We start from the raw sequence: 69,596 nt of genomic DNA, 5'->3' as shown, positions 1-69,596 counted from the left end.
TGGTTTCCCATGAGCTGTGAAGTTGGCCTGCAGTCCCTTTCTCTGACTCGGTGCTCCCTCTGGCACCAACCCGCCCCACCCAGGTGGGGGTCCCCTCATGGACCACAGAGGCTCTGTAGTCAGAGAGGCAGTCAGAGAGGAAGGGTTGTAGACATGCTGCCTCCAGAGGACCCCCCCACACACACACCAGAGCGGAGACTTTCCTGGACAGGCTGTGAGCTTAAAACCAGGGGATCTGGAGCAGCTGGGAGCCCTGGTGAGTTTATGTGGGGAGAGGAATAGATGGGAGGGGGCAGTGGTGTCTGTAGTCTGCGGAGATAAAGATGGGCTCAAGGCCCAGTGAGCTGGGGACAGCTGGTGTCCCACCAGCATGCAGAACACGGCAACTGCCTACAACAGACATGCCCTAGTCCAGGCTGAAAGGGCTCAGGCTAGAAAGCACGGCACACTCTGGGGAGGAGGCAGGGGGCTGAGGCCGGCCAGGCTCCTCAGCCCCCATGCCCGTGCAGCTGGACTCCCCCAAAACCAGCTGCCCGTACTGGGGAGCCCCGCTGAGGCCACGGGAGGAGGACAGAGGAAGCGTTTAGTTTCCAGAGGGCGTGAGCTTACACAGGAAAGAAATGCTCAGCCAGCCAGTGAGGGCAAGGGTGAGAGCACTTTCATCCTGCTGGGAGGGGAGCTCCAGGAGCTGAGGCCAGGCCAGGGAAGGCGGCACTGTTCCCATCCGCCACCAGGCGGCAGCAGAAAGCACCACACCTGCTCCACAGGTCCCCCAGGGTCACACAGGAGAGCAATCCGGCTGAAGCAGTTTCTCTCTATCACTTTCTCCTGGATCGCCTTCTCCACCCACTAACTAGTCCGTCCGAAGGGAGCGCAGATGTGCAGAGCAGTCCGAGGGAGGCAGAACTCAGGGGTCTGGACGTCTGCTTGTGCCGGTGGAGAAGCCCTGACAGATCAGGGTGAAGGATGCTGGGTGCTCCGAGGATGGAACTCACTCGGGCTGGACTTGACTTTGGCCACGGGGCAGGCACTCTGGGTGACATCTATCTATGCATCGCTGCAGATGGCTATCTATAGATACACAGGTGTATACAGGTGTCTTCCCTTCTTCCAGCTCCCAGGCCCTGCCCCCAGCCACTGTCCAGAAGTCGCTTACCCCACCCCTACTCCTTCTCCTCCCTTGCCTTCAGGAGGACCTGGCATCATTTGATCAGGACCTGGGGAGAGGAGCATCCCACGTGCAACACCTGTCTCCCTGTGGGAGACCAGCAGGCTTTCACATACTCTGAGGAATCTCTGGAGGCAGAGGGGATGGAAAATGGCAAGAACAAAAGGGTCCAGGGAGGAAATCTGGTCAGAGGAGTATGGGCTGGCGGAGAAAATGCCGAGGTAGGGATGCCAATGTGGGGAAAGCTGCTCAGTCCTCTACAGAGGGGACCCTCCCCCCAACCCCAAGACAGCGGAAACAACAGAAACGGGCGAGGCAGAGAAGACTAGCACACAGTAGCAGGCGATCCATACATGCTTGTTAACTAAGGCAAGAGGGTATCATGGGAAGAACCCTGGCCTGAGAACAAGGAGGCCAGGTGCATAGATGTGTGAACATGAAAAAGTCACTTTCTCTTTGGTCCTCAATTTCCTCCCGCATGAAGTCAGGAGGTTGGACAAAAGCAGGATGGCCAATGGAGCTGCCTGGAGCACTATATTTGGAAGAACTGTCCGGTGGGAAAGACTCTGTGATTGACTAGCAATGTTCGCCTCAGGCAGAGGAAAGTACTGACACCATCCTTGGAACAGCCGAGGGATCATCTCTAAGTTCCTTCCATTCCAATGCTCCATGGGTTGAGGACACACATTGCAGGAAGAGTGTGGAACTGGGGACACCTTGAGACACTTCCAGGAAAATTCAAAACCATGATGGCTTGTGAAGGCTTTTTGTTTCTCTAGTTCCTTCCCCATGAACTCCAGACCACCAAGCCTAGTGAAGGACCCCCTCTAAAGCAATGTCAGAATCCAATATGGTGTGTTCAGTTGTCACTTCAAACACGTTGTGTTCCATCGGGCTCTCCAAGTCAAAGCGTGATATGTATTCCCGTCAGCACTACCCTCCCAACGCACAAATACAGGAAGCTGGAACATGCCCAGAGTGGGAGCTCCCACACAGCGTAATGTGTTAGAATCAGATGGTGGACTCAAAAAAGACCACCTTCCTTTATAAATAAGAAGATGTGTTCCAGCAGGACCCCCTCTCGCCCACCAGAAGGAGCTGTCCCCTCTGAGGAGGCCTGGCCTCTGGCTGGGGGCGCCCACGGACATCACAGAGGTTCTCAGCCGGACTGCGTTAAGGGGCAGAGGCGAAGGCTGTCCACTGTGGTGGCCCTGACAGAGGTTCCTGGCTCCATAGCCACCTGGCTGCTACAAGTGAGTCTCCTTCTCGCCAACTATTAGTCCCTCCTTTGCTGGGGAAGGCCCGCCGTCCTGGCTGGTACCACCATGCAGATACAGGTGCTGCTTGGGTTGTGGCAGGCTGGGGTCAGGGGTGGTGAGCTGTCGCAGGCGCTGTGGAGACAAGAGGGAATGAAGGGGTGCTACTGGTGAGAAAGGCACAGATATTTTATCCTGTTTGTATGCCCAGGGCCCAGCACAGAGCCAGGCACGCGGGGGCTGCCGGTAGCATCTGAGTGAATACAGGAATAAATATTTTGAGAAGAGAGAAGAGACAATAGCATGGTGACTAGGACGAGGAACTGGCCAGATTCCAGTCCTGCCTCTCTTACTAACTACCTATGTAATTGTAGGCAACCCATTTAACCCCTCTGTGCCTTATCTGTAAAACGAAGATAATAATAGTACACAGCTCATAGAACAGTGCCTGGCAAAGGTAAGTTGGTCAATAAATGCCTATTTTTGTTCTTCTTACTATTACTATTATAATGGGATCAATAAGTCCCTATTATTTCGTGTGAGTAGTAGTACTACTATTATTACTGGTATTGGTGCCATCTCCTCCCCCTCCTTCTTGCCTTGAACGCAAATGTGATGACTGGAATCATGACAACCTTCTTGTGACCATGAGGTGGTGAGCATGATGATGAAGACATTCTCAGGACAGAGGTGCAGAAATATAGGAAGAGTTTGGTCCCTAATGACCTCTTTAAGCAGCTGACCCAACAGCAACAGCATCCATCTCTGGTCTTCTTGATGTAAAAAGAAAATAAGCTTATTTGCTTATTGCAGGTTGGGTTTTCTGTTACTTATAGGCCAGATAGATTTCTACAAGTGTAATGTCTTTGTGGGACATGCTCTATCCCCTTCCAGGAAGGCATGTCTTAAATTCTAAGCAGGGAGCCTTTTGCATGTGGTTCCCCAGGCAGAATTAAGAAAAGAAGCCAGGAGCCTGTGCATGAAATGAACCGTGATAACTGGTTATTAGTTTCCTGGGAGCAAGGAATTTGTGCTCTCTAAATCTCTGTGTCTGGGCACCTTTACGTTCCTGTTGTGACTCAGTTTCCTCCTTCAGCCTTTGACAGTTTACCCTTGGTCAACCTGCCCACATGATCTGCTAGAGGTCAGATTCTGAAGGTCTAGGACTCTAGGACTTTTGAGTGTTTCTGAAAATGAAGCCATTGGACTGGTCTTCAAAGATTCCATAAGACTGAAGGGCTGCCCCACACTCAGAGCTGGGCCCCACCCATGGTGTCCTGCCTACAACCTCCCTCAGAAACCCCCCTTCATGTATCACTTCCCCCGGCCCCTACCTTCCTGAAGGAACCCTGGGTCTTCAGAAGGGTGACGATGACAAAAAGTGGGACGCAGACCATGGAGGAGAGAGCCAAGACCCAGCCGATGGAGTAGCCCCAGGGAGGGTACACGTAGATGTTGTTGTATTTGAGAGGTGTGTACTTGCTCAAGGAGAAGAGGAAGGTGGCCTGGAAGGAGGGAGAGGTAGACGCAGATGAGACAGAGAGCCCTTGAAATCCTCCCTCCACCTGCTTCAATGTCCAGGGACAGAGGGCAAGTTAATGCACTGTGGTGCATCACTGAGGTAGACTAGTAAAAGCCATTACAAGCCGGGGACCAGGGCGTCGCTCCCCCGAGGACTGAGACAGGAGGAGCTCTGAGGAGGAGAGGAGAGGTGGAGGAGCCCTGACCAGGCAGACGGAAAGAGACCATGAACTGGGAAGTTGGGCAGTGGATGGAGGTGCTGAGCCTGGAACCGGAATGAGGCAGGGGAAGGAGATAGCCCCCAAAAGGAAGGCCAGGGGAACCAACCCAGAAGGCGAAATGGGCCACCCTCCCCAGGTAGCTGGATGGGCAGGAAAGGAGCCCCAGAACTCAGGCATCCTGTTCCTTGTCCCCAAGTCTTCTGGAGGCAGGAGGGGAGCTCCTGGTGGGCACATACCAGGCAAAGTCCAGGGGTCAGAAAGAGCCAGGAGATCTTCACCAAGGGCCATGGCCGGTAGCCAATCATATCTTCGATGTTGTCATAGAAACGATCTGCCCCTGCCCAGGCACAGTGGGAGAAGAATGTGAGAACAGGAGGAAGGAGACAGCTTGTGGGGATCTGGGGAGGACTCACCTGGCTTTGGCTTCTTCCCCCCACCCTGTGAGGGGAAACTGGATCGGGGCACATGAATGAGACAGGTCCCGGGCACCCCAGCCACAAGGCAGGGAGCAAGGAGGGAGAAGGGGCTGCTACCAAAAGTCTGGGAGCCCTCGGGAGAGTCACCCAACCTCCTGGTGCAATCCTCTGTCCCCTTGTCTAGGAATGAAGATCCTAAATCCTCTCCACAGAGGAGGGTGTGGGCCTAAAATGGCACGATGGCTACGCGAATGCTTGTGTATTTACACCGCAGACATGAACTCAGTTTCAAGTCAAAACAGCAGAACAGCCAGGGTCACCCTGTGCCAGTGTAGCACGCTAAACTCACACAGGGCCAGGAAGCCACCGGGAAGGTTCTAGACTCTGGAGGAACCACTGTGCGTTCTCGGGAAAGCATGGCAAGAGGCTTGATCTGTGTTTGTGGAAACACTGACTGGTTTTGTTTACTGTCCTTCTGTTTCCATGTTTGCTCCAGATCCAGGCCGAGCCAGTCCTCCAAGGAGGAGAGAGCCACTGATTGGGGAAGACCCTTGGATGGCCTCCCTAGCCCTTCCTCAGCAAAGAAATCACTTCCCACTGATCACCGGTGTACATGAAATGCCCCCATTAGGGAGTCATTCCTTTGACTTCCAAATTTCTCCCCCAGTTACCAACCAGATACTGCTGGGAAGGTGTAAACGATTACGGTTGCTCAGCTCTTTAGAACTCACTGTGATGGAGTTTACGAGATCCTCTTTGAGAACAAGTTCTGAGAAGCAGTAGAGGAAAATCAGAAAGACACCAGTTGCTTGAGGTGAGAAGATAGGAGACATGTCCAAGGGGAGGAAGGACGCCAGATAGGAAGGCTTAGGATAGCACAATAAAAACCCTCCTACTCACGGCTTTCCTACTCATGCCCACTACATAGCACCCACCTACCCTCTCTGTCCCGAGCCTTGTTACATTGGCAACGTGTTCCCCCAACCTGGTGCGGTGGAGCCCGAGGGTCCTGGGATATGACGATGCCTCCTCCACGTACTAGCGGTGTGAGCTTAGGCAAGAGACCTACTTCCTTGAGCCTCGCCTCCCCCTGCAAAGGGCCACTGTGTGGGCTGTGAGATAATGTATGCCACAGTCAGCACACCGCTTGGCAATTAGCAGTGCACTGACTTTATGGATGCATAAAGGCTCCCCCCCCATTGCCATCAGGCCTGATAATGGCCCGGATGTTCTAGCATTCAGCACCCCGGACTAATTACCCCAGCACTGAGCGGGGCAGGGCCAGTGGTGGAAGTCAGTGGAAGGCAGAGTTCACTTCAGTAGGAGAAAGAAATGCAGAATAGCCACAAGGAGAAAAGCTACCTCAAAAACACAGGAATGAGTTTCCTGTTCATGGAACTACTCAAGCAAAGTCAGGGTGATAACCTAGGAAGGGAATGTAGGGATGTGGGGAGGCTCAGGCGAAGTGGTACTAAAGGTCTCTCCTGGCTAGGATTCCCACTGCTGAAGGCCTCCAACAGCTTTGGAATCCAGAAAACCATTGCCCGTTGTTCCTAATCCCTCTCACTATTGCAGGCAATCAGTTTACCCGAGCTCTGTCTGCCCTAATGAGAAATGCCTGAGTACCCAGTGATGGATGAACGTCCCAGGGCAGCAACACAGAGACCTATAGAAACCACAGGGCCGGCCCACCCTGTCTCTCCTCCTGGGCAGATCACGCCCTTCCGCTGGGGGGCGGGGGCAGAGGCCGTCCCTCCCTCTCCTCCCTCCACTTACCATACACCCAGCCCACGCAGATCACTTCAAACACCGCCAGGAAGAGCAGGCAGATGCCACTGGAAGCGTAATAATCAAACAGCTGGAAGATATACATCCCGCCCTGCGGAGAAGTGAGCGGGGCTGCCGCCTTGGCCGGGGTGGGCGGGGGACCCGCTCCGCAGTGAGGGCGCAAACACCCATCTGGGTACCCATCCTGCCCGGCCCATGGGAAGTCATTCCTTGCAACTAAAGGGAGTTTGCCTTGCCTGCCCCTGCCTCCAGGCCCCTCATTGAAATCAGCACAACCACCTCTGACTGCTGCAAAGACCTTGGGAACTGTGGCACACACACTGTTTCATCTGCCCAGCATCGTACCTCGCAGCAGCTGGCACCACCTCACTCTGAGGGCTCCTCTCCCTGCTCCAGGCCTAAAGCCGAGTCAGCGCTGGACACTTACAGTGTTCTTAGGAAAAGGTCCCGATCTTCCTCGGGGGTTGGGTGGGTGCCGGGAGCTGTGCCAGCGTTCTTTAATATCAGGAGGGAAATCTGGCCAAGAACGGCATTCCTGACAATGCCATTAGAGCAGCTGGATCCAGCCATGCCTGAAACCAATTATCTCTAGACTTTTCAGTTTCCTGGCCCCAAAAAACTCCCCTTTCTGCTTAAGCTAGCTAGCATTTGTTTTCTGTCACCTGACACCAAAAGAGCTAACTGAGCGTAGGAAGGTTCTACTGTGTTCAGCCTCGCTGTGATGACAGGAGAGCTGGTGTCAACACCCCCAAGTAGCTGAGGAAGATGTGCCCCTGGCTCCCTCAGCCTGGAGCGCAGCCTGCAGGCCGCACAGCCGAGCTCACCTCCGTAACCAGGAAGAGCCCTATCAGGTAGCACAGGACCGCGACGGCCAGAATGAGGAGCTCCCGCCGCCCGCTCTTCCGGAGCTGACTGGGGAACATGTCCACGGAGGCTGTCACCAGGCACTCCACACAGACAAACTGCAGGAGGAAGGGAGCTGGGGTGAGAGGCACTGCCTGCCCTTGGGCCTTCCCCCAGCATGGCTTTGCCCTGGCTGCCTCTCACCCCACTCACCCATGCTGACTCACAGGAGCACAGGAGGGGGCACGAGGGCAGAAGTGGGGTGGCCAGCCCTGCCCTTGGCTGCATCTCTACAACAGAGGGTCCCAGCATGGGGGTTCGAAGGGGAGACATGTTCTGCCCCCAAGGCTGGGGGGCGGGCCTGGCAGCTTGAGCTGAGGGGCTGGAGGGAGGCGGGAGGGCCATTGGGGAGGGGGGGTGTCCATGGATGGGGAAGGGTCAGGCCTGGGGGGAAAGGCAGGTGGCCCCTCACAGAATAGGTTGGTCTTGAGGCCAGGGGTCACCCAACAAACTGCAAGGACAAGCCCTGGAAAGCAGAGGGGGATTTGGAATATATGGTCATGGGGAAAGGAGATGGGGGAAAGTCATGCCCAGAAATGCAGAAGCTGGCAAGAGGGTCACCAGGGCAGGGAGTGGTGGGGTGGACTGGCCGGGGTGACACACCTGGCTGTCCAGCCCTAGGAAGATGAGCATGATGAAGAAAAGGCAGGACCACAGCTGGGATAAGGGCATCATCGTCACAGCCTTGGGGAAGGCGATGAAGGCCAGACCAGGACCTGCCAGGCACGTAGCGGGGGTCAGGAGAGCTCCCTCCTGGCTCTCACTGCCCTCAGGGAGTAGCCTTCTCCCAGGGCTCTGTGTGAGTGTGCATGAGAGTGTGTGTGAGAGTGTGAGTGTGTGTTTGTGTGTGTGTGAGTGTGTGTGTGGAGCAGTTCAAGAGGGCAGGGTAGTTTCATCCACTGCCAGATGGCTTGGGCATCCGTTCCTGCATGCACCCTCAGAGCCTGCGCCCTCCTCCCCCCAGGGTTCAGAAGGCCCTGCTCTGTGCCAAGCAGGGCCCCCAGAGGCTAAAAAGTTCCCATCAGCCAGCTCCTGGGACTCCTGCCTGGGACCCTGGAGGAGGGATCTGTGTTCTCCCCTCAGGGCCCAGACAGCAAAGTGGCACCTACCGGACTCGGCCACCTCGGAGATGGGCACCCCCTGCTCTTGGGCCATGAAGCCCAGGATGGAGAAGACCACGAACCCAGCCGCAAAGCTGGTGGCGCTGTTCAGGAAGCAGAGGGCGACGCAGTCCCTGGGGGGGGCGGGGGGGGGGGGTCCAAAGACAGCGGGGAGGGAAAAGGGAAGCGAAAGATGTGCGAGGAGAGGGATGGAAGAGAGAATGGGGGAGGGACCAAGATCAAGGACGGGAAGGTGAAAGAGGAACAGGGAGGGAGAAAAGGAGGGAAGAGAGAAATTCAGTCTGGGAACTGAAGCTGCGATTCCCGGTTCCCGTTGACACTCCAGGAAGGCCAGCCCCCCCAGAACTCCGGGGTCCCCAGCACCCCTCCACCCCCAGTCACCTGTAGCAGTTGTTGTGGTACTTGTTGTAGCTTCCCAGGGCCGTCAGGCATCCCTGGCAGATGGCGAAGGAGAAGAAGATCTGGGTGCCCGCGTCCATCCACACCTACGTGAGACCCCAAGAAAGTGGTAGGGGGGCGGGGCAGGCGCCAGCCCATTGCCCCTCAGACCCTGTTGGCCTGCTGGGTGCACCCTCGGAGTCAGTCACTCGCTATCCTCCACTCACATGTCACTGCACAGGCAGGCTCATTTAAATGTGGCTCTGGGGGCACTCAGGAGGCAGGGCATACTTTGATTTGGTGGGTGAAGGAGCAATGCCCAGAGAAGGCGGGGCGGAACTGAGAGCACAGGGCTCACACCGCAGCACTGAGTGCCTCAGGCAGCCGAGATGGGAGGGCCAAGGGCCACTTCATTCGAATATAAAGAAAAAACCCAGGACTCCTTGGGGAAGAGGAGGGTGTGGGGCAAAGAATGTGCTCAGACAAGTCCTAGAGGAGGAAATAGAAATGCACAGATCTGTGCGGAAATGTCCCACCTCGCAGTAGTAAAAAAAGTTAAATTGAAACAGCAAAATGATACTATTTTGATCTCTCAAATTATCCAAGATCAAAGGTTAAAATAAATTATTATGGAATCTCTCATGGGCCCTGCAGAAAAAAAGGGTACCCTCCAATACCGGTGGGGAAAGTCTACATTTCTCTAAAGCCAGTACGTTTCAAAAACTTACACACACGTACTCTTTGACTTAGCGATTCCAAGTCTGACTACAGTCAGGAAGTAATCAGAGATGTGGTCCAAGATTTAAATACAAGGTGTCTGTTGCTGCTGTATATACGATCATGAAAAAATACCTGACCTAAGTGTCCAAGAATAGGAGCAGATTGATGACCCTTGCTCTGCACGTGGGAGCTCAGAGGACGGGGAACCTGGTCTGGCGTGCGCACTCTGCACGTGGGAGCTCAGAGGACGGGGAACCTGGTCTGGCGTGCGCACTCTGCACGTGGGAGCTCAGAGGACGGGGAACCTGGTCTGGCGTGCGCACTCTGCACGTGGGAGCTCAGAGGACGGGGAACCTGGTCTGGCGTGCACACTGCCCCGCTCTGTCCTTAGAGCACTACTTGGCCCTTAACCGGTCCTCAGTACATTTGGATGGATGAGTGACTGGATGGATGATAGATGGACGACATGGTATATGCAAGTGTTTAAGATGACGTTTACAAATGAATTTAATAACATGGAAAATGCTTACAATATAATTTAAATGAAAAAAGATACATCTCTATATAATTATCTCAACTATGTTAAAACACAGACACACAGATACACACACACACACACACACACACACACACACGCACACACACACACACACACACACACACCCCAACCAGAAAAAGAGTTGGAAGGAAATCTAAAATGCTTGTAGAGATGATAGCTAAGTGGTGGGATTACACGAGATCTTTAATTGTTCTCCAGTGGGGATACATTGTCTTTATTTATTTTTATTTTTTTTTAAAGATTGTACGTATTTATTTGACAGAGAGCACAAGCAGGGGGAGCAGCAGAGGCAGAGGGAGAAGCAGGCTCCTCGCTAAGCAGGGAGCCCGATGAGGAGCTGGGATCATGACCTGAGCCAAAGGCAGAGCCTTAACTGACTGAGCCACCCAGGTGCCTGATATATTGCCTTTTTTTTTTAATTTTTTTTAAAGATTTTATTTATTTATTTGACAGAGAAAGACAGCCAGTGAGAGAGGGAACACAGCAGGGGAGTGGGAGAGGAAGAAGCAGGCTCCTAGCGGAGGAGCCTGATGTGGGACTCGATCCCAGAACGCCAGGATCACGCCCTGAGCCGAAGGCAGAGGCTTAACGACTGTGCCACCCAGGTGCCCCATCGATATATTGCCTTTAAACCAAGAGAAAAGCAACCAGAGATTTGCAAAAGTACAGCTGTGGTTTGGGGTGGGAGTCAGGGGAGAAACTGTCCCCGGCGCAGCTCCTACCTGGGGGTCCTTGAGGCGAAGCAAATCGGGCTTCAGGTAGTAGATGACGCCCTCGTAGGCTCCGGGAAGGGTGATGCCTCGGACCAGGAGGATGACCAGCATCAGGTAGGGAAACGTGGCTGTGAAGTAGACAACCTGGAGGGAAACAGGCCCAGTCACGCTGCTGCGCACACGGCCGCCAGGAGGTTCCAGGGAACCTATGGCGGTCCTCCTGTCGTCCGTCCTCCGGCAGCAAGAGTGGCACCCAGCTCAGCGTCAGACACCTCCTTAGAGACGCCGAGAGGGGGTGAGCACCTGCAACTCCACACCTTCCTTTACACGTGCCAGCGGGTCTGGGGCTTCGAGGCAGGTGACACGTGAGATACACATCAGCAGGGCGAGGAGGGAGGAAGGCTGAGGTTGGCGGGGGGGCACAAGCTTCCAGCCATAGATTTTCAAAGACTATTTTAAAATCCAGAATCTGGTCTCCCGGAATCCCTCTCCAGGCTGTTCTCCCTATGCCCCCTGGTGAGGGAGGGTCTTGGTGACAGAGGGGGAGCAGATCCGCAGTGACCTGTGGCAAAACTTAAACTGTACATCTCCAGGCTTAAGGCTGGGGGAGCAGCAGTGGCCTGAGCTCTGGGATATGGAGACGGTCTGAGGGGTCCACTCTTCCCCCCTACCAAGCTCAGCTCCTTATCCGAGGTGATGGCAATATCTGTGTTATCATCACTATTACTAGTTTTATTATTACGACAACCTGGGGAAGGGGGAGGCTGCCCCCAGAACAGGCTAAGCAGAGCAGTCAGGATCCTGTCTATTCCTGGCTTTACAAAGCATGAAGCATCAACCTCAGATTCCCTGGGTTGGAAATAATGGCTCAAATCTGAACTCTCTACACATACAATTAGCCACTGTTGTCCGTTCTTGGCTTGAACCCCTTTGATGATCAGAAACTCACCACCTCAAAGACAGTTCTGTTTCCTGGTTCATACCACGCACTACAAAAAGCAAGTCATGAAAGTGTATGATCCTACTTGTCTCATGTACACACATAATAGATGCAGATACACGCAAACTACATAAAAAGGAAACCAGAAGGCAATACAGCAAAACGTTAATAGGGGTCAGTAGATCCAGGGCCACCGTGCTGGCTGGTACAGTGATTAGCGGGACTTTAATGTTTCTTCTTTTGATCTGTATGTTACTTATGTAAATGGGTTTTTTACATTCATATTGAAAGAGAAAGTCTTTCCTTGTACTGAGCTAAACCCTTCCTACATTTCCCCTGTTCTCACCGTGCCTCTCCCTTACTCTACTCTTTCTTTCAGTTCTCCAGAGGGACTCTGTGAGTGTCCCCATCTGGGGGGCACAAAGAGCTTACCAAGGAGCCAGACCACCTCACCTTGCCTGTAGTCTTGACCCCCTTCCAGATGCAGAAGTAGCAGATGACCCAGGCCAGCAGGAGGCACAGGGCCAGCTCCCAGCGCAGGGCCCCCAGGTCATGGATGCCTGAGGTGATGCCCAAAACACGTCTCCTGAGGATGGAAAAAACAATCAGCTGAAAGGCGAAAGGGAACAACTTGGCATTTCTCTTCAAGTCTCTTGATTCTTAGAGCTGACCCCACAGATCTCATGTTCCAGGCTTCCCCTCCCCATCCCACTGCACCCCTCCCATGGCCATGCCATGTTCCCACCTGTGGTCTCTATGCCCCTGCTGTTAGAAGACCAAATCATGTAATCCCATAGGTATCTTTGTCTTTCTAACCATCCAGCTCTCTCTGTTGTACAGAGAGATAGAGAAAGAGAGAGAGAGTGAGGGTGGTATGTGACGTGTGGGTGAGCAGATGGAGAGTAGACACTTACACAGGCAGGCTGATGTGCAAGCACAAGAGTATCAAACAGCGGGGATGAATATGTTTTAGTATCTAAAAAGTGCAGGGAGGGGTGGAGATGTGGGTGCGTAAGGTTTGGTGGATGTGTGAGCTTTGGGTGACATGAGGGCACATGCGTGTAAGGGTGTAGGTAGACACAGGTGAGGGCTGGTAAATACGTGTGGGTTTTAGGTAAGCGTGAGGGTGCAGGCCGACCTTTGCAAGAATGAAGGTGGACACGTGTGGACGCGGGCAGCTGTAAGGGCGTAGTCACGTGGAAGGGTAGAGGTGGGAGTGTAGGCTTTGCCCTACAGATGCTCTTACCCTGGCCAATTTCAAGCTACCAACATAACATCACTGACCACGGAGCTGGGGAGTGATGTGCACCATCTCCTCTGAGCTGGGCCAGACCGTTTGCCCTGCACCAGTGGACACGTGTCGGTAGGAGTGAAGGTGTAGGTAGAGGCCTGGGGATGTGGATGGGTGCAAGGATGCAGGTCGATGTGGGTAAATGTGTGAGTCTGGGTGGACACAGGTGGACCCGGGGTCATTGGGAGTATGTAGGTGGACAAGAACGGGTAGATGTGAGTGTTCCCCCGGGTCTCAGTGATGTGCCTGGCGGGAGCTGGGTAAACACTGGGGAGCGCGCACAGAAAGGCTTAAACTCGCACTCCAAGTCCCAGGCCTCAGACGTTCAAATTTCCTGCTTGGGGTCCCTGGCCCATGGCATCCAAGCCCAGCACCTACTCCCAGAATTCCATGACAGGTGAGGTGAAGTTCTCAGAGGGGGTCGCTGTGCGGGCTCCTGAGCGGTTCAGAAAGTCCATGCAATGCTCTGTTGGGGACAAGGGGGGCTGTGTGTCAGCCAGGGACCAGATGGGGAGAGATGCCCTGTTACTCTAGTCCCCCCTGACCCTCTGACCTTTCAGCCTGGCAGTCCCCATCATTCCCAGTCCCAAGAGCTTCCTTTGGAGCCCCCGTGTTCCAGGAGTTGACTGCCCAGGCGGTTCCTGGGACCGCCATCCTCCCCACCTGCCTCATGCTGCTCTTGTTCCAGTGAATCGGCTGTTTCTCTGGCCACCCCGCCAACCAGCCTCTGACATAGACCTCCGATCCCCTCTGCCCCCATAACTGGCCCACTCAGTCCATTCAACACACAAATGGACTGCATGCTTGTGCCTGCTGGTCCCCCCCAGACAGCCTGCTGTTCACACAGGGAGTTCCTTCTCATCCTTCAGCCCTCCGCCATCAATTTTCCTCCCGCTGTTGTCAGGTTTCTGTAATTTCTTTCACCCAGTGCAATTTGTAATTAATTGATTAATTTGTCCGTTTGTACCACTAGACCGTCCGCTCAGGGAGGGCTGGGGCCACGTGGCTTGTGCTTGCCCTTGGACAGCTCACCCCCAGCACAGAGTGAGTGATGATAACCCCTTGCAGTTGCATAAAACATTCACAGTCTGGTGGGGCTTTCGGGTCTCCTGGTGGCTGGTCTAGGTTTCCACAGAAGGGTCAACCAGCAGGACGGCACCTGTTGAGGCAGGGGCTGCCACCTGTCCTGTTTGTTTGCCATGGCCAGCTCACACAGGCCCAGTCCCTAGGCAGAGGCCCCGGCCCAGGGGCTGAAAGCGTGGATACCTGTGTTCCAAGCATTGGTGCAGGTTGTCCAGGGCAGCTCAGAGGTAAAGGAGCTGAACAGGTAGAAGAGGGCCCAAGCGAGGATGACGATGTAGTAGATGTTCAGATAGGACTCGATGACCACGGACGCCAGACCGATGCCTGCGGGAGGAGGGGTGCATGGGGAGCAACAGGGGAATCCGAGAGACCCAGTTAGCCCAGCAGAGCGGTTAGAAGGGTATTGGGTGCTACCGAAGAGAATCACCAGGATTTGTTTATTGGGCTGAGAAGCCACAGACAGCACATTTTTCTATGAAAAACAGGTTACAAAACACCTCGGTGTGCATTCTCCCAGTTTTGCAATAGATATTTGAATGTATATCTTCTTTTTTAAATTTTTTTCTCATGCATAATTTATTTGACTTATGTCTTTTTTTTTTTTAATGAGATGAACTCTGGAAGGATTGTCATTCAAAAGTTACCTGTGGTTCTCCAGGTGATAGGGTTTCGATTCACTTTTAAAGTTATTTTTTTCCTTTTGTCCATCTGCATTCTCTAGTTTTTCTGTGACAATCGCGCATTACTTATAAAATGAAAAGGGGCAGGAAGAACAAAGGAGTAAGTAGGGAAATTCTGATAAGAATCAGTCTCAAGATAAGAGCAAAAACCAAAAGAAACCAGCGAAGAAAAAAAAAAAAAGTGGTGGCTGACTGTTGAGAACCCGGGAGCCTGAGTGGGTCTCAAAATGTCAGCTCACTGCCAGAGAGGGGCAAGAGCAGCAGCAGAGGCGTGACCTGTGCGCCCCGGTCTGACAGCGGGGATCTGGAGGCTGGCTGTGGGGCGATGCTCCTGCGCCCAAACCTATCAGGGCCGGGAGGGAGCAAGGGCAGGCACAGTCCGCCCCTCCCCCGTCCCCTTCCCCTCTGCCCCGCCTGCTCTTGCAAACGTGGGACATTTCCACAGTCATTTTAAAAGTAGCACGTTGCCAGGGCGGCTGTTAGTCCCGAAGTGTGAAAGCGGGCAGAGGAGTGGGCGCCCCGCCCTGCCAGCGCCCGCCTGTTTGTCCTGCGTCCCGGGTCCCAGCCGCCAGCGTCCTGGGGAGTCGGCCCGCCGCCCGGGGAAGCCGGTGCTCCAGGATGGTTTAATGAAGCACAGTCCCGAGGCAGGTCGGAAAACCAATGCGGACTGTCCACAAAACCAGCCCTTGGCCGGGCGAGCCCACCCTGATTGTCTGTTCCCGCTGGCCTGGCCAGCTCGACCGGAGCCCCGCCCCAGGATTTCCTGCGTTTGGGTCTCTGCAAAGCATGCAGGCGTGGGGGGCGGGGGCGCCCTAAAGTGACCGTGGCGCGGCGGCTGGGGCCTCTGGAGGGGCGGTGGCCCGGGCTGCTGATGGCGAGGAGGGTCCCCGGGGAGCCGGGCCGCCGGGCTGCTCAGAGCGCACACACAGACACCCACACACCCAAACAAGGGGCCACTGTGCAGCCAGTCGCCGCCAGAACGCGCTGTGCTCCCACCGCCCCGTAAACACCCGACCTGACCCAGAAGGAGGGGGGGGTGCCCCATCTCTGAGGGGAGGGATGATCTCGGGGGAGGAAGCTTGTGCCTGTGTGTAAATGGAGGACGGAGGGTGGGTGAGCACAGGGTGTGTTCTGGGTGTGTGGTATGCTGGGCTCCCTGGGACGGTGAACTGTGGGGTGGGCGCAGTCAGGCAGGTGGAGGGCAGGTAGTAAGCAGCCTGGACCCTCCCACCAACATAGGGACACACACCTAGAATGGGCCTCTCCCTGAGACCCCAGGCCTTGGAGTCTCTGTCTCTTCGACTTGGAAAAGAGGGAAGGAACAGCAATCCCTCCTCCCAACCCCCATCCAACACTTGGTTTGCTCACCCTATCAGTGGTGACCCCCTTGGAGAGAGGCCAGCCCCGGCTTTTACCACCCAGGGGCTCGCTTGGTCCCACAGATAGAGCCCAGCTGGGTGGGACATTAGGTGACTGAGGGGTCTAGAGCAGACTGCGGAGATACTGCTCTGGCTGAGGCCGCAGCACTCTCGCAGGACCCAGCGCTCGTGAGTAGAAATGTATGTGGGCCAAGCTTCGCCCAGCCTCAGCCCCTCACGGCTGCTCCTCCAGGGGTCCCAAGGATGCCCCAAGAGGAATCAGTAGCAGACTAGCCTGGTCCCCACAACCAAACCCCGATCGGTGGTCAGGTTCCCAGCCTGCTTAGGAGCCAGTGTTTCCCCCCATGCCCACCTCAGCCCAGCCTACCAAGCTGGGCAGTAATCCCAGATAGCCTAGTCCCTGGGGCTCCCTCAGAGACTGGCGTGAGAGAAAGAGGCCTCGCTTTATTGCACGTAAGCAAGGAACCCGTCAGAGACAAGGGTTGGGTTTCCCACTGGCCCCCAGAGAACTAGCCCAATCAACTAAAGATGGGGTGGGGGAAGGACACCGCAAGCTGCTCACATTAGTGCCCACAAATCCACGGAGAGAACAGGAGCTTTCCCTAACCTAATCCCTAACCTAATTCCTAACACAGGAAATAGCATGAATTTTCAGCTCGGGGAGACCTGGGTTCAAATCCCCAGTAAATGATCTCATTTTCTCATCTACAAATAACGAAGCGGGTTATCACTGGAGGATCCGATGAGGAAATACATGTAAAGTGCTCACTGAGCCGTACAGTGCAGGGCTCTGTAGATGGCAGCCATCGTCATCATCATGACCACAGTTATGGCCCTCGCCACGCCCTGGGGGGCTGCCTGGGAACGGCTTTCCCAGAAGTTGATGAAGATGAAACTCCAGGATTCCTCACTTCTAAGGACGCCTTCCTCCCCATGATCTGTAAGCTTTGGGCCCCCCAAAGTCTGATGACACTTCTGTGCCCCCCACAGCCCTTAGCACCCAACAACAGAGTAGATGAAAGTGGTGGCGGAGGAAAGGGGAGGAGCGACAGAGGGATGGAGGCGCTCGGTGGCCCTGGCAGGAGGCCAAAGGGGAACACTCACCCTGGAGAAGGGGGCAGATCTTCCTCCAGGCTGTCACACTGCCTTGGCTGGTGTACTGGCCCAGCGCCACCTCCAGGAAGAACACTGGGATACCGCAGGTGAAGAAGAAGATGAAGTAGGGGATGAAGAAGGCTCCTGTGGAAGAAGGGGGGCGGGGGCTGAGTCCTCGAGAGAGCCGCGCCCCGCCCCCTGGCAGCCAGTCTCCCTCCCCACCCTCCCAGGGGCCCGCGTTGGCCTCCTCCTGTCTGGGACCAGGGACAGGCAGAAATTTTCCAGTCTGAACCCCACTGGGGATGGGAAAGACCTTTGAAGAAAAAGGAGTGAACATTGAGGTGGAAATCCTAAAAGATGCACTATTTATTTTCTCAGTGTGCTTCCCAAACTTAGTCCATTTATTGTTTTTGGACCCGAAACATGTGTTCTGTATAATTTGATATGCTTATTAAATTATCAAGTTTGTTACATTTTAGAGAAAAACAAACAAAAACACCTCAGAAAAATTATTTTTCCTCTAGTAATTTTCAGATGGGTTTTTCCCCCTCCTCCAGGCTCTGGTCCGAACTGGGGTCCCAGCAGAGAAGGCCCTTCCTCTGCTCAGGCAGATTCTGGGCACTGGGGTTTCAGCAGTCACGTGATTAGGCGCTGACCGACAGGGCCCCCTACAGGTGGAAAAAGCATCCAGCAAAGTAGGGAATTTGAAGACAACCCTAAGCAGCCAGTGCCCACTTCGGTCACTAGGACACATACCTTGCCTCAGGAGTGTACCCATGGGTGAAGAGATCATTGTTTCCTGCACCAGAATAACACTTAGCACCTGTGTGGTGCTTACTGTGTGTAAAGCATTCTTCTGAATGCTCCGCCAACATCAGAATCCTCACAGGACCACCTCCCATGGGCCAGGTACCATGGTTATCCCCATTTTACAGATGAAGAAACTGAGGCACCAAGCCAGGTGGTCCGATCCTGAGTCTTTCTCCTTCCCACTACATTATAATACTTCACAATTAATCCACATTATTTTGTAGGAAAAATAGAAAATACAAAGGGGGATAAAGGAAAAAATACTGTATAGCCTTCCAATTTTCTTATAAACACACACATGTATATAGATAGATGGATATAGATATATATTTCTTTTTTTGGAAAAAATGAGAACCTACTATATATTCCTTGATAACCATTTAAAAACATATCATGAACCTATCATATCAATAAACGTGGACGGCATCATCTTAATGGCCATATCATTTTCCACCGCAAGCATCTGTCTTAGTTCATTTCATCGGTACCTCCACTGGCCTTTTTGGTTGTTTCATTGGAAACCCTGCTGCGATTCGTTGTCCACATCCTTGTGCACCTGGCTAATTAGCTCCTTAGTATAAATTTCCAGTAGACGAATTGGTAGGTCAGAAGATATGCACAATTTCTTTGCTCTTTTTTTGTGTGTGGTAAAATACATACAACATAAATTTTACTTTTTAACCATTTTTAAGTGTACATTCACGTTGTTATCCAACCATCACCACCATCAATTTCCAGAACCTTCTCAGCCATCCCAATCTGAAACTCTGTAGCCATTAAACACTAACTCTCTATTCCCCGCCTCTCCCCGGCCCCTGGCAACCACCATTCTACTTTTTCTCTATGAACTGTTTTTCTAGACACCCCATATAAGAGGAATCATGCAGTACTCATGTTTTCAGTGTCTGGCTTATTTCACTTAGCATCATGTCCTCAAGGTTTATCCATGCCATTTTGAGGCTGAATAAGATTCCCTCATGCGTGCACACCACATTTTGTTTATCCATCTGTCCACTGATGGACATTTGGGTTACTTCCACCCTTGGGGCTTGAACGTTTTTTCAAGGTCTTTGACATGCACTTGCAAATTGCCCTCCCAGCCTCTCCTACCCATCTGCAATATGTGAGAGTGAAGGAGAAGGATCTGTGAGTCTTCTGAGCCCCCCAGAGCCACAGCTGCCAGTAATCCTCCAAGTCCTGAAGTCCTTTTTCACCCCAGCTTTGCCTGCACATCCTGAGTACGGCTGGAGCATTCCTAAACCCGGTGCAAAGAACACCCCCGACTCTAGTTTACGTGGCCTAGGTGGTTACAGGGGTGAGGCTGAGGGGCAGTGTGTGGGGCTCTCCCAGAGGGCACTTCACCGGAAGTCTGTGGCGGCACGTGACCTGCGGGCCCCTTCCTGCTGGCTGTGTGGAGGTCCTTCCCTCTCCTGAAGAAGACGGCCTCAGCTCGACCCTTGGCACGTAGACTTCTGCTCCACAGAAACCAGGGTGAGCTCAGGAGGCCCGGAGCTAGACCTTCCTCAGGCGGAGTCGGCCCTGGAAGCTCAGTGGTTAGCCCTGGGCCACGGCAGGCAGTGGGAGGAGGTCGGTTCTGGAGCGCCTAGAGGTGTCCATTCTTGGCTTTCTCCCTGGGTTTTGACACACTATCACTGCAAACATCCTCCCCTCCAATGAATGTCTGAGAACCCTCACCTGGGGAGATTGACCTGGCCCACAGTTCTCTTGGCATCTGCCCAGGCTCTGGGCACGAGCTGCTGGATGAGGCCCCCCGGGGATCTGTAAGGACAGGGTGACTTGAGATGTGTTCGTAGTCTCCCTGCCCTTGCTCTAAGGTATGCCTTGTTATCTCTGCCAAGCACACGCTCCAGAACCCCTGGCAGTCTGGAAACTCAGAATTCATAAAAATCTCTTTTGGGGTGAAGACAATCTAGTTTTTTTGAGGATGATCTAGTTTAGCGACTCCCTGTTTTTTAATAACTAAAGACATTATTACATCTATAACACTATATTTTCATCCCTGTTGAAAGATTTTTCTCTACAGAACTGTTGGTTATCTAATTATTAATTCATTATCAATTGATTAATATATCAGTAAAAACTATATTTAACTGCTTTTCTTTCTTATTTTTTTTAAAGCAAGGCAGACTGCCACCTGCGGTGCCTCGTTTGGGTGTGTCTGGAGTCTTGGAAGCTTGAGTCCCCTATGTTCTCCTACAAATGGACCTTGAGAGCCCGTTTCGAGGTTCTAACAGGGGAATGAAGCTACTCCTATACCCTTGACGGAAGAATGGTCCTCCTCTATTGGAGAAGGTCGTCCTCTTCGGACCGAGCGCACAGCTTCGGGAAGGACACGTGTGGAGTGGTGAGGGAGGAAGGGGACCCCCGCCAGTCCAGCCAGATCAGTCAAATCAAACCTGGCCATCAATGGGGTGACAGATATTACAGCCAGATCGCCCTGACATCCTAACTGCTACCTAAGGAGTTACGGTCAGCTGGAGATAAGCCCTATTATCACAGTGAGTTAGTACAATTCTAGCCTGAACCAAAAAGTCGACATCTGAGTTAGTTGGTGAAGTCGTGTTTGCACATAGATCCAGGATTAATTTGTCTGAAATAAGGAAACTGACAGTCCTACTTTCTTGGACCCCCAAAGACCAGTGACCTCAGACTGGGACCCCTGACCTTGCTCAGCCCCTCATGTGGGAGGGAGGAGACAAGAGAGAGGGGAGGCAGGGTGTCCTCCCCGGGTACTCAGGTTGGGACAGAGCGAACATGAGACCACAGACTCTGCCCAGTAACTGGCATCTGGCACTGCCTCTTCACACACGACCTGGGCTCATCCCAGCATCCCAGCACGCTGTCCTAGGCGCTTGTCTCCCCACACCGCCCCACGGCCAGGACGGAGGCCACAGCCAAGTGTTGCCACCAGGCAGAACAAGGCAGTGTGGGCACCCGAACCCGAAAACCTGTCCCCTGGACCCTCCTTCTTCCTCCTTTTCAGATGGCAGGGTGAGTGATATGCGAGCCAGTGAACCAGGCGTCCAGGGCCTGCAGCTCCCGACCACTTCTATGATCTTGGGCAAGTTGCTAAGCACCCCCGGGAGCGTCCGTGCGCTGCATGAAATGGGGGCTCAGCCCTGATCACCTTTAGCTCAAGCACAAATGCCCTGCGTGTCTGTGAAACGGGCCTGGGACAAAGAAACAAGTCACCTCCCCTACCATTTCTCCCTGCCTCCCCTAATTTCACCAGCAGTCACCACCCCCCCTCGCAACTCCCCAGTTTTGCTCCATAGCCCTCAGCTGCCAGGAAACCCCATTTCTATTTCTTTGGAGCCATTAGTTCAAGCAGTTGGTAATAGTAACTGCAAGGTTTCAAACACAGAACAAGACACCCACAGATGCTCAGTAAATACTTGTCAAAGTCAATATGGGGGCCCCTGGGGGGCTCAGTCGGTTAAGCACCCAGATCTTGATTTCAGCTCAGGGATTGAGCCCCTGGTCGTGGGACTGAGCTCCGTGTCAGGCTCCACACTCAGCTCCACACTCAGGGGTCTGCTTGAGATTCTCTCTCCTCCCCCTCGGCTGCTCCCCTCCAAATAAATAAATAAATCTTTTTAGAAAATTAAATATGAATAGGGTTTAGAAGGGTTTTCTAAACAATGATTATCTTTAAATAGGAATGTTTCTTCTTTATACCTTTCTGGAATATTTCAGATTTCACAATAAATGTGTACAATTTCCACAGAAAGAATAAGGGTATTTTCGAACGGCAAAAATGAATCTGTCCAGTCACAAATAAATTCATATAAATGAATGCTTCCATTTGTACGAAAATTCCAAATAGGTAAACCCACAGCCACAGACAGTAGATTAGTGGTTGCCAAGGGCTGGCAGCCAGAGGGTGTAGAGAGTGGCTGCTAATGGCTTCGGGCCTTCCTTCTGGAATGATAAAAATGTTCTACAATCAATTGCGGTGACAGTTGCACAATTCTATGAATATACTAAAAGCCTTTAATTGCACACGTAAAAAGATTAATCTGGCCCCTTCCCACCATACCCCTGCTCATTTTTACTACCAGTGTCGAAAAATAAAAAATTATATTTCTTCAATTAAAAAAAAATCAGAGACAAGGTCATATTTCTCTGCTCAAATTCTTCAACACTTCCCATCTCTCTCGGGGCAAAGCCTACAAGATCACCTCTCTGATCTCTTCTCCTACTCTTCTCCCCACCTGTCACTGCCCTCCTCCTTGCTGTTCTTCAAACAGGCCAGGTGCACTTTCACCCCAGGACCTTTGCACTTGCTTTCCCTCTGTTTGGAATGTTCTTCACCTGGTCTCCATCCATAAGACTCACTCCTTTACCTCCTTCAAGTCTCTGCTCAAATGTCACCTCCTCAACGCAAGCTTTCCTGGGCACCTTACTTCACCTTTCAAACCTTCCCTCCACTTCCCCCACCGCCAACGACGCAGCATTCCATACCATCTTCCCCGCTTGGCTTCTCACCATTCCACTCCTCACCCTTCAACGTACCATGCATTTTACTTCTGCCTCTGTCATCTGCCACCCTGCGCTAGAGTATAACACACAGAATGTGTTCTGTGCTGTATCTGGAACAATGCTTGGCACAGGATAGGCCCACGATAATACTAGCTGAATGAATGACTGCTATCAGCAGCCGCCATTGTACAGGATCATGAAGGACTATTATTATCATATCTTGTTACACACTCAGATTCCTTGGTCCTGCCCATTACCGCCATTACCCTTCACCGTGGTCCCGGGAGGCATCATCCCTGGGTCACGGAGGAGGACCCCTGAGGCGGAGCCAGAGCTCAGACCCGGGCCCTCCGACTCCATGCCAGCCTCCTTCCATTTTACCACATCTCCAGGCAGGAGGTGCCTGGGTAGGCCCTGCCTGGCGGTCAAGGCACAGCTCTCCCCACCACGCCTACCTCAAAATGAACTCACCACCTCCATTTTTGTAGCAGAGATAGGGAAACCTCCAGACATTCCCCAGCCCAATGATCTCCCCGGCCACTGACAGCACAAACTCCATCTTGTTGGTCCATTGGCCCCGATCCTTCACCTGGTCCTCGCCTTCCTGGTCCAACTTCTCTCCCTCCTCAGGGAGCCAGGAGACCACAGGAGGCCCGTCCTCGGGGACTGCCACTTTTCTGTCCATGGCCACGAGATGGACCGGGAGGCGGTGGAGCAGGGTGGTGAGACAGGCAGTGCCTGGTGGGAGGAGAAGGGGTGAGCCGTATCAGCCTGAAGCGTGCCCTCCACCCCTGCCTTCTCCCTCCTAGGCTTCTATTATTGCTAGAATATTGCGATAACATTTCCTATTGCTGGAATATGGTTTAATATCGTTGAGCTGTTGATCTTCTTCCCAAACTCTCAATGACTTTTACACCGAAAGTTACACTTTGCTCTCACCACTCGGAGAACAAATAGGGAGCCAATCTTAGTTTGTCCATTTTGCAGAGGGGGAGATCCAGGCCTTGACCAAGGAAGTGACTTGCCTACGACCATACAGTAGTAGACTAGAAGGAAAAGGCTTGGGGTCTTTTATTTTGAGTCCCTTCTGATATCCACAGCCAGCCACCATCCCCGCTCACCTGTCTGCCCAGTTCCACAGGGTCCAGTGGTTGGCACCTGCCCAGCCTCCAGCCTCCAGGCCAGAAGGGATCAAAGCCTGCCAGGGGTGACCGGAGGTCAAAGGGCAGGTGTGGCCCCGGTGACAGCATGGTCTTCCCCTAGCTGGTTGTGTGCTCTTCCCTATGCCAGGCAATCGATCAACTCAGGGTAAACATGGGAGCCAGCTAGGTCTGGACGTCTGATTGGGAGGGAAGGAGAAGGTGGGGCCTCTGAACAAGGCCAGATGAGACCTGGGATTGGTGCCAGGACCAAGTATAGGCCTTCGAGGGAAACCTGGTTCTTTTTCTCTCTCCATTGAACCTCTGTCCTGAGAACAAGCCGGGGGCCCTGGCTCTAGATCCCAGAGCGATTCTCACTGGGGTGGTGGTCTCCCCAAGGGAGCCCCAGATGTGGCTGAGCGTGACAGGAGGTCACTGCCGTTCCTGACTCCCTGCTCTCCTAAAGAGCCCAAGCTCCCTGGACTGCCAGAAAATGACGTGGCCTCTCCCGGTCTTACTCTGTACATCTGTCAACTTGCAGGAGATAAACTGCAGTGCTGCGGTGTTGTACCTGCATTCCTTGTTTGCCCGCTCCCCCCCCCCACAGCCACCCTGAGGCCACCTCCGCCTCGGCTCCCGGGGAGCTGCCAGGAGGAGGTGCCCCGGCTCCAGAAGGAAGCACCCACCCAGCGCCCCTCACCTCCGGGGAGCGCTGGGGGAATCAAAGTGACCAGAAGCTACCAAGTGCTCCATGCTCCTCCAAGGCTCTAGGGAAACACAAGGGATTCTTTTTACTAAAAGAAGCGTCTGTGTTTATTTGTTGGTCCTTTTAACCCAGGCAACGGCCCAAGCCCAAGTCAGTTAGAAAGGTGTGGCAAGAGCCATTTGAGGTTATGGAAATTTTTGAAGGTGACTTGAAGGGTACAGGTTATCCCAGGAATGGGAAAGCCTGTCGGGTGAGAGTCTGGTATGGGGACCTACTCAGAGGTTTCCACTGCAAGCTCAGCCCAGGAAGAAAGATGAAGAGAGAAGCACCTAACGGAAACCAGAGGTCATCAGTCTCCGATGTAAAGGAAGAGGAGGGAAGGTAGGGGGGGGAAGAAGGCTTCCAGGTTCAGAGGAGACCGTCAGACCCTGGGGCTGGGGAGGCTTTGAGAACCAGAGTATCAGGTTGGAAGAACAGGGCAGTTTGGCCCCAGGGAAAGATTCGGTGTTCCTGAACCAACTGCAGACGTTGCTACAGAATCGGGGCTCGGGCGCCTTGAGGAATGGCCCCGGAATCGTTATAAGACGAATGAATGGATGGATGAATGAACTCAAAAACATTAACGGAAAAAGCACCAGGTAGGAAACCTAAGGTCTAGTGTGGAGCCAGCCAATAATACTAATAAAAGTTAGCATTCGACTCATCATTGAGCCAAAACCTGCACTTCTTCATATACGTTATCGAATTCCCTCTTCATTAAAAGCTTTGAAGTAGGTATTACTATTAACTCCATTTCATCAATGAGGAAATGAAGCTCAGAGAGATGAAGGAACAGGACTTGACACCTTGCGGGTCTTCAGTAAAACTATTTTTAGATGATTCGAATGAACTTACCAATACAATACGGGATGGAGCTGAGTCTCTAACTTGCTGTGTGATCTTAGGCAACTCACACGTGCTCTCTGGGCTTTAAACCCCCCTGGAAGAAGAATGAGCCGTTTAACAGGCATGCCGGGAGGGTGGTGGATAGAAATAAGACCCATAAAAGACAAGGAGAGATTTTTGCCCTTGCTTGTCAAGCCACAGCGTAGCTCAGCTCGGGGCGAGCCCAAGCACAAAGGTCTCCAAGGGGGTGGGCAGGGGACAAGCTTTCCTGTTCTCAGACTAGAAGCAGCTGTGTCAGGCCACACTGTCCTCAACAGTGGAAGAAGGGGAGACCTGGCGGGGCCAAGGAGTAAGCGAAGGGAAGACCAGAGGAGAGTGCAAGGCCGGGAAGCAAATCTCAGCAGGGTTTGGGCTGTATCGGAATGGGGAAGATAAGAAGAGAACACACACTGATCAGCTGATACTGATGCAACATATTTTTTTAAGGTTACTGGAAAGATCATAATTTATGGGTCAGAGTGAAAAACCGGAATGGCAGAATGAAAGCAAGAGCATGTGGGAAGGAAAGCTGGCCCCGAGCCACGGTAAGTCAAAGGGAAATAGGCCTCTAGTGCAGCAAGTGGGATTCAAGTTAGACTCAAGGAAGAAATGTTGAGGCAGAGGTCAGACATAAACACAAGCTGTACAGAGCTCTCCTGTGGGGGTTACTTTTAAAAGCCAAAAGGACGGCATGCCCCCCACCCTCCTCACCCCGTCCCCACAGTGCCCTTCCACCCCTAGCCCACTGGCGAAGAATAAACAACAGTGTTATCCACAGTCAGGATGACTTCCACAGATCTCCCCTTCCCAAGATCTCCCCCGTCCCAGCTCTGCCACCTCTCTGGCCCCTAGCCCCCCCTTCCCACCTCTGCTAAGCTGGAGCAGGGTCCAGGGGCATGCATTGGAGCTCACCACACGTCAGTGCCCCCCAGGAGCAAAGACACCTACACCCACACTGGGCTCAGTGCTGCCCATCGAGGAAATCTTCAAGAGGCTACCAAGTCCAAAATTAACCATTTTCAGGAGCTGGGCATGTGTCGGGGTCTAGGAGGAGGAGGCCTGGTCAGGGTCTAGCAGAAGAGCAGACAGGTGGAGAAATACTACGTCCCACATGCCACTGGGATCCCAGCTCGGCCCCATCACCCTCCCAGTCCAGCACAGGAATGGCCCAGCCCTGGACCCGGGGTCGGGGGGAGGGTGGCACAGGGGATGCCCCAGCCCCTGCTTCAGCCCACACCCACATACCAGTTCCCATTTCCGTACACACACTGGTGCCATTCCCGTCACGTCCCTTTGCACACACATACCTGTGTGCATGGCACCAAAACCTGACTCCGGCTAGTCCTTCACACATTGTGGGCTGCCCGCTTCAGCTGGTGGCCGCCTGCATCTCCCCGCGGCTCCCTTGTTACCCTTCTCTGGCACAAGCATGCTCACGCCTCCCCACAGCCCGAGCTGGGGCAGCTTCCTCCTTCTGGTAGGCACTTGGCTCCCTGCTTGCTCGGCTTGACCCGTGTGGGAGGGCAGGAACCCCTCATCTGCATGGCTAATTGCAGGTCATGCGTCTTCAGGAATGCCCAGGTTTGTCCTGTCTGCTCTTCCTTCCCATCTTCCTGGGCACTGTCTGCTTCCCCTCCCTCTCCGAGTCAGGTGATCACCCCTCTTTCACCCACTCTCTGGGGCCAGCCCCCCCACCTCTGGACTTTCCCAGGCTTGTCCCTGAGCAACTTAGAAGCTGTGGGTGGCTTGGGGGAGCAGGGTGATGCCCTTGGTCCTAAGATTCCCAAATATTGGACTTTCCTTCGGCCCCAGTCTTTTGTACCCACCCCCCCCCCCACACACACACAATCCTACAAAACCTTGCCTCCCAGGACTCACCCCTCCAGCCCCTCCGAGACACCTCTAAGGGACTGAGAAGATACAGCCCGTCCTCCACTTCCTGCTCACCTCAGTCCCGATCTCGGCTCCCGTGGTCAGCTCAGCTCCATGCCTCCAGTCCCTGGGACAGTCCCGGGGAAGCCGCTTACAAGAATGCCCACACAGCTGGGACCTGAGAGGGGAACCAGCCTGCACCTCTGCTCCTTCTCCTGTTTCTCCCAGCTCAGAATCCCATCCGAGTTGTTGTCCCAGGACTCCCAGATAGAAAGCGGCTGTGTGTGCATGTGTGTGCGCGAGTGTGCGTGTATTGGGAAGTGAAGGGACAGAGAAATACCACAAGCAACAGGAGGGACTGAAGCCAAAAGTTTGTGCACCAGGATTACAAAATCCAACCTCAGGAAGCCAAGTCCTCTGTCCCCAGTCCCCCACCCCCATCTCCCTCCCACTGTGCGCCCCCCCTCCAGCCCTCCCAGTGGGCGCTGTCCCAAGACGACCCCTCCAGACCTGCTCGGACTCACATCTGACCACGTGTCCCTCCTTTTGTCCCTCCGCCTTCCCCCTCCTCACCGTGCCCCTCCAGGACCGGCTCCTTCCGAGGGAAGAGACAGGATGCACGAGGCAGGGGGCAGCCTCTTACCAGAGCAGTGGGATGGGAGCCGCCAACCCCCAGGCTGGAAACTGAGAACCTCAGGAGGGGAGTTGGCCTCACTGACGAGGGCTCCGGGAGGAGGGTGAATCACGCGCTGGAGTTTTCCACCAAGTACCTGCCCTCTGTGGTTTCAAGGCAAGGCTCCAGACCTTCACAACCACTACCCTTTTCCTTGGGATTTTCCTAGAGAAAGGTATGCTCTGGGGAAATCCCAGAGCATACCTCAAGAAGCCTAATCTAGAAAGGACACAGGTTTACAATCAGACAAGACCTGGGTTTCAACCCTTCCTCTGTTCTACTGGTCAGGTCACCTAGGCAAGGATCTGAGCCTCAGTTTTCCAATCTGTAAAAGGTGCAAAACAATACCTACCTACTTTTCACAGTTAAAGACAATATGGTAAATTGCTTAGGATATTGTGAGTGCTTCAGCAGGGGGTGAGGGTCCGTGGTGTTTGCTGTGTGTCCTCTGGAAGCAGGGGCAGGGATGGTGTGGCGTCTGGTCCCAGGCAGCAATAATAACGCTCTGGTGACCTCTCAGCACTAAGGCACGAACGGAGGCTTGTCTGATTGCCTGGCCACCATCAGTGTTGAACTTGTATTTGTTGAATAAATGTGTGTGCCCCTTGCTATGTGCCCAGCGAGCTCATTCAGAGCATTCTTGCACACGCCCTCGCCCTCGAGGTGCTGGGTGCAGGACCGTCCCATGGTCATTCATTCAGAACTGCCAGTGCCTCTTTCAAGACAATGAAGGTGTTTTGAGCCCCAGGTGGTGCGGAGGGAAGGGAAGTTGTGGGGAGAAGGGAAATTTCCCTTTGCATGAGCTTCCCCTTCGTATTTTAGAACTTCCCAGCAGGGCTGGGGTGTGAAGTGAGAATCTCAGTCTGTAGTTTTCCATCAAGCAGCCTCACTGGGCGGCTCGCAGGCCCCTCGCAGCATCTCCTGTGGGGTTCCCCAGCAAGAGAAAGCCAGAGCGAGTCTCAGTTCTCAGACCCCTTGCCTCTGTGAAACCAGAAGGCGGCTGGAGGGTCAGCCCTGCCAGAGTTCCAGGCAGAATTCACACTGCAGTTACCCTGTGCTCAGCTGGGACGGTATGACCTGCATTGCCGCATCTGTCCCTGCATGTTGGGTCCACCACGTGTCAGCCATAGAGCTCAGTGCAGCGGGGACACCAAAGTCCACGAGATACAGAACAGCCGTGGCAGCCATTCTGGGACAAAACACCCAGCCTCTCCATGAAGGGGAGTGAGAAGAAAGAGAATCAGACTAGGCAGAGGGTTAATTTCCTGGCTCATTCATTCATTCAAAAATGTTATTTCATGCCTATAATGTGTCGGGCTTTCCACAAGGACCTGGGGTTACACATGGACAGTCCTGCCTCCTCGCCTTTGCCTTGTAGGAGACTAGCTGCCTTGTTGACCCTGGATTCCTTTTAACTTTGAGCCCCCCCTTCCTCAAGCCCCCACCCCCACCCCCGGCGCCTGCAGCTTCCAACCCCCACTGGGTATTCAGACCAATTAGTAAACTCCTGGAGGCCAGAGACCCCCGTCTTTGCAAAAAGTAGGAATCCCTAAATTACCTGGAAAGCCTACCTAAGACAGATTCCAAACTGGGAAGGGCCTGGAGACAAGATGACTCCGTTATCTTGCTGTAGTGAGAACTGTGAGTCCCCTAAAACGTTCTCCTCACCACCTGCATCTAAGTCCATGCATGCCTTTATATTTTTTTTAAAGATTTTTTTAATTCATTTATGTGACAGAGAGACAGCCATCGAAAGAGGGAACACAGCAGGGGAGTGGGAGAGGAAGAAGCAGGCTCCCAGCGAAGGAGCCCGATGTGAGACTCGATCCCGCAAGGCCAGGATCACGCCCTGAGCCGAAGGCAGACGCTTAACGACTGCGCTACCCAGGCGCCCCCATGCATGCTTTTAGACAGCCTGGCATGGAACCTGCTTTCCAAGCCTCCAACCCTTGTTCCACTGCAGGGTAATTGTTTCCCACACCAGAAATATCTAAAGGGTAGGGGACACGTTTCCTAGTTCTCTGTTTCTGCCTCCAGCATTTAATACAGTGCTGGCTCAGAGTAGGCCCTGGATGTTGGATGGATGGATGGATGGATGGATGGAACTTGAGGGAAAAAATGGATCCCAGTTTTCCATTTTCTGGAAAGGCACTGCTCTCCTAGAGCCAGGGGATAGATAAGGGCTTGGGGGACTCAGGTCCTGCTTTTTCTGGACAATACTGCTGGTGCTAGGCAGGACCCTGGGACCCTGGGACCACAGGATGTGAGTTATTTTGGGGCTACCTCTCCCTTGCCTCTCCAACCCCGAAATGCCTAGCTCAGGAAATGGGTAGCCTTTTTTATGGGCCCAATGCCACGATGCCAGGGGTCGGGGAGGCCATCAGACTGCAAAGACACCTCTGAACTCTTCCTGGGCTTCTGTGTTTCATTGATGGCCCAATGTTGTGGGGCTGGAGCCATGGGAAAGAAGTTGGATTTGCTCAAATGTGTCCCTGTGGCAGCTCTCCCTACACTCACCACTGGACTCCAACAACACACTGATCCAGGTCTTACTATGTCCATTTTATAGAGGAGAAAATGAAGATTCAGAAAGGTGAATTTGCCAAGGTCTCATAGCTAGTAGGTAAGAGGGTTCGGACCCAAGCCAGGACTGCAAGGCTCTATAAAGGAGCACACTGGCTGACTGCGGTGTGTCTGAGTTGGTGCACGTTTATCTGAGGATAAGGAAGGACTGTGTGTCTGTGTGCACACGGCTGGATGCGAGGCATGTGCAAGGTCTGAGGTATGTGACCCAAGGCTCCAAGGCACCTAGTGGGCTCAGCGCCTCGTTGGTTCTTCCCCGTCTGCACACGTGTGGGGGATGGGGTAGAGGCAGAGGACAGAAAGCCTCAAGCAGAGCACCAAGCCCGAAGCAGGGTTTGACCCCACTATCCCGAGATCATGGCCTGAGCCGAAACCAAGAGTGGGATGCTTAACGGACCGAGCCACCCAGGCGCCCCTGTACTGCCTGTCTTCTCTAACAGGTGGGGCTGCTAGACAAGAGGGGTCCCCTTCCTTTTGTATCTTCTTCCTTGAAGAACTGCAGGATCCAGTATCTGCCCTTCCAGGCAGAGCAAGCAAATGGGACAGACAGCAGCCCCTCCCCCACCATCTCCGCTGAAGCCAAGCTCCCGCTCCCCCACCCCGAGGCTGACAAGTGGCTTTTCTCTCACATCTTTGCCTGTCAACCCCCTGGGTTATTAGAGCAGGTCACCCTCATTCATCCCCCCCACCAGGTTTAATGACCTCACACCGCTTGGCACCGAGCGACTGAAAGGGCTCTCACACCCATGACCTCGTTTGAGCTCTACAACAAGACTGCGTGCAGGTGGGGGCACGGCGTTGCCTCCACCAGAAACACGTGAAGACCTGAATTGCATGTGACTTCCACAAAGACAAGTAGAAGCAGGTCAAGGCTGGACCCTGCTCTTTCTAGGGCTGGGCCCAATGGATTCTTTTCACCCTCTGTTAATGAGTCCCCTAACTAGAATTCGAATCACCAGCTGCCGCACTGCAGGCAGGCATCCGCTCTGGGCCTAATAGCTGCTGGCAACTGGGGTCAGATGGCTGGCTGGAGAGACAGCCAGCACACCCTCACAACGGCCTTCCCAGCCCACCCCACCTAAACCAGCAGCCTCCTTCCCAGACCCCAGCTACTCCTTCTCCTAGCACTTTGCTTTCCCTCCATAGCATCGGCCACACGTTGTTACTGCAGAAATTGTATCTATTTTTGCACCACATGCGGCATGAGCATAGCACAGCGCCACATAGTAGGTGTTCTGGAAATATCGTCAGATGGGTGGAGATGCCAGGTTTCTCTCGCACATTTACTCCACCCACCTCACGGCTGTAATGGAGCCTGGCACAGCTGGGGGATGCCCAGCCAGGCACTGCCCAGGAAGGAGCAGCCAACGCCAAGAAACAGGAGGGTCGCGACCACTGTGATAAGTTCTCCAAACAGCAACAGAAAAATCAAACCCTGAAGCCTGGCAAAGATTTCAGTGCACTTTCCCACTAACTGACTTGCGGAACAAACCAGGGAAATCACCCGGGGAATGCTGTGCGCCCTTAGTCTGCAGCTCTGAGAATCGCAGATGCTGCCCCAGACACCACCAGAAGGACCATCCAAGCACAGGTGGGGTCAGGCAGATCCCGAAGCCTCCATAGGGTCAGGGAGAAACGCAGCTGTGTGTATTCAGGCACTTACACACACACCAAGAGATAAGTGTGCCCCAGCTCCACACGTAGAAGCTGCAGACACACCTGTGGGATCCTCTGGGGCCCAGCCATGCCCAGGTAGGACAAGCTTTGCCGTCCACCAGGATCCTCTCTGCAGCCTGACTATAAGCGCTCCTCTGCGCGACTCCCGCCCAGACCTCGAGCCGTGGTCATGGCAGTGCCGCCCCCTTGTGGCCAAGTCTAGCGGTGCCACATCCGGCATCTGTCCTGAGCAGAAGAGCCAGGTGGTCCCGAGAAAGTGGGGTCCCTCTGCTGGCTGAGCTGGGGTAGTGCCCGTTCTGCCAGGGCTTGTCGCACCTGCCGCCTCAGGTCTGCAGTCACTACTGTCCCCCGTGTGCCCTTGGCTCAAGCCCCGGGGCGGCGCGCTCACACACCGTTTTGGCAGGCGGGGTCAGGAAGGGAGGCGGTAAGGGGAATGTGGGCGGAAAGAAACCCAGCCACGCTTTCCTCTTCCTTCCTCTAGCTAGGGCTCAGGTCCCCTTGTACCTCCCTCCACTGCCCTGCTTATTCCGCAGAGCAGCGAAGGAGGAGGGAAAGGGCTGGGGGAGAGGGGACATGGACAGAGTGTGACAGATCCCTCTGGTGTGAGTGTCTGAAGATGGAGGGTCTCAGCTGGGCTCCACTGGCCTTCTCTGCACCACCATCCCCTCTGCTCAAGGGCCATAAGAACTCAGTGAGGGAAGGAGAGACAGGAGGAGGTGGGGGGTGCAAAGCCACAACTTTAAAGTGAGGAGGTGCTCAAGGCAGCCAAGGCAGGAACCAGGCGGAACAGCCGGCAGTGGACAGGAGGAGCGTGGATTTAATGGAATGAAGGGTAAGAGGGAAAGGTCTCTCGCTCCACCCACCAGCCCTCACCCGGCCTCCCAAGGCCTGTCTCAAAGGGGGTGCTCTTGAAACCAGCATCTCACACCTGTTCAGCCACCCCTGGAGCAGGGAAGTTCTGGTGGGAGGTGCTCAACCCAGAGTGGATTCCCAGCTATCCCCTTGTGTCTCATCTACGGCAGCGGAGGCTGTCCCCACAGCCAGGCCCATGGGCACGACCCCGGGCCCCGCGGCCCTAGCAGTGAGACTCTAGTTCTGTGAGGATGAGCAGCGATGTCCTGGGTGTCGCAGGGGCAGAGGGTTCTGCTCGCTTCCATCCAGGCAGGTCCTCAGCCGGGCACATGAGCTGGCGAATTCTCTGCAAGGGAAGTGAAGGTGGCTATCATGAGGGGGGTCAGGGGCACAACTGCCCGCTTCCCTCACCCCCAGTGTCTGCCTGCGGCCCCCCAACACACCTGCCCTCCAGACGCCAACCCTCTCATCCCGCCCTGTGTCTTAGAGGCATCAGTCTCTTTCTGAGACTTGTAAGTACTCGCTCTGCCCCTCCCCCGCAGCCTCACCAGGCTCAGTGGCGCTCCTGTGTACCAGGTCCTACCCTGCTAGGCATCTGTCTATCCTCACGGGGGCCCTACGTCATTGTCTTGGGCTCCTGACCCTCCCTGCGAACCCCTACCTCTCTGAAGGAGCCGTTGAGGGTGCTGAGTTTATAGAAGCTCCAGGCAGGAATGCAGACCATGGAGGACAGAGCCAAGAACCAGCCCAGGGCATCGCCCCACCATGGGTACGTGTACTTCTTGTTGTAGGTCAGGGGAGTGTACTTGATCAGGGAGAAGAGGAAAGTGGCCTGAGGAGGAGAGTAGAAGAGAAAGGGGCTGGGAGAGCAGGGCCTGGCGCCCTCCACGCCCCCTGGAAGAGCTAGCAGTCATCAGTCACACTGCAAGCCTGGTTTGGCCTCATCTGGGTCAATCAACCCCCAATCCCCACCCACATTCCACTCCAAATCCTTACCCCCAATAGAATTTCCAGGGCACCTCCTTCCCGCGTCCCTGCAGGGCCCCATGCCCCTGGGTAGCTCTCCAGGGCTGGCCCTCAGCTAGCTCAGGGGTACATGGCTGCTGGTGTTTTCTGGTGCTTAAGGCTCCGGCACCATCGGGTGGGGCTGCTGCGAGGGCCTCAAGGGCAGGGGATCATGCCTCCTTCCCCCTGGGCCGCATTTATACCCCACATACAGTGGGGGCTTAGGGGAGCAACTGACACACAGAAGAAAGCCCCAGGAGGCAGCACCTGGTGGTTTATGGCTCAGACTCTGGAGGCAAGCCACTGGGCTCGAGCCTAGCTCACCACCATTTCCTCGCTAGGGTATATTGCTTACCCTCTCTGGCTTCAGCTTCATCCATAAAATGAGTATAATAGTAATCCTTCATGGGGTTCTTGGGCAGATCAAGTGGGTTAACATGTGCAGAGCACCTTATGCCCTGCACAAAGTGTGCGCCCTGTAATGGTGGTGTTATTATTGCTGTGGCTATTAGTATTACTGCAAGCAGCCCAATGAGCTTGGGTTGCCGTCCTGCCTGTGACATTCGACTCACATCATGGTGTTGGTCAAACCATCTGCCAGCTCTGGACCTCAGTTTAACCTTCTGTGAATTGGAAAGGAAGAATCTATCTCGCTAACCATTTTCTAGAATCCAACAGGAGGATGAGTGAAAATCTAAAATTATTTTCAGTCCCCGTGGAGAAGTCCCTTCTAGGGCTAACAGCCTATCTACCCTCCTACTACCACCATCTCTCTTCGCCTTCACGTCACTTTACCCGGAAGGTTCTCTTACTGTGCATACAGCTGGGGTGAGGAAGAGCCAGCAATATTTGATAAGAGGCCACGGCCTGTACCCAATCATATCTTCAATGTTGTCGTAGAAGCGCCTGGCTCCTGCCAGGAAGAACAGAAGGAAGGAAGGGGGAGAAAGGACATTCTTTAGCATCTGAGGCATGGGCTGGATGGGCAAGGACCAAGAAATAGAAGATACCATGGTTTCTTTCCAAATCACTGCTGGGAGAATCTCTTCCCTGGGATTCATAAGCATACACGGCAGGGGGCAGAACTTGGTGTAGGCAAAGATAACGACTTTCTGATCGTCAAGGTCGTGAAGGGCTGAAGAGGTTTGGCTAGGACAGGATATGGGCCCACTTGGGGCGGTCTGCTGTGCGGCCATCACCAGGAAGCTACCAAAGCAAGCTCTGGAGGGCCCTTCCAAGGATAACGATTGAAGATTCTTGAGATTTTTGAGGTTGAGCAGGGGAGGATGACTCTTGTCTAAGGGACCTGAGGTGGCGCTGAGCCCTGGGTTAGGACCTGGGGGAAGAGTCACTCACCATAGACCCAAGCCACACAGAGGGACTCAAAGATGGCCACGAACAGGAGGCACATGCCACTGGCTGCATAGTAGTCAAAGAGCTGAAACACGTACATACCGCCCTGCCCGGGGAAGAGAGAAAAAGCCAGAAGTGTGTCCAGAGGAAACAGACGGATTGACCCCCCTGGCCTCCAGCCTCACACCCTCAGACACAGAGCAGACCTTGTGAGGATCACAGGAGACAGATATTAAAACAGAATATAGTTTGTAAGCTGTGAGGCACTAGGGCAGATATGAGACAATAATTATTTGTTTTATTATTTTCGGAGGGAAGATAGATACAACAGACAGCTATTGTTAGCTTATCCCTGAGAACATTGAGGGATTGACCCAGAAGTCCGAGACGAAGTGTGTACTTTTTGGCGGACGATCAGGACAGAGGCCGTCATCAGTACTGTGAAGCTGACAAGCTCCATCTCCTTCCTTCTCCCTTGAGACAAAACACAGAATAGCACCCATCCCCAGGGCTCCCTTTCTCCCTTTGAAGTCTGTCCCGGGAACGTGGTTCAGCTGCCTGGGAAGTCATGGGAGCTTGCTGGAGAGGCAATTTTTCCTAACCCAGAACTTCCTGACCATCTTTCTCATACCTCTTAGCTTACCGTGGGGCCGAATCACCCCTCAGCCACCCCCGAAGGTAGGTGGCTAATGTTCCAAGGCCAGAGGAAGGCCTCACCTACTCGGTGCTTCCTGTGGCTGGGAAAGGAGGGAGTCCCAGAGCCCTGAGGCCCGGGAGGCCTGCCTGACAGGTGGCAGTGCCCAGCTCGCCTTGTCCTCACCCAGCCCCCACCTTCACGCCTCCCGGACCCTCACCTCTGTGAGCATGACCAGCCCGACAAAGAAGGAGGTGACAGACACGCCCAGAATGAGGAGCTCCCGCCGGTTCTTTTTGCGGAATACACGGGGGTACATGTCCACCAGCGCTGTCACCAGGCTTTCTACGCATACAAACTGGATGAGAGGGCAAAAGAATTGGAGGGAAAGAGAGCTCCCAAAATACGCTGCTGCATCAGCCGGCTCTGGCTTCTTGCTGCCAGGCTCAGCCCCGCCCCGCCCCGCCTCCAGAGCAGTCCTGGCGTGCTTAGGTCTGGACCGACCCTGCTGAGCTCCTCTCGGTCCCTAGAAGGGTCTCCACCTGTGACATTTGCCCAGTCCCCAACTGTCCTAAGGTCCCTCGGGACATCGGGCTCAGCATCCTGTCTACGGCTCCCCCTCGTTCAGCCCGCACGCACCCACTTATCCCTCAGGCTGTGCGTGACCACCTCTAGATACCTGGCTGTCCAGTCCCAGGAGGACCACCATGAAGAAGAAGCAGCAGGCCCAGAGAGGAGAGAAGGGCAGCATCACCACAGCCCGGGGGTAGGCGATGAAAGCCAGGCCGGGGCCTGCAGCAAGGAACAGAGGAACACTTTCCAGTGCCTGGGCGGGCTCCAGGCCACGTGTGACCCCAAGGCTGCCCGGTGTGGGTCAGGATTCACAGGAGCCAGAGGGAACCTCACCCCAAAGTTACCATCATCGCCCCCAAGCTTCCCCGGGAGAAGCCACCCCGACCTCCACCTGGTCCCCAAATCTCCAAGGCACCACCCACTGTGTTCTCACGGCAGGAATAGAACCTAGAGGCTGTGGGCGTAAAGAGGCTTTAGGAGACCGGAAGGGGGCACGTCAGCTGCATTTCTGCAAGCTCTACCCCACATCCTCAGGCTCACTCTCAGGACCGAGGGCCCCAAACCAGAGGTTGCGCGCTTAAAAGAGCTCAGAGGCCAGGCAGGCCACGTACGTATGTGCAGCTGACCCAGGGTCAAATGAGCACACGCAGGGCTTGACGAGACCCGCCGCCATGCCGACCCCGCCACGGCAATCGCTGTGTTCTTTCTACAAAGACGATGCTCCCAAAGAAAATACCTCCAAGACTAGACTGAACCTGGGGCCACCGGTTTGCCACCTCTGCACCCAGAGCCTTTCCTGTCACCCTACAACGAGTCACGGGCATTAATTTCAGAGCACCATTGACAGCCTCTCAAACAAATTAATGTTCCTCTCAGCTGGCTCAAATGACGGGCGCACGTACACGTGCCCACGCCTGGGTTCACCCAACGGACGCTGCCTCTGAGAATCGGTGTGGACGGCCGTTTTCCTCTTTAGCCCCACTTGCCACACGGTGGGATGGGGCTAATACCAGTCCTGCCTCAAAGCTTTCCATTGCATGGTGCAGGCAAACTGCTTCCCACAGTGCCTGGCATATAGCAAATGTTTAATAAAAGTGAAACGTCATCATTTTTAGTAAGAATCAGTGATGTCAGTTCCCAGTGCTTGGCGCTCTGCGTAACAGGGTGCGCTTGGGAAGGCGATGGTAAAACACTGTCTTGCTGCAGGGGGCAAGAGGGTGGTCCTCAAGGGTAGCGGAAGGACAAGAGACATCGATAGCTTACCCAGGGACGGGACATCGACAGCTTACCCAGGGAGGGGACTGGTTCTTGACTTTGTTTAAAAGCAACAACAGGGGGCCCCTTGGTGGCTCAGTTGGTTGAGCCTCTGACTCTTGGTGTCAGGTCAGGTCACGATCTCGGGGTCCTGAGATTGATCCCCCACCCCCCCCGCCCCCACCCCGTGGGGCTCCACACTCAGTGGGAGTCTGCTTGAGATTCTGTCCCTCTGCCCCTCCCCCTACTCATGTGCATGCTCACACACTCTCTCTCTCATGCTTTCTCTCTCTCTCTCTCAAATAAATCTTTAAAAAAATAAAATAAAAGCAACAATGGGGGCGCCTGAGTGGCTCAGTCATTTAAGCAACCGACTCTTAATTTCAGCTCAGGTCATGATCTCGGGGTCCTGGGATCGAGCGCTGCATCCGGCTCTGCGCTCAGTGGAGGGTCTGCTTGAGGTCCCCCTCCCTCTCCCTCTGCTCTCTGTCCCTCCCCCTGCTCATGCTCTCTCTCCCTCTCTTTCTCTCTAAAATAAATAAATCTTTAGAAAAATAAGAAAAAATATAAAAGCAGCAACACTGCATGGTGAAATTGAGGAAACGCTATGCCAACATAAACTTATCTTTCAGATACATTTTAAAGTGAGCAAAACAAGGCAAAGCGCAGGACAGTGTCTACAGTATATTATCAATTGGTTTTCCAAAAGGGGGGTAAGAAATAGACACAGTAATATGTGCTAAGTACGTATGAATGTCACGTACGTGTGCATGTGTGTGTGTAACTTTTCTTCTCACAGATGCCTAAACCATTTCTGGAAGGGGAAACATGAGCCTGGTCACACTGGTTGCCTCCAGGGTAAGGACGTGGAGGCCAGGTGTGGGAAATGCTCCCCGTCTACCCCTCTACCCTTTGAAGCTGGGGTGCATGTCGATGTGCTCCCCCAGATCGTCCCAGGACGTGTCCACTGAAGGGTGACCGTGGGTGACCCCCAGCATAGGTGACAATAGAAACATGTCCAGATCTCAGTTGGTGAAGGTTCAAACAAAGCCCACAGAACCCACCCCTGGCACCCGGCCCCACAGCACTCACCAGACTCGGCCACCTCAGAGATGGGTACCCCCTGCTCCTGAGACATGAAGCCCAGGACGGAGAAGATGGCAAACCCGGCCACGAAGCTGGTGCCGCTGTTGAGGAAGCAGAGGGCGATGCAGTCCCTGCAGGCGGGCGGGGGGCAGAGACAGGCTGGGTCAGCAAGGGGGGCCCGCAGGAAGCCGGGGCGCAGCCTCTCCGACAGGCAGACACCGGCCCCAGCCCTTCGCGCAGGCCAGAGGGGGGCTGCTGGCAGGATGGAGATGAGCATTCAAGGGGTGGGTTCTGCCTGCCCCCCCACCCCACTAGCTGAGACTTGGGGTCAGTCACGGTAATCATGAAAGAATAAGGCTCTAAGGAAGAATAATGTTCATCTAAAAATTACGAACTGCCGCACAGCTCCCCTCCCGCCACACTGCCACCACACGTCTTGGGACGCCGCCGCTCAGACACAATTCAGTGTGGCACGCTACTGTGGAGGGTATAGACACGGACAATCCCAACCAACACATAATCCTCATCCCCCAGATTTGATTTTGAAATGCATCATGTGATTTTTTTCAAGCTAAAATTGAACTTGGCTGAGATGCTCTGATATGAACCCAGGAGGCTGGAGGGAACCCTGGGGAGGGGGACACGGGATGGGGGGCGGTGAGGTAAACATAGGTAAGGGTTCAGCGTTGACTGGGGCAAATGGGGCTCTGCTGCCTGGCATGATGAATGACTTGTCAGGCGTGAGCCCACTAACCTCTCCATTAGCCAGAGGGCTGGGACCCCCTGCGGCTTCCCAGCCAACCACACCCACCCCAGCCTTTGGAGGCAATCCCTTTGCCCGTGCTGCCCTTGGCTCCTTTCAGCAACTGGTGGCCCTGGGGCATGGGGAAGTGGGGGGAGGCAAATCCATGAGCCGCTGGGCCCTCCAAAGCACCCCTGAGCTAGCACCCTGGAGGGGCAGGGGAGCGAGGCGGGTCGGCGCCCCCCACCCCCCAGTCACCTGTAGCAGTTGTTGTGGTACTTGTTGTAGCTGCCCAGAGCCGTCAGGCACCCTAGACAGATGGCGAAGGAGAAGAAGATCTGGGTGCCCGCGTCCATCCACACCTACACAGGGAAAAGGCAAGAACGTTGTGCCCCAGGAAAGCCAGGCTGTCTGGCCTCCATGGGAGCACAGAGGCCCGTGGCTGAGCTGAGCACGGGCTAGCAGTGGTGAGAACGCTGCTCTCAGCCTGCGACCCAGCTATGGCAATGAGCCCCCGGATGGCGTTTCTCAGGCACTACCGGGGTGGCGTGGGCAGCAGGCACTGGGAGAAGGCTGAAGGACCCGGGGTGCAGGAGCCTGGGAGGGAGCTCTAGGACTAAGCCAGGCCTGGCACCAACTTTCTGCAACAGAAATAAGGCCCTGGCTCTGCCTCCACTTTCTCCCCTCCTGGGCCCTCCTGGCAGTGTGACCGGTTTGGAAGGAATCCGGGGACAGGATCTCTGGAGCTAGGGGGTCCTTCATATCAGTGTGGTGGCGAGAACATAGCTTTGCCCCTCACACCTCAAAATCCGCTGTCTGGAAAGCAGGAAGTCATCCTCAGCTCACCAAGTCAAGAGGCTGAACAGGAATGCATCTGGGAAGGGCTTTGTACTCCATGGGGGGGAGAGCTCTGCGGCTAACCCCGGGGTCCTGGCCGTTATTGTCTCAGCTGGCCGAGCCGGCCGGCATGTTATGATGTAGCTTCAACCGCTACAATAACATCCCAAAGAGAAAGCACATCGAGGCGAACAGGACTGGGCAGCCCTGCAGATCCGTGGGAGGTGGGGTCCTGGGGCCGCAGACCCTCCCCCAGGCACCCCCTGTGTTCAGAGGATGCGAGCTTCTCAAGGAAGCACTAAGCTCTGCGCGCGGAAACCACCAGGCCCAACCTCTCCGGGTTCGCCTTTTCTTGTCTCTGCCTCGCTCTGCCCTCGCGGCCCCCAAACAGGCCCCCGATTTCCTTCCACTCATGTCAAGCTCCAAATGCCCACATGCAGCAAAGCCTCAGTCCCTGGCCCGGCTCTCCCTGCTTCCTGACTGTCGCCTCCGCCTGCAACCCCCCTCGCTGTCTTGTCCTCCGCAGCCCTGTGGAAGGACCCATTTCCCCCAGCGCTGTGGTGGGTCTCAGGGCCCCGTCGGCAAGCCCCAGTCGAGGTACTGGATCTCTAGGACTGAAGGAAAACCCAGAAATCTGTATTACTTTCAGAGCTTCCTGAATGATCCTAATGTCAGCCGGATGTGGGACTCGCTGTCCTACAGGCCCTGAGAATGGGCACCGGGACGCGCCCAGGGCACCCGCTCCTCTCGTTCTATTCCCTTCCTGCGGGAAGCCGGACAGAGCGGGAAAGACGGTGGAGAACACGGGAGAGCATCTCTAGCCTCCTGTCCCTACTGCTCGCTGTGAACCCCAGCCCCGAGCTATGCTGCGAGGCAGGGGTTGCCACCAGGGAAAAGGTGTCCGCGGCAAAAAGCGCAGTGGACAATCCAGAAGGGGCCGGAGCTAACAGGGAAACAGCGCACAAAGGTGGAAACAGCAGGAAAACTGTTTTACGCCTGTGGGGAAATTATCACGGGGAAAGGAGAGAAGGTTTCAGGGTTTATTCCAGAAGCTAGAGAAGGAAAGGGTAGGAATGCATGGTGAGAACCTGAGGGCCAGAACGGGGGCTAAACGTAATTCTGTGCGATGCTGTGGACCTTTGAGGGGGCGCCTGGGGGAGTCCGTTTGCTTCTTCAAGATGTCTCAAAGGTTTTTTTTCCCACAACTGCCCCACGGAGACTGTGAGGAGAGTCACCTTAGGAAAAGTCCGTGACCGTGGGACCCCTATTCTGCTCTGTTCCCGCTCAGCAGGTTACTGGTGGGGCCTGAGGCCAGAGGCGGAGAGGCCTGACCCAGGCCCCGAGAGGGAGGGCTGGGACACACCGCTTCCCCGGGGCCCCACAGCCACCAGCCCAGGTGATCTCTCCCCAACAGGCCATCCAGGAGATGGCCCAGGAGCCTGCCCAGCCTGGGGTCTTGGAAGTTTGCTCCCTGGGCTCGGCAATGCCCAGACTGCAGACTGACCCGCGAGTTACCAGGGAAACTCCCCGGTGTCCTCAGAGACATTCTGCGGCTGCCCACACACAGGCAGGGGCCGCAAATCCCACGGTGATGAAGTTTCGAGAACTTGGGCTTGGGGAAAAAAAATATGAAAAATTGTGACTTGGCAGTTCACCCTGCCCTGAGGGGGACAGACTACTACTGGGTTGGGGGCAGAGGTTAATGAGAACAGAGGAAAATGCAGCAGGAGTGCTGGGAGTTCAGAGGGCGAGAGTCAGACCCAGAGCCTCTAACTAAAGTCCGCTCCCCGAGAGCTTGGCAAGCCCCCCACCCCGCTCTTGGCCCAGCTGCGGCCTGACAAGCCTGCTGGGATGGGGAGAGGAATGGGGTCAGAGGAAGGGCCGCAGGAACACGCAGAGCAAGCTGTTCTCTTCCCCACCACAGGCGAGCTACTCCCTGACCACGCCAGCAGCCCTGGTTTCTAAAACAAAGCCCCAGTGTGTCTTTGGCTGTGACAGGAGACTGATCAAGAATAAAACAAGTGTGAGAAACACCTGGTGGACTGTAGGCAGAAGAGCGAGGCCTTTGGGGGAGCAGAGGAAGACAGAGATCTCTAGACGATCCAAGAAGGATGTTTTCAACTGAGCTCAATCCCAAGGATGATTATATTTGCTATTTTTAGGAAGGCAATAGTGTGTAATGGAAAAAGCCTGGGCTTTGGAGTCACATTGAACCATTCAACTCTTAACTCTATTAGTTACTAGCTGTGTGATCTTGGGCAAATCACTTAACCTCTCTGAACCTCACTTATCTCATCATGGAAATGGGTATAATAACAAATAAGCATAATATATGTGAAATCCCTAGCACACAAATAAGTATTAGTTCCCTGTCCTTCTGGAATAATAAAAAACAGCCCTGAAAACTCATACATTCATACACTTTGGAAAACGTAGATCGTGGTCATCAAGACAACAGACTCCTAAAGACTCCTTGGCATGAGACCCAAGCTCCCCCACATGCTGGTTTTGTGGATTTGGGGCAAATTTCTTAAGTTTTCTACGCTTGAGTTTCTTCATGCACACGATGAAGCTAACAGGGCCCTCGTGGGGTTGCGTGGGGTTGCGTGGGGCTCCGCGGAGTCATGCCCTCAGGAGAGTGCCCGGCAGAAAGCGCATGCGTAATAAGTGTGTCCGCTCCTGCGGCTGTTTGGTGTTGCTGTGCTGACTTCAAAAGGGCAACTCACCTTTCAGGGATGATGAGGTCCCATAGATGTCAAAATAAAAAGACCCATTCTAATCAAGGTTCCAACCGCCTCCCTAAACAGACCCTTCATTCGAAGAGCTTAACATTGAGCTTTCAAAGGTTCCACAGGACTCTTTGGACACCCTACCCCCACTGCCCTATCCATCTACCGAGCAAAGGCAGCAGAACAAAGGGCCAGGCAAGGGAAAGAAACCAGCGCCCAGGAGAGTCCGGAGTCTCCAGGAGCCCTTTCCACGTGTGAAAGAGATGAGCCCCAGGGAACACCGGGAGAGGGACAGGCAGCAAGCCTGGCAGAAAGAGATGAGGGAGCCAGATAAAGCCAGCATTGTCTCTGCCTGCCTGCCCGCTCCCAGACCCAGTGCTTGGCAGACAGAGATGTTCTTGGTCTTTGTGTTGGCTAGCAGGAATTTTGCAGCTCTCTCAAGCGCCAGGCAAATGCCAGTTGGAATTCTCACACTTCCTGGGGAGTGCCAACTACATTCAATCAGGGCTCTGGCAGGGGCATCGCACCTGCAAGTTGCTGCTCTGTCCAGGGACAACAGAGGCCTAGCTGCAGCCGGAGACCGGGGCCCAGCGGCCGAGAAGGCTGCTGGGAAGCCCAGACCAAGCCCGGCTCTGGAAACATCTCCCTCCTCATGGCTTCAGAGGACTTGGAAGGCACACGCTCCCTGCATAGCCTACAGCTGGCTGGAGTTGGAAGGGTGGTATCCTGGATGGCAGATGAAAAGAGGTTTTATTCCCTGCAGTAACCCAGACATGGAATCATGGCCTTGTTAACGCTCAGAGTTGACGGCTATCTGGTCCACCTTCTTCGCATTTATTTTGACTTTGCTGGAAGCTATCATCTAACAATCACGACTCCTAGAACAGACCTGTCCCATAATAGATGTTGAGTAAATTTTTTGCTGAATGAATGAGCTTTGAGAGAAAACAAAGATGAGTAGATGGGGACTTTGCCTTCGAGAGATCATAAAGCATATGGGATTTGTCATCATTTAGACCCAGGTTCCAGTTGCAAATGTGAGAATGGGAAATGCGTTAAGCTCTCTAGGCCTCCCTTTCCTATATAATGGGGACACCTCCCTGATCTGCCGTGAGGATTAGCATGTAACAATGACAGGGACATAGTTAGGGCTCAATCGTTGTTGACTATAAAGAGCCGATCAGGACAAACGAGGCATTGATCACAGAAGCCAAAAATCCATTCCAGAAATACTAGGCCCCTCCCTCCCATTTCTCTTTCAGTCTACCTGCCTGTCTCCCTGCCTGAACACGGCTCCTCCTTCCCAGCCTGACACAAGAGATCCTGCCAACCTCTACCCCCGGCCTTCAAAGCTGGCCCCCACGACCTTCTGCTTGCTGTGGGCTCTCCACCACAACACTTGGGTTCCAGAGAAGTCAAAGGGCTTATGATTCACACCAGAAAAGTCCACTTTGTTTGGCCAGCCACTTTCCTGCTGTGTGACCTTGGGCCTTGTTTGCTCATCTGTTCAATGAGGAGTTTGCACTGGCTGATCTCTGGGGGCCTTTCAGCTGCAACAACTACAGTTCTACGGTTTGCTCCGAAGCCTGACGTGGAGATGAGGCAGGGGCGGTGCTCACCTCCATTACGTCTAAGAAATGGGGAGGGAAGGATAAGCCCATAACCCACCAGATCATTGAGCAGGACCCAGCACGCAAGGCTGCTGGACTCCGTGGGGAGCTTTTGAATACAAGTGCACTGGTGGCTTCTGGTGGCCGGTAGAACTCAGGATGGCAGGACTTCACTCTGCCGGGGTGGCTGGGAGCCGTGCTGGATGCCCCCCAAATTCTGCCCAACAGGGAGCTCAGCATTTGCAACGTCTGCAAAGCCGTCCAAACTGTTGGCGTCTCTTCTGTGCCGGGAGCCTCCCGCCCTATGTCTGCTCAGGGCCCCTTTCCAGACACAGAGAGCTCCTCCAGCACCCACAGGGAGGACGACCTCTGTGCCAGGGAGGCAGAGGCGGGGCACATAGCTGGGCAAGGCCTTTTCGGGGCTCTGGGGTGGAGCTTCCCCACGTTCCCCCCGGCCCTCCACACCTCCTGGCTTTGCCAGCTTTCAAAACGGCTGCCAAACAGGTGAAGATAAGAAACCCGTCAGCGGCAGTGGCTTCGGAGTTCCGGCCCCGCTTTCCAACGCCCTCCGGGGAGCAGGCAGCGCCGCACCCGCCCCGGGCCAGGCCGCGAGGAAGCTGGCCGAGGCGGACAGAGTGGGCACCAAGGAAGGACTGGAGGGGAGGGAAGAGTGGGGGAGGCGGGGGGGGGGGGGGGACTCTTGACAACTGACGGGAAACTCGACACCAGCCCAGCTGGCACTGGGAGGGGCTGGGGCACTGGGCCTTGGGAGGGGGCACGTGGGCAGAGGGAGGGAGCCAGAGGGGCTGGTGGAGGGGTAAGGAAGCCAGACGAGATCACCCAGAGGAAAAATGGGAAAGGGGGACGGGGAAGATGGTGGTGGGGACCAGGCCTGCAAGGGACGGATCCACAACCCCTGAGAACCGTGCCTGGGCTCCCCAGCCAGTGTGAACCAAGCGGGGGACCACACACAGCAGCTGACACATGGCTGGAGACCCCGGATGCCACCATGGACACAACAGGGTTTGGGCCAGGAGCAGGGAACAAGCCTCCAGAGCCGCAGAATGGCCCCTGTCTGTGGCTTCTTACCTGGGGATCCCACAGGCGCGTGAGGTTGGGGTACAGGTAAAACTGAATTCCTTGGGCTGCCCCGGGCAGCGTCACCCCTCGAATTAACAGGACCACCAGCATGAGGTAAGGGAATGTGGCTGTGAAGTACACCACCTGGCCAGAGGGCAGACAAAAGACAAGGAACCTGTGAGTTTGGAAGGAGGGGCCCTGAGACCCAGCCGCAGAGCAGGAGGCGGGAGCTCCCCCCTCCACACACACACAGAGGAGGTCAAGAGAGTTTCTCTCTGCCCCCTCCCTCTCACCCCTGCAGCTGTTCAGGCTCCATCTGCCCTCTGCCTTAAGCCACAACCTCCCCTATCCCTCTCTCCCTCCCGCTTAATGCACCCCCCTACCCCCCCACACACATACCCGGCAAATATTTGTTAAGTGACTGAATGAACTCAGGCATGCTCCCAACAAGTGTGCTTAGAATTATGGCAAAGGGCTGTCGGGTACGAAAAGCTCTCTCTAACACATGATCCCTGTCCTCACAGAGCTTACAAGCTTAGCACAGCCGGGTAGCCAGATTAGGAAGGAAGCCTTGTCAGAGGCCTCCAGGGCAAGAGTCCAGGAGAACTCAGAATGCCCTCTAACACCTCGTACACTCTATGGCAGAGAGTCCCCCAAGTTCTCAGGGTGGTTGCGGATCATTTCGAGATGAATAGTCTCAGTGGGATTCCTTTTCCAGAGAACTGGTGGATAAGCTAGGGAGCCACGACATGTGTTCAGTTTGAATGTGCCCCATGTGTGGTATACTGCAAGATCACATCCTTGGAAGTGTCCTTCCTGCCTTTCTCTCTCCTTCCTTTCCTTTCCACTTCCCCACATACCAGAGTGCACAGGAACGAAGCAAGGAGAGGCACAGAATCAAGGAAGGGAGCCACATACAATCTTGATGGGCTCATTCCCTCCCGTTCCTGACCAGGTTACAGCTCAGGGCGTTCCTGGGTGACCAGGCCCCCAGGGAGGGCAGGGAGTCCTGGGACGAGAGGGGCCAGGAGCTCTCCAACACAGACCTTGCCCGTGGACTTGACCCCCTTCCAGATGCAGAAGTAGCAGATGACCCAGGCGAGCAGGAGGCATAAGGCCAGCTCCCAGCGCAGGGCCCCCAGGTCATGGATGCCATCAGAGATCTTCAGGACCCGCCTCCTGGGGAAAGAAGGTTGAGCCGGGCTCCACTTTTGTCCCCAGCCTCAGTTTTGTGGCCCATGTGTCTCAGGCAGTGGAGCCATGCCTCCAGGCTCTTGTCCAAAGGCTTGTCGGCCCTTTTCGCTCAGTCCCACGAGGCTCTCCTTTGCCCAGAGATGGGGACAGATAGCAAGGGAGACAAATATAAACTGTTTCCAGGTAAGTGTGCTCTGGGAGGCTGAGTACCAATTTAACCTAGAGAGGGAAGTGCAGACACATATCTTCTCAACCAGTGTTTCAGGATGTGTTGATATTAGGAATCATGTCCTAGGTGAACACGGACACGAGGGAGGGGAGCTAGGAGGTGGCGCCCTCACAGCTTCGGGGCGGAGGGAGGTAGGAGTGTCCGCACACATGCGTGTGCGCCATCTAACATGGGGGTGCGGGGAGGGAAGGAGGGTGCAGCCTGAGGAGAGCTGCAAAATTCTCATCTTCGAAACCAGTTCTGCATTAACCACAAACACAAGCCCAACAAGAAAAAAAAAAGCCATTTAGGTGATGGGGGCCACCAAAGAAGGAAAGAGAAATTCTTCTCTTGCTGTCCACTGAGGGTCAGCACCACACGAGCCCATCCCTGTGCCCTTCCTTCAAACACACAGCCCACGCTGGGATGGGGAGAGGGCCTCACTTACTCCCAGAACTCGATGACAGGAGAGGTGGCATTCTCAGAGGTCACATTCAGGGAGCCATTGGTCCTCTGGAACTCCACGCAGTAGTCTACCCGTGGGTCCCAGGGAAGGAAGCAAGAGAAAGATCATTCACTATTTGGCATGGCCAGAGACAGGGGTGTGAAATCATAGGGCAACGGGAAGTAAGGGATCTGGAAGGAAGCGGGCTGCTGAAGTTGTCCATACAAAACCTCCTCGAATACGAAATACCCTCAACGAGCCTACCTCACCTTCTCCCACACGATCTTACGTGTGGGCTTCTAGATGTCACTCGTACTCAAGCACGATCAGATAGCAGGAAGGACGCTCTGCGCGCCGACTGCTTCAAAGCACGCAACCATTTCTAGGTCACTGCCTCGTATGAAGGCACAATCTCAGAGGGATCATAAAAATGCTTTCTAGGGAAGACATGCAGCCGAGTGGCCAAGAGCTCAGATACGAGGTCAGAAAGCTCTGGCTCGAATCCTGACCCTCTGCTTATTTGCCGTGTGGCCCTCTGACTTCGCTTCCCTCGATTCCAGAATGCACGTAGTGATATCCAGTTGTGACACCGACGAGGGACTAAATGAAACCCGAGTGTGAGGTGCCCAGGAAGTAGAGGCTTTTAAGTACCTGTAAGTGACCTTGGCGTTTCACAACGGGGGCTCACATTCTTTGTATATTGTGTTTAGTATAATAATCCTAGAAAATATTAAGCCAGATAGTGTTTTCCCCATTGTACACATGAAGAAAGTGAATCTTCCTGTCACAGCTCATAAATGACTAAGTGAGGGCTAGAATCCAGCTGAGCAATTTGTATGTCTTACCTTCAAAACACCTATAGTCGGACCTCTCTCATTATGGCCACTACCAGCACCCTGGTGCAGGTCCCCACCGTTTCGTGGCTCCTTCACTGGCCTCCAGTTTCTACTCCTGCCTCCCTTGTGCAATCTCCACACAGCAGCCGGAATGATTTTGTTAAAATTTAAGTCACTCTATGTCACATCTCAGTTTAACACTCTCTGATGAGCTTCCCACCCCACACAGAGAAAGAAGCCATAACCTCTATAATTGCCTCCAAGGCCCTTTTCAATCTACGCCCATCACGTCTGACCTCATCCCTGGGGCTCCCCCACTCACCTGCTCCAGTCACACCTGCTCCAGACACACCCTGGCTGTTTCCTGAATGTTATAGGCACAAGGCCACCTCAGGGCCTTTGCACTGGTTGCTCCTTGTACCTGGGGTCTGTCCATGAATCTCAGTGGCTGACTCCCCACCCCCTCCTTCAGAACATGACTCCTGTGTCATCTCAGTAAGGCCTTCCCTGATGACTCAGTTGAAAATGATAATTCTCACCCTTAAAACTCCCAGTCCCTGCTTCCTGTTTTAAGTTTCTCTCTAGCACTTCTTCTAACATAATATGTATTAGGCATTTATTTTGGTTATGGTCTGTGTCTCTCCACTAGAACAAAACCCCATGAGGGCAGGGATCTTTGTTTTTTTTTAAAAGATTTTATTTATTTATTTGACAGAGAGAGAGACAGCCAGCGAGAGAGGGAACACAAGCAGGGGGAGTGGGAGAGGGAGAAGCAGGCTCCCAGTGGAGGAGCCTGATGTGGGGCTCGGTCCCAGAACGCCGGGATCACGCCCTGAGCTGAAGGCAGACTAAGCCACCCAGGCGCCCCGAGGGCAAGGATCTTTGTGTGCCTTATCATAACCCCAGCGCTTAGAACAGAGCCTGGCACAGGGTAGGAGCTCCATAAGTATCTGTTGAATGAATGCCCATCGAGCATTCTTTCCACTAAACCCTCTCTCTTTCCTTGAAGCCTTGGCTCACCCAGAAAAGCGTTGTTTCATCTTGACAGGATGGGATGTCCTCTACTACAAAAGATGCTAGGCTCTGAGTAAAACCCGGCTCACTAGGAGAAATGTCAAAAATGTCAAGAAGCAAAAGGCTGGAGATTGTCTCAGAGATCCCCCAGTCAACCCCAAGGTTTGAAGGCCTAACAATGCCCTGAAGCAAAAGCCCTAGGCCACCAAAAATCTGCAACATTTCTACAAAAGGAACTCCCCTAAGATCTGGATCGAATCAGCATCTGACAAGCTGGTCGTCAAGGGTGATTTCAGTGTAAATAGAACAAATGAGGGAGGGAGGAAAGAATGGTGGAGGGAAGAAAGAAAGAAGAAAAAAACATAATAAAGAAAACACTGGAATAAAACTGATTTTTAAGACTGGACTCATCCAACAAAATATGGTTTTGTGCTTATGGTGTAGCCAGCACTGTGCTAGGGGCACAAAGGAGACACAGATACAGATGCCTTTTTGGCCCTCCAGACCTTGCTGACCAACAGCCAGAAAGTAAGGGAAGGGCCGCAGCGGAGTCCGGGCTCAGGGCAGGCACTACCGGGCACGTTTAAGAAGAACCTAAGGACCCTTGGGGTGCCGGGGGAGGAGCCTCCAAGATCGGACCCTTCATGTGCGAACTGGTGGAATGAAGGTGGCAGGGATCAGCAACAGAACGCCTGGAAAGGGCTCAAAGTTCCGAGGGCCAGCGGGGCCCTGCGGAACATTGCAACATGTGCCTCCTTGGCAACTAAAGGACTCAAACTCCAGCTCCGGACTGACTACCTCACCTAATCAAAACAGAACAAAACAGAGAAAGGAATCAAGGCACAGGTAGGGCTCACTGACGGGCACCGAGGGATATCTGGGCAGTGAGCGCGAGCTGGTCCAGATAGGACAGCTCCCCACCTGTGCTGTGCCTAGGGTAGCCTCCAGCCCCATGTGGCTACCTTCAAATTACTTAGAATTCAACAAAAACTTAAAAACTCAGGTCCTCACATTCGCGGGGCACATTTCAAGCACTCAACAGCCGCCCGTAGCTGGCAGCTGCCATGTTGGAGAGCCAGAGAACGTTCGCCACATCGCAGGAAGCTCTCTTGGACAGCACTACCCTAGGGATTTTCAACTTTCGTTACTTTCAACCAAATCCTCAGTAGTCCTATGGCCACGGGTGGCTCCTGCCGTCTTGTAGGAGAGTCACATGCAGTCTTACAAGCACAGGAGACATCAAGTGTTCTTATAAATTATAATGACACACAAAACAGCTTCTTCCCCGATTAAATCGGGATGCACTGTGAGATAGAAAGACCTAAGATAGTATCAGAAAGAAGATGTGAGCGACAAAGATAACGGACAAACGACACATACATACCCCAAAGTGATCAGACAGCAAATTGAAATAAATAAGTGGCTAAACTACATAAAAAGAAACCAGGTCGATTTGCCTAATATGTGAATTCATAATCTATGAACTGAATACATTAGTTGTTTTTAATTGAGTACAGTGGACAATTTTTTTTAAGTCTGTGACATTTTGCCTGTGATGCTGGTGAGTTCTCATGCTGATCTTTGATCCGAGATTTCCGTGACCTACCTGGCGGATTTCTAGTACGTCCCAAGTGAAGGCTGGGGATGTGGCGCCGGGGTATACGGATAATGCCAGTCCTGGTTAACACGGCAGCGCAGCAGGAGGAAGCGGACTCTCCAGGGATGGCCTCACCTGTGTTCCACTCGTGGTGGCAGCTTCCCCAGGGAAGGTCGACGGTGAAGCTGCTGAACAGGTAGAAGAGGGCCCAGGCCAGGACGACGACGTAGTAGATGTTCAGGAGGACGACAATCATCTGGGACGCGTAGCCGATGCCTGCAGCGGAAAACCGCAGAATTGGGCTCGGGACGGCGCTCTCACACGCCCCCCAGCCCAGCTTAGGCAGGGGTTGCGCTCCACTCTCAGAGCCCTACGACAGTGCTGGGCCCAGGCTCCCAGCTCTCTCATCTCCCTCCCTGGCAGGTGAGGAGGGCCTTTTCTCCCTGTCTTTCGTTGCACTCGACCCTGGCTTCCCGTGTCCTTCCATCTTGATCGGTTTTGAAAACTCACTGATTTAAAGTTATTTTTTAAATGTATAAGACGAACTCAAAGATCCCAATAGTTAATGTTCCCTGGAATTAAGCTAATGTATTTCTGAAATATAAAAATACACGTTAAGAGCAAGAACAGGGGAGCCTGGCTAGCTCAGTCCATAGAGCATGCAACTCTTGATCTCAGGGTTGTGAGTTCAAGCCCCAAGCTGGGTGTAGAGCCTACTTAAAAGAAAAAAAAAGGAGCAGGGATAGACAATTCACGTAGGAGAAAAGACAACTACAGCCTTCTTAATAATTGCAGGGGCGCAGAAGGAAACAATGGTGAGGTACCTTTCTTTTTTTTTTTTTTTTAAGATTTTATTTGTTTATTTGACAGAGATAGACAGCCAGCGAGAGAGGGAACACAGCAGGGGGAGTGGGAGAGGAAGAAGCAGGCTCCCAGCGGAGGAGCCTGATGTGGGGCTCGATCCCATAACACTGGGATCACGCCCTGAGCCGAAGGCAGACACTTAACGACTGCGCCACCCAGGCGCCCCGGTGAGGTACCTTTCTGCATAGACAGCCATAGTGAAATTTTTACAGGTGATGTAACTCAGTGTTTCCAAATTTGTCCACGTATTAGAATTACCTGGCAATATTTTCAAAATTTCAAAGACAGACCTGAGACCAATTAAATCACAATCCCCGGGGGGTGGGGCACAGGCCTCAGGATATTTTGAAGATCCCCAGGTGACTCCAATGTGCAGACAAGTTTGGGAACCTCAAATACCCAGAGCTGTGAAAGATATGGGGGAAAGATGCTTACTCAAATATAATGACATGGCAAGTCACTATAATACTTGCATAAGACAGTTTATGAAGCCAGATCAAGAGGCATCAACTTGATTATCCATTTGATCCAGTGATCCTAATTCTGGAAATTTATCCCAAAGAAATAATTCCCAAAAAAGAAGGGCAAAGCTATCTCAAGAAATACACATAACAGCAGAATATAACAATTTTATAAGTAATTGAAATAAGCAAAAAGCCCAAAGCAGAGAACTGTTAAGTAAATTATGATATATTCATTCAATTGAAGTTTATGTAATCATTAAATTATTGTTGTGTAGAAAATGGAAAATAAGGGTGCCTGGGTGGCTCAGTCAGTTAAGCGTGCCCACTCTTGATTTTGGCTCAGGTCATGGCCTCAGGGTCATGAGATGGAGCCCTGAGTCATCAGGTTCTGCGCTGGGCGTGGAGTCTGCTTCACAGTGTCTCTCTCCCTCTCCTCCTCCCCCACCTTCTGTCTCAAAAAAAAAAAAGAAAGTAAGAAAGAAAGAAAGAAAGAAAGAAAGAAAGAAAGAAAGAAAGAAAGAAGAAAGAAAGAAAATGGAAAATAACACTAACTGAAAGTGGGGACATAAACTGTGTATATCCCAGATTAATAGATATGTAAGCTCTATACAGAGAGAAAGAATGAGTGAAATGAATCCCCAAAACTGGAAACAACACAATGTTCTTCAGCAGGTGATGGTTAAATGAACTGTGGTCTATCCATACCATGGAATCCGACTCAGCAATAAAGAAGAATGAACTCTTTATTTAAGAACCTGGATGGATCTCAAGGGCGTTGTGTTGACTAAAAAAGCTAATCTCAAAAGGGTATATAGACTATACAATTCCATTTATATAACATTCTCAAAATGATAGAATTAAAGAGATAGAGAACAAATTAGTGGTTGCCAGGGGCCAGGGGTGCGGCAGGGAGAGGCAGGTGTGAGTACAAAGGAGTAGCATGACAAAGATCTTTGTGATAATGGGATAGTCTGTATATTGATTGTGGTGATGGTGACACGTGACAAAATAACAATTATACGCACACACATACACACAAATGAGTGCATGGAAAACTGGGGAAATCTGAATAAGATCTGTGGATAGTACCAATATCAATTTCCAGGTTATGATTTTTTTTATAGTTAAGTAAGATGTTACCATTGGGGAAAACTGGGTGAAGGTACATGTGACCTCTCTGTACCAGTTTTACAACTTTCTATGAATATATAGTTATTTCAAAATAGAAGCTTAAAGAAAATGCTATATAGAAATACTGAAATAAAACACCCTAAAGTTTAAATAGTTATTGTGTCAAAACAGTAGAATTATTACTAATATTTTTTGTCATTTAAAATTCTTTTTAAATGTCTTGCAATTAATGTTTTGAAAAATGCAAAACCATTGTTATACATTCGTAAAATACACAGCTAAAATAGCTTTGCCCTCTACTTATTTAATCTGAAGCTTTTTTCCCATCCTCATCCCCATCTTCTCTATTCTCTGATAGATTGGGTGATTAGGGCAGCATTGGGCCCACAAGCGGAGGGTTTAACATAAAGACACAGAGTCTTATGTGTCAATCAGCTCTGTACTAAGCCACCCGGTCATCCCAAATAAGGTTTGTAACCATGTATGCAGATATCCTGGAATCAGGCACAAAGCTACTCACCCTCAAAGATGGGGCAAATCTTCCTCCAGGCTGTGACGCCTCCCTGGCTAGTGTACTGGCCCAGCGCTGTCTCCAAGAGGAAGACAGGAATGCCACAGGTAAAGAGGAAGATGAGGTAGGGGATGAAAAAGGCACCTGTGGGTGGGAAAAAGGCTTTCCATTACCTGGCACTAGCCTCCTCATAGTCCACATTCATCTCCTCCCATTACCACCCCACACTGCCAGTCAGAATCCCCAGGGGTGTGGGACATGCAAAACTGTGGGGGACATCTCTCCAGATATCTGGAACCATAGCACAGATCAAGGGTCACCAAGTTACCTAACCAGCCCTTTCTTTCACTCTGAAAGTTTCAATCTATACCTACCAAGGTTTGCTCCCCATCGAACATCAATTATTACCTCAATTATACATAACTGTGGCAACAGCAAGGAGCTCATTGAATAATGCACATCCAGGAACATTAACATAGCCCACAGACTATAATTCTTTTCCAAGGAAATGACTGTTTTTAATGCTACATGGAGACTTTTAGCAGACTAAAATCAGATTTCCCTTCAGTAATCCTTTCTGCTTCAGTTTTCACAATCCTTTCTGCTCAGCTTTCTGCTGAGACAAGCATACTGATGCTAGAAACGCTGACGTTTTCTCCACTGCGGAGCTCTATCTGTTGCCAAGGTATACAGAGGAGTTCACAGAGCACCAGAGAAGAGAGAATGACAGAGGAGTTCACAGAGCACCAGAGAAGAGAGAATGACAGAGGAGTTCACAGAGCACCAGAGAAGAGAGAATGACAGAGGAGTTCACAGAGCACCAGAGAAGAGAGAATGACAGAGGAGTTCACAGAGCACCAGAGAAGAGAGAATGCACAGAGAGGGAGCTCCCAACATCTGCAGGGAGTCCACTTCTAGCTTTCAACTGGGTGCCGGTCCAAACAAAAATAAGCACATACGTCTGAGGAAACTACCCAGGGTAAGGGAAGGAATCGTTCAAAAAGATGGAAAGTAATGGTGCTCACACAGGACTGGGAAAAGTGTTGGCTCCCACCAGTCAGACTGGATAGTCCCAGAATTCACAGGGCATTGGAAAGAGAAGGCATTTCCTCAGAAATAGGGGATAATTAGCCCTCGATTGAGCACAGCTTTGGTTCTAACAAATCCTAGAAGCAAAACCGAAAAGTATCAAATAACTTCACTGGTTCCAAGCAAAGCTCAAGAATATTTATAGAAATATAATAGTATTCAGCAACCAATCAAACAAAAATCACCAAGTCTGGGGTCCAATAAAAAATTACCAGGAAAGGGGTGGCTGGGTGGCTCAGTCGGTTGAACATCTAACGTTTGATTTTGGCTCAGGTCATGATCTCAGGGTCGTGGGATTGAGCCCCATGTTGGGCTCCACACTCAGCTTGGAGTCTGCTTGTCCCTCTCCCTCTGCTCCTGCCCCTACTCGCTCTCTCTCACTCTCTCAAATAAGTAAATAAATAAAATTTTTTTAAAAAATTACCAGGAAAACAAAGCAGAAAAATATTACTCATAATGAGTAAATAAATCAATCGATTGAACCCAGCCCATAGCTTACACTAATGTTAGAATAAGCAGATATGGACGCTAAAATGATTGTTATAATTGTGTTCAATATATTCGAAATGTTAGACAGAGACGTGAAAGATACTGAAAACACCCAAGTCAAATGTCTAGAGATGAAAACCACAGGGGCACCTGGCGGGCTCAGCCAGCAGAGCATGTGACTCTCAATCTCAGGGTTGTGAGTTGCAGCCCCACATTGGGTGTGGAGCCTACTTAAAAAAAAAAAGAAAATTAGAGATAAAAACACAATGTGTGAGATGAAAAGTACATTGGATGGGATTAGTGGCAGATTAACAGCAGAAGAAGAGAGTAGTGAACTTGAACCACAGAGTAGAAACTATCCAAAATAAAACAGAGAAAAGAGGTTTAAAAAAAAAAAAGGTGTCAGTGAGCTATGGGACAATTTCAAATAGTCTTATACTAGTAAGTGGAGTCCCTGAAGGAGATAAAAGATGGAGAGGGGGGGTCAGAAAAAAATTTGAAGAAATAATGGGTGAAATTTTTCCAAATTTGATGAAAACTATAAATCCACATATCCAAGAAGCTCTATGAGTCCCAAGATAAGAAATATAAAAACACTATAACAAGGCACATCATAATCAAATTATTTAAACCAGTGATTAAGCATTTTTAAGAGGAAATTTTAAAAGCAACCTGAGAGGGACACCTGGGTGGCTCAGGCAGTTAAGCATCTGCCTTCCGCTCAGGTCATGATCCCAGGGTCCTGGGGTCGAGTCCCACATCGGGCTCCCCACTCAGCGGAAGCCCGCTTCTCCCTCTGCTTGCTGCTCCTCTTGCTTGTGCTCTCTCCCTGACAAATAAATAAATAAAATCTTTAAAAAAAATAAAAATAAAGGCAATCAGAGAAGAGGAACAGAGATAGGATTAATATCAAATATGTATAGAGGAACAGAGATAGGATAATATCAAATTTCTCATTGGAAACAATGCAAACAAGAAGACAGCAATAAGCACATTAGTTAAATTACTGAAGGAATAAAGAAACTGTTAGCTAGAATTCCAATAAAAATATTGTTCAAAAAATTAAAGTGAAGTAATGCCTCTTAAGACAAGCAAAACCTGAAAGAATCCATCACTAGAAGATCTGCAGTATAATAAAGGTTAAAGAAAGACCTTCAGGCAGGGGGAACGATGATGCCAGAGAGAAAACGATTCTACACAAAGGAACAAAGAATGTTAGAAACGGCAACTACATACATAGGTAAACATCTAAGAATTTTTTCTTATCACCCAAATCTCTTTGAAAGGTAACTGACTGGTTGCACAATATGAGGTGGAGTTTATAACATATGAAAAAGTAGAATGTGTAACAACAAGAGCACCGAAGTCGAGAGGAGAGAGGTGGAAATGTATTATTGCAAGGTTCTTATATGTAAAGTGGTCACGTGAAGGTGAACTGTGATAAATGAAAGATACATGCTACAAAACCTAAAACAATCATTCAGGGACGCCTGGCTGGCTCAGCTGGTTAAGCATCTGCCTTCGGCCCAGGTCACGATCCCAGAGTCCTGGGATAGAGTCCTGCATAGTGTTCCCTGCTCAGCAGGGAGCCTGCTTCTCCCTCTGCATCTGCCCCTCCCCCTGCTTGTGCTTTCTCTCTCTCCCTCTCTCTCTCTCTCTCTGACAAATAAATAAATAAAATCTTTTAAACAAATAAAATAAAATAAAACGAATACTCAACTAACATAACAGAGACTTGTGGCTAATAAGCCATGAAAGGAAGAAAGCCAACAATGAAATAATAAAAAATATCCAGTTAATTCAAAAGAAAGCAGAAAGATAGGAAAAGGAGAACAAAGAACTGATAGGACAAGTAGAAAACAAATAGTAAGAGAACTGATTTAAACTCAAGTGTATAAACTTAACTGGATAATTGCTTTAAATGCAAATAGTCTAAATATCCTGCATAAAAGGCAGAGATTGTCAGAGTGGCTTCAAAACAAAAACTAGCAAGACTCAGCTATATGTTGCTTGAAAGAAATACACTTTAAATATCAAGACATGAAAAGAAGGTAATCCTGCCCTTTGAGATAACATGGATGGACCTTGAGGACATTATATTTTCAGAGAGAGAATAAGAAACACAGTATGTTCAAGGGCAGGAGACCCTGGCTCTCCTCTGGCTTTGGCCTCTAACTTCCTGGGGACCCTAAGGAAGTGTCCTTTCTCTATATTTCTCATTAGCAAAGTGAGGAGTAGAGTAGTGATGCAGGTCCCTTCTGGACCTGACAGCCCAGCTTTGTTGTCATCCATGATCCCTTTGCTCATGTCCCAGCCCCAGACCAGTGACCACAGCTCAGAGCACCAGAGGCCTCAGCCACCATGAGCTCAGTACTCCGGCAAATTCTGTATGTTCTCACTTATATGCAGACCCTCAAAAAGCCAAATTTGGGGGCACCTGGCTGGCTCAGTCTGAAGAGCATGTGATTCCTGATCTCAGAGTTGTGAGTTCAAGCTCCACGTTGGGTGAGGAGATTACTAAAACAAACAAACAAACTGTTAAAAAATAAAGATAAGAAAGCCCAATTTGTGGAATTAAAGGGTAGAACAGTAGTTGCCAGAGGCTCAGGGATGGGGGAAATGAGGAGATAAACTTGCAGCTATTAAATGAATAAGGTCTGGCAATCTAATGTACACGGCACAGTGCCTGCAGTGAACAATACCGTATTGTATACTTGAAAGTTATTAAGAGAATAGATCTTAAGTGTTATCACCAAGAAAAGATAATTATGTGAGGGAATGGAAGCATCGAATAACATCATTGTGCAATCATTTCACAGAGACACATGTATCAAATCATCATGCTGTACACCTTAACATATGCTATGTCAATAATATCTCAATAAAACTGGAAAGACATCTTTTTTAAAAAACAGGTCCGTGGCTGCACTGGGACAGGGTGGCAAAAGTAACAGGTGGGAGAAGGGGACAGGAGGAGACTTGGGGGAGTCATGAATATGTCCATTATTTTGATTGGCAACAGTTTCATGGGTCTGTACATGTCAAAACTTATCAAATTGTACACTTTAAGTATGTACATTTTTTGTAAATCGGTTATATCTTTATAAAACTGTTTAAAAGGAAATTAATGGGGAATAGCATTCTGCGGTTCTTCACCTTCCCACTCTCTGGCTTGTAGTCGACACATCCGTAAGTCACGCTGAGGAAAGCACCTGTTTACCACAAGGGCAAAGAACTAAAGATCATAAACATCTCAGCCTAATATGTCCATAAATCAATCCAAGACTTGTTGAGCAGGAAGGGAAAATTCAGGAAGAGAGAACTCAGTAGCCGATATGAACAGTTACTGCTCAGAGTGGAAAATATGGCAGAAAAAGAAGGAGAACAGAGAGAGAAAGACAGAGAGAAAGACAATTTTCAGCCCAGCTCGAGCCCCTCCTCCCCATCTTTATGCTACCTGCTCTTTCCCAAAAAACCGAGCCAATGTTTAACTGTAGTCAGTTCTGTGGTCAGCCCTGCTCCCCTCGTCCTCTGCCTCTTTGAGCACATGGACAGCTGGCCACAAGGGGCAAGGTCCACATTCAAAAAGCTGAGCCACTGGCCCATAAGGGGAAGGGGTCAGGGGAGTGATGGGCCCCAGAGGGACCCAGGTGCAGACTTGGGGGTGCTATGGGGCACTCTGCCTCTTTCCCCGCCCAAGCCCTGGTCACCACGATTAAAAGATGGAGCTAGTCCTAGAGATGGAGGATGGAGGTCAGTTACCTGCTCCCCCATTCCGGCGGGTTAGTCTCCTTCCCCAAATTCTGAAGTGTCCTGGCAGGTTTCCCCATGAGATGGGAGAGACCACATGCCCAACCTAGAAAGGAATGATTGTGCAGGCCACCCTTCTCAAAAGGAGCCCATTCTGTGGTGTCATCTATAATGTCCCAGCTAGTATTTTAAAGCCTAAACTAATGAGGCTCCACACGAGCAACCCAGCGGTGAGCATATATGAGTCGTTAAGATGCTGGAATCAACACTAATCTGACCACCACCGGAGGTTGAGTCAGTAACTAACAATGGTAACAAATCATCATACACTCACCACTAAAATCACGATTCTTATATGCAGAAAAAGTGCTTCTTGTTTCTCTTTGTTAGTTATACTAACAAGCAGCATCAAGGTGATCAGTTGTCCCCGTGGCCGGGTACTATTTAATCCTCTTTGCTTTGGTGTCCCTGTGGCCTCTGTTCCTATGGTGTAGGTCTGCCCTCCCCCCACAGCCTGCTGCTCTAAGATCCCTATTCCTAGAGATCCAGCTGTGGGGCATTCTGTTGTAGCCTCATGTGGAGTCTCCAGACATTCCAACTCAGTCTGCCAGCAGCCAGGGTCCAGGGAGCTGGAGAGACCCCAGCTGAAGCCCCATGAAGGATCTGGGTGTCTGGGGACTGAAGATCAGAAGGGAGGAGAGCTTGGAGGAGGATAAAGAAAAAGGAAGTACCTGTCCTCTCACACGGTGACCTCCAGCTGGTGTTCTATGACTAGCAAAACCCAACAATTCCTCGCATGAGCAACTCTTCCCCTGGTTTTCAGCAACCTAGACTTAGAAAATAACTATGGGGCACCTGGTAGCTCAGTCAAAGGAGCATGTGACTCTTGATCTCGGGGTCATGAGTTCACGCCCCACGTTGGGTGTAGAGACTACTTAAAAATGAAATCTTAAAAACAAATACCTAGGGGCGCCTGGGTGGCTCAGTCGTTAAGCATCTGCCTTCGGCCCAGGGTGTGATCCCAGGGTCCTGGGATCGAGCCCCACATCAGGCTCCTCTGCTGGAAGCCTGCATCTTCCTCTCCCACTCCCCCTGCCTGTGTTCCCTCTCTCACTGGCTGTCTCTCTCTCTGTCAAATAAATAAATAAAATCTTTAAAAAAAATAAATACCTAAATCTATAAAATCTTTTTTAAAAAAAGAAATTAAGTATAAAATGGTTGACAGATGATCTGTTTTCATCTGGGCTCAGATTGGTGGGCAAGTAATTTAAATTCCCTCCTGGCAGAGTTGACCCCTACTACCCAAACCCTCTCCTACCACCTTCCTCCAGTATCATGCCTTTTGGGTTATCCAGAGACTTCTCATCCCCATGGCTAGAGCTTTAGGGGACAGGCCCCAGTGGAAGGTCATGTTTGCTTTTCCCTCCAGGGAGCTGAGGGTGGAGAGCTTGAGAAACAGTTCAAATGTGCAGCATCTTCAGCCACTTGGCCAGCAGGAGACCCCTCCCCACTACAGGGCACTGTCATTACTATGCAGCAGTCATACTGGCTTCTTCCTAGCCCGGACAGAGAACACAGCAGACGTGTACTCTGCCCACTCCTGAGTTTTGCCCAAATAACCCATATTTCCTATTTCCAATTCTTCTCTGCCCCCATTATCTTGAACCCACTGCAAGAAGTCTTTGCCCTGGCTTCCTGCTGTAACTGCTCCTACAAGGTCACCAACGGCCCCCACTCCATTCTCCTCCATATCTTTCTTAACCTATCTGCAGGATCTGATGCCGTTGTCCCTCTGGCCTCCCTGACCTCATTGCTTTCCTTGCCTCCCAAAGCACGTCACTGTCCTGGTTGTCATCCTAATGCATTTGGTTTCCCTTCTCTGTCCCCTGCTGGTCCCTCCCCTTCCTCCACTCCTTGTTGTCTCTTCTCACCATGAAAGTGCTAATCGCCCTCACATTTATATCTCCCATCCACCTTTCTCTCACAGACTCCAGACTCCTGTGTTTTACTGCCTAGTGGACAGCTCCCCTTGGATATCTAACAGATACGTCAAGTCAATGTTCCCAAAACGCAACTCCTTATTTTCTTCTTAACACCTGCTCCTCTCGTGGCCTTCCACATCGCAGTAGAGGGCACATCCCTCCTCCACAGTGCTCAGGCTGCAGCCCTTGGCCTGCTGGGACCAGGCAGTAGCAGTGGAGGTGACAAGAAGTGTCAGATTCTGCATATGTCATGGGGGGTAGTCTCTAGTCCCAGGCGTTCTGGGTGTTGAGAACTCAGTCTGTCAGCAGCCAGAGTGCAGAGAGCTCAACTGAAAGCTCATGTTCAGAAGCACCCAGAATCTGGGTATTTAGATAGAGCCAACAGTTGGGGGGGAGGGGATCAAGGATGATTCTAGCGTTTTCAGCCTTGTAACTGGTCTGCTTCTGCCCTGACTCCTGTACACTCAGTTCTCAACAGCAGCCAAAGAGATTATTTTAAAATGTAAGAGCATAGAGGTGCCTGGGTGGCTCAGTTGGTTAAGTGTCTGCCTTCGGCTCAGGTCATGATTCTGGGGTCCTGGGATCGAGCCCCAAGTCAGGCTCCCTGGCCTGCTTCTCCCTTTCGCTCTGACCCTCTCCTTCCCCGTCCCTCCCTGCTTGTGTTCTCTGCTCTCTCTGGTGCTCTCTTTCTCAAATAAATAAATAAACAAAATCTTAAAAATAAATAAATAAAATGCAAGATCATGCCACTCCCACTCAAAACCCTGCCTTGTCTCCCATGTCACAAAGTCTCACAATAACTGACAAGGACCTCGGTGATCTGCCGCCTCCGTCCTGTTTACTTCTCTGACCTCAGCTTCTATCTACTCCCCTCCTCGCAACTCCTCAAACAAGCCGGTCAGCCTCTTGCTTTATGGCTCTTAAATCTTCTGTGTCCTCTGCTTGGGGCACTTTCACCCTCAATATCCACACGCCAACTCTCTCACTTCTGGCAAACTTTGGTTCAAATGTTCTCAGTCCCCACCCTACACACACACTCCTGATCTCCTTTACCCAGCTCTCCTTGGTCTTTTTCCAGAGCCCTCCTTAACTTCTGATATACTATATAGTTTTCCTACTTAGTATGCTGACCGTGTATTGTCTGTCTCCCTCCTCTAGAACGTAAGCCCCACAAGGACGGGGAGTTGTTCTGTTCTGTGCATACATGGATCCCAACAACTTAGGAGAATTCTGGGCAAAGGCGTGTAGCCAGTAATTGCTGTTGAATGACACAGTCAGGGTCAGGGTTTGGTGGGCTACGTGCTGGGGCAACTGGCTGAGATTGGAGACTCCAGAAAGCCATTGGGGGGTGGGCTGGCACAGGTTTTGGACAGCAGGGAGGGTGCTCACTGAGGAGGTGATCGAGGTAGGTCTCGCTCGCACCCATCCCCCTGAAAAGCTTTTGATCTGAAATGGGCTTCTTTATATCACTTCCTCAGGTTTTTGACTATATAGTGTTTCACTGTTGACCTGCTTTTCTATCATATTCTTGCCTCAGCCCTTTCTCTGCTCAGGAACTCACTTCAAATTGGGATCTACCAAATGTTAAAGCTGGAGGGAACCAAAGAAGACATCATCTGTATGTTATGTTTGGAACTAAAATTATGTTTGGGGACTTTTTCACCCCTGACCTCACCACTGAACAAATATGGATGATAATAAAGTGCCTAGCTTATCCTTCCACTCTGCCCCAAGCACAAAAGTGGCTGTTTAAGGCTGGGAAGAGGTAGAAGAGGCCCAGAAGTAGGCTGATGGGGTCCATTACGTGAGCACGGTACACCCCAGAGTACCCCAGCATCCTTTTCCAGAACTTGCTTAAAACACTCCTCTCATCCCCTGGAAGTCCAAGTCCCAGCTGGAGAATCATGGGTTTAAATAAAATCACTAAACCAGGAGGAAAAAGGGTCAAATCAATGTAAGTGGTCTCCATTCTCCTCATCTTCCTGCCTCATACGGGGGGCAAAGTGTCCTGCCAGAAAGAGGCATCAGTCTGTTCCTTGCCAGACAAGGTGAGAAGAGGAAGTGTGGGCCCCATTCTCTGTAGGAGCTTGCTTTCCCGGGAAGGCGAGGGGAGATGAGTGATGACAGGAAGGTTAAACTGCTGGGGCACCAAAAACCAGGCCTGTCTAGGTCCCTCTCATGACCGCACATACCCTCGGTGAGTCCCCCTTACCTTGGCAAAGGAGGCTTTCCATTAATTCCCTCGGTGGCCCTGGATGACTCATGCCTTTCAGAGCAAACCTGGGCATCAGTCTCTAGCTCCAAAGCCCCTCAGAACACTTCCCTCCAGCTGCTGTCATCCATCAAGGAAAAGAGGAGTCCTAAGGCCCTGCTTTGATCAAGGGAAGAGACTGTGGGTGGCTGTGTGAGGGATCAAACGGAGTTTGACTGGATCCAGGACCCCTGAAAATGTCTCTCCTCTCTTGGTCAGAATCAGGATGCTGGAAGGCAGGCTCTCTCCAGGGAGGAAGCGGCCACACGCCGTCACACCCACCCCTTTCCCTCACAAGCCCATGGCAAGAACCAAGGGCCCCTGATGCTCCTCCTGGGCCTGCATTTCCACCCGAGACAGTCACACACTCCCGGGCCTGCACAAACTTACCAGAGCCCTGAGGCAGAGCTCAGATCCAAACACTGCCAGACAAGCTCCCCTCAGCTGGGCGAGCCCACACCCCCCACTGCTCCTGGTCACAGCTCCCTTCGCTTCCCCTTGTTCGGCCCAGTGGTTTTGCGCCAGAAATCACTAGAAATCACTCCCTCCCACCTCTTCGTGCCACTCCTGCTAATTCCCAGGCCAACCTTTACCCAATTCCAGAGAGGCTTGGGGAAAGCTGCTCGCCTCCTAATCTTCCTGCCATGTGAGGAGCTAAGCTGGTTACTAGGCTCCAGATAGAGTCCCAAGCCCAGCTGAGCCCCCAGACTCCTCCTCCGCCCTGAACCAGCCTCGTGCCTCCACCCGGTTCACTGAAGGGAGGCAGGTGGAGTGTCCAACGCTAGGTTCCAAGTGGAAAGACCTCCTTCCTTCCCTCACAGAGCACACGGAACAAAGTCCTGTGATTTCAGGCTGCTGGCCAGAAATCCCCGGGGAGAAAGGACATATCAGCCCGTCCCCTCCTCTCTAGAAACATACAAGTTAACTTCCAACTCCAAGGCCAGTCCTCCGGTTGCCACAATCCTGAGAATAGGACTCAAGGGGTTCAGAGCGTCTCTGTACCCCCAACCCAGCCCTCCCATCTCCACTGTCCAAAACCACTGGTAGATGGAGCTCCACGCATTTGGAGGCTCCTACTCCCCTGAAAAATGGTAGGTGTTGCATTAGGGTACCCTCTAATCCTTGTGGCCCACAAAATAACCACTGCCCTCTGCATTTCCGCATGTGACCTAACTCTGCATTTCCCCTTCCCCCAGCCCAGACTGCAGCCTCACTTCCAAACCACATCTGGGGAGCCCCAACACCTGTCAGCTTTATCCACCAACAAGGCAACCTTCCTAACTACGACTCACCCAGAACGCTTCAGGACCTGAGATATCCCTCCGATCTCTCCCATGGAGGTCTGGGATTCCCTGAGAGTGAGTTACTGGTTGGGAAATTACCACCACTGCTGTGGGAGCTACCCCCAGCGGGCTGGAATGGGGTGAGGGTAATGAGAAGCCAAAAAAGAGCTAGGAAAGACTTGGAGTTAATACCACATACAGACAAACTTGCAGTGGGGAATTTTTAAGGGAGAGCCGTTAGTATCAAAGGTTATGACACTGGGAGGGGTTGGGTAATGACTGCCTTAGGGAATGTCATGATGCCACTAGTGTAGGGGAAGACACAGACTAAGGAATCTCACAACCATAGGACAGTTCAGTATCAACATCATCTTCAACATAGCTGCCATTTATTAAGCACTTTACACACATTACCTCTAATCCTCACAACAACTTGAAAGGCAGGTACTATCTTAATTTACAGGAAGAGCAGTTCAGGCTCTGAGGGGCTTAAATGACTTGCCCAAGATTACACAGAGATTAAGTAGCAGAGCCAGAGTTCAAACTCTGATCCATCTGGTTCCAAACCTATATTCATATTCCTAGGCTGCCATACCAGTATAGAAAAAACCCCGGGGAAGTCATGTAATCTGTCTCGGTCTCAGTCTCCTGCAGTGTCCTTCCTGACCTGTAAGGGTCTTTCTAACTCCAGCATGTCTATGCACCCATGGGACTCCCCATAGGGGCAGTAGTGCAGGAGCTGGAGACATCCTCCTTCCAGGGATAGGTGGGGTGGCGCAGTGGCTCTCACCTCCCCCATTTTTGTAGCACAGATAGGGAAACCTCCAGACGTTGCCGAGGCCAATGATCTCCCCGGCCACTGACAGCACAAACTCCATCTTGTTGTTCCAGTGTCCCCGTTCCAGGGTGCCATCTTCCTTCGCCTTTTCCATGACTGGGTACGCTGGCTTTGTCTCTCCATTACTGGTTGTGCTCGAGACCCTGCTATCCATCCCACCTGGGAAACAAGCAGAGGGCTCTGTTACTGCTGAGATCGTTGGGAGGAAAACCTTCCCCTTCCTTCTCCAGCAAATTCCCAAGGGAATGAGTGCGCTGGAAAAAAGTAGATTCCTACCCCCCTGCCCACAGACCCAGGTCCTCCTTAGCATCTCTTATTGGTAAAAGCGGAGTACCAGCTGCTGAGAATGTATATTCCTTTCCTGCTCAGAAAGAAAGCATGGATACCGAGGTACAGGCATGGCTTCCACTAGGCAGGTCCTCTTGGGTTGGGGCTTGTGGATATGGAAGACTTCACATGGCCCCTGGGTTGTCTAAGTTCTCCCTGCCAGCCTACGACTCGCTTTGTCTGTGTCAGCATGCGCTTCAGTGTCTGGATTCTGTATGCAGGGACAGTTGAAAGGATCCTCAAGGCCTCTGGAATTTAGTCTAGCGAAATACCTGTGACGGTGAGTAAAGATTTGGCATGAAGGTGTTCATTGTTTACAGTAGCAAAAAATTAGAAAGTACATAAATGTTCCAAAATGATAGGTAGGTTAATAAATTATGGCACATACATACACTGGACTACTATACAGTCATCAAAAGTTGTGTTGCAGGAGAAAGGGTAATGAAATGAAAGTGTTCACAATATGTGAAGCAAAAAGTTATTAAATAGCATAGAGGATGTGATTATACTTGGAAAAGATTTTATAAAGTGTATGCATTGAAAGATTAGGATAGCTACCAAAACCTTTCTCTCTCTGTGGTTGGATTATAGGAATGTTTTCCTTATTTCCATTTTCTATATTTTCATCAAAAAATATGATTTATTTTGTAATATTAAAGCAAAAGTAAGTTTTTACAAAATCTTTCCAAAGGAATGAGAGCGGCTCAGTGGGTCCTGGAATTCTGAAGGAGATGGGCTGATCTTTCCAGCTATCCTTCCATGTCTCTCTAAAGTCAACATAAGAGAAAGATGAATTATAGGCTCTTTTTCTTTTCTGGTGATAACACACATAGGAATCTGTTATGGTAGAAAAGAGAACATGAAATGGATAAAGAGCCACTGTTGCAAATGCTTCACTGCGCTATTCTAGACTTTTATTGGGATTGAAGATAAGATTGGATATGACTCACTTTTAGTGAGCAACTACTACCAAGCACTTTAAATATATTTGTTTCCTTTGATCCACACAAGCGCCCCGAAATGTACGCTGTATTAGTTCTGCTTTGCAAATAAGGAAGCTGCAGCTCAGAGAGGTTAAGTAACACGTCTGCTCCCCTACAGCGAGTCAACAGCACAGGCGGGACTTGAACCCACTCTGTCCCTGCTCTTTCCATTAAATGTCTCGATTACCCTGCCTACCCAGGTTTATCAGCATGTCTCAATAAGCATCATCCGATGACTCCCTCCTGATTTTATACAATGGTCCCTTTCCTGGAGAAGCAGGCAGATGGACTTTCTCACACACCTCAAGAAAAATTCATGTGAACAGAACTTTCTCGGTGGGAGCCTCATCTGCCCAGACTTCCCTATGGCTCTGCTTCCCCAGCCGGGCTACCTCAGTGATTCAAAAAGTCACAGAGAAAGTGACTTTTATTTATTTGATAAATTAGGGAATAGGCTCCAAAGATTGTGAGCTAAGAAGGAGAAACCCAACCAGCTGGTCCCAAGAAGCTGGTCCTCAGTCCTTTCGAGAAGCTTGTCTAGCATCCTGTGCTGGTTCTGAGCCTCCCTTTACCATCCAATGGGTGCCTTCCTATTGTGGAACGCCCTCTCCCTCCACTCCTTCATCCTCCCGAGCCCTAGAAGAAGCAGCAGCCCTCTCCTGGGTCCCTGGCCTCATTAGGGCACCCTTCTCAGAAGTTGCACAGTCCGACAAGCCGGGCACAGAGCTCGGCTCTGCACTGTACCACTCGCTGTCTGGCTCTGGGGAAGTGAATTAACTACTCTGGGCCTCCGTTCACGCATCTGTAAAAGTGAGAAGGACTAAGCAAGGCGATGTGTATAAAGTAAAGCACTTAGTAGAAATAACAGGCACTCAAATTTTTATTTTCTTTCAATCTTGCCGAAGAGTGTTCGTGGTCTCATCTCACAGAGAAGAAAGCCTTTCTTTCCTCTCAATGGAGGGTTCTCGTCCTTTAACTCACCTGGTCCCTCAAGCCCACGGCTCCTGAAGCTTCAGAAAGCCCAGAATATAGCATCTAGTCTTTGCACGTGCACACATAAGTGGCAGGGCATATTTTCTAGGAGGATCCAAAAATCCTTTGGTTGTAAGTCCTATGATCTTACCAACCCGGAGTCTGACACTCAGAAACAGAAGAAAAAGAGAGAGAGAGAAGAAAATGTCACCAACCTTAGGGCGCTTGCTGCCAGAGGTCCAGGCAGGGGGAGAAGAACTATCTAAGGGGGAAGGGGAAGGGGCTGGCTATTTAAAGTGTGGCTCCAACTCCTCTTTGGCACTTGTAATTCTAGACTTGGCCCAGCCCACATTCCGCCTCCTGCCTCCCCACCCCACTCTCCCTCCCCTGAGCGCCGAAGACTCACACGCGAGTGATTTCACAGCCCGGGGAGTGTGAACACACTCTGGCACGTCAGGCTGTCTTCCCCAGAGCTCTCCCCAGAGGGATTCCGCCTTCCGCCCTTTCTCCAGCTCCGGCGCCCCTGTACTCCCATCAGGAATAGGTGTTCCTTTGGTTGGGTGCCCTGTAGATTGCACGAACATTCCTCTTCTCCTTCTGCAGTTTATGACTTGGTGTGGACCATGACTAAGAATAAAAATACGTATAGGCACCTGAAACTAATGTCATATTGTGAGTCAACTATACCTCAATAAAAAAAATACATTAGTGGAATGAAAAAAAAACAATCATTGTTTTTGCAGGTTGTACCATATTATCTATTTTTTTATTTTTTACTTTTTGTTTTACTAGCAAAATTATATGCATAAAATTCAATAAAAGAAAACTTTTGTCAGAAAGAAGAATAAAGATACAAAGATTACAGAAATCTGAGAAGTCCGAAAAACCTCAACACACACACACACATTTTTTAAATATTTTATTCATTTATTTGAGAGAGAGAGCATGAGCAGAGGGGGAGGGGCAGAGGGAGAGGGAGAAAACGACTCCCCTCTGAGCAGGGAGACGAATGCGGGGCTTGATCCCAGGACCCTGAGACCATGACCTGAGCCCGAGTCAGAGGCTTAACTGACTGAGCCGCCCAGGCGCCTGACAGACACACATTTATATACATACGGAAAAGTCTGAAAACATGCTTATGAAACAATTAATACTAGTTCAATCTGGAGAGCATCCGGAAATGAAACATGAAATAAGGGACATTTTTCACTTCTGTTTTTGAAGCTTTGAGATTTTTTGGATAGTTAAATAATGTGCTACTTTTGATTTTTTTTAAATAATTTTTTTTAACCAATAAGGAAAGGAAAGTGCCAAGCTTTAAGATAAAGCAAAGCCCTAAACTCAGCCTAGGCGGAGGAGCTGGCTGGGAAGAGGAGGCGGCCGCTGTCCAGCCCTCGGCACTGCGCACTTCGTGTCCGGGCAGGAGCAGAGCGGGGTGGCAGAGCCCCAGACCAGCGGCTGGGGCGCACACTGGGTCCGCATGCGCCCCGGGGG

At 51.9% G+C, this 69,596-nt stretch overlaps 2 protein-coding genes and 1 pseudogene across 9 annotated transcripts; all 3 read right to left on the bottom strand.

Annotated features, from left to right (window-relative positions):
* Positions 1-1,509: 1,509 nt before the first annotated feature.
* Positions 1,510-27,523, bottom strand: SLC6A12 (solute carrier family 6 member 12). Of its 6 annotated transcripts, XM_057303205.1 has the most exons (17): positions 27,262-27,523; positions 25,285-25,369; positions 23,667-23,743; positions 23,017-23,283; positions 17,242-17,376; positions 14,262-14,402; positions 13,374-13,461; positions 12,158-12,290; positions 10,774-10,908; positions 8,776-8,879; positions 8,383-8,507; positions 7,877-7,989; positions 7,195-7,332; positions 6,359-6,461; positions 4,403-4,503; positions 3,759-3,929; positions 1,510-2,559 (listed from the first exon to the last, which is right to left on the bottom strand). In XM_057303205.1, exons 4-17 carry the CDS (start codon positions 23,228-23,230, stop codon positions 2,416-2,418), a joined length of 1,845 nt encoding a protein of 614 aa, XP_057159188.1. In that variant the 5' UTR covers positions 23,231-23,283; positions 23,667-23,743; positions 25,285-25,369; positions 27,262-27,523; the 3' UTR covers positions 1,510-2,415. The 6 variants fall into 6 exon arrangements, with proteins under 6 accessions (XP_057159188.1, XP_026358476.1, XP_026358478.1 ...); XM_026502691.4 differs by lacking the exon at positions 23,667-23,743; XM_026502693.4 differs by lacking the exons at positions 23,667-23,743; positions 27,262-27,523 and adding an exon at positions 26,622-26,941.
* Positions 27,524-32,918: 5,395 nt separating this feature from the next.
* LOC113258030 (sodium- and chloride-dependent GABA transporter 2) lies at positions 32,919-64,516 on the bottom strand. Of its 3 annotated transcripts, none has more exons than XM_057303203.1 (15): positions 64,090-64,516; positions 63,661-63,816; positions 54,148-54,282; positions 51,304-51,444; positions 47,725-47,809; positions 46,921-47,053; positions 45,884-46,018; positions 39,877-39,980; positions 38,883-39,007; positions 36,643-36,755; positions 36,184-36,321; positions 35,333-35,435; positions 34,789-34,889; positions 33,633-33,803; positions 32,919-33,317 (listed from the first exon to the last, which is right to left on the bottom strand). In XM_057303203.1, exons 2-15 carry the CDS (start codon positions 63,734-63,736, stop codon positions 33,195-33,197), a joined length of 1,683 nt encoding a protein of 560 aa, XP_057159186.1. In that variant the 5' UTR covers positions 63,737-63,816; positions 64,090-64,516; the 3' UTR covers positions 32,919-33,194. The 3 variants fall into 3 exon arrangements, with proteins under 3 accessions (XP_057159186.1, XP_026358485.1, XP_057159185.1); XM_026502700.4 differs by having other exon boundaries at positions 63,661-63,819; positions 64,293-64,516; XM_057303202.1 differs by having other exon boundaries at positions 63,661-64,516.
* A 1,086-nt stretch (positions 64,517-65,602) lies between these two features.
* LOC130541870 (sodium- and chloride-dependent glycine transporter 2-like) lies at positions 65,603-68,707 on the bottom strand (annotated as a pseudogene).
* Between the last annotated feature and the right edge of the window lie 889 nt (positions 68,708-69,596).

Source organism: Ursus arctos, unplaced genomic scaffold (assembly GCF_023065955.2).
Source record: "Ursus arctos isolate Adak ecotype North America unplaced genomic scaffold, UrsArc2.0 scaffold_26, whole genome shotgun sequence".
Lineage (NCBI taxonomy): Eukaryota > Metazoa > Chordata > Mammalia > Carnivora > Ursidae > Ursus > Ursus arctos.
This window is presented reverse-complemented; position numbering and strand designations above follow the sequence as displayed.

Bases quoted from the DNA above. Each gene is read 5' to 3' on its own strand.
- LOC113258030 (XM_057303202.1), bottom strand. From the start codon at position 63,736: ATGCCCAGGTTTGCTCTGAAAGGCATGAGTCATCCAGGGCCACCGAGG. The intron at 47,810-51,303 runs GTGAGGCCATCC...ACCCACGGGTAG, and splicing joins CCACCACGAGTGGAACACAG to ACTACTGCGTGGAGTTCCAG. The intron at 47,054-47,724 runs GTAAGTGAGGCC...TTCTTTCCCCAG, and splicing joins CCTGTCATCGAGTTCTGGGA to GAGGCGGGTCCTGAAGATCT.
- SLC6A12 (XM_057303204.1), bottom strand. The intron at 7,333-7,876 runs GTGTGTCACCCC...TTCCTCCTGCAG, and splicing joins TCCTAGGGCTGGACAGCCAG to TTTGTCTGTGTGGAGTGCCT. The intron at 2,560-3,758 runs GTAGGGGCCGGG...TTGTCTCCACAG, and splicing joins CCCAGGGTTCCTTCAGGAAG to CGCCTGCGACAGCTCACCAC.